The sequence below is a fragment of the Adiantum capillus-veneris genome, chromosome 6 (assembly GCF_014529385.1).
Source record: "Adiantum capillus-veneris isolate H3 chromosome 6, ASM1452938v2, whole genome shotgun sequence".
In the NCBI taxonomy this organism is placed as follows: Eukaryota; Viridiplantae; Streptophyta; class Polypodiopsida; order Polypodiales; family Pteridaceae; genus Adiantum; species Adiantum capillus-veneris.
Genome location: NC_140936.1, coordinates 2924242 through 2989077, shown reverse-complemented (window position 1 = coordinate 2989077; position 64836 = coordinate 2924242). Strand labels below are relative to the sequence as shown.

The 64836-nt window shown below is 43.4% G+C and overlaps 1 protein-coding gene across 1 annotated transcript; it reads right to left on the bottom strand.

Moving 5' to 3' along the window:
• Positions 1-9762: 9762 nt before the first annotated feature.
• Positions 9763-37433, bottom strand: LOC147455069 (ras-related protein RIC1-like). The gene is made up of 8 exons (XM_086513911.1): positions 37276-37433; positions 36850-36922; positions 36720-36767; positions 36587-36634; positions 10665-10736; positions 10419-10574; positions 10231-10334; positions 9763-10142 (listed from the first exon to the last, which is right to left on the bottom strand). The coding sequence occupies exons 1-8, from the start codon at positions 37287-37289 to the stop codon at positions 10049-10051; spliced, it is 609 nt and encodes a 202-aa protein (XP_086370037.1). The 5' UTR covers positions 37290-37433; the 3' UTR covers positions 9763-10048.
• Between the last annotated feature and the right edge of the window lie 27403 nt (positions 37434-64836).

Here is a 64836-nt window from a genome sequence, read left to right as displayed (position 1 = left end):
GAGAGAGAGTACACACGATATACGTGGTTCACCCAATGTGGGCTACGTCCACGGGAAAGCAGCCACTCAATGGCTTTAGTACTTCAAAACAAGAAGTAATTTACAAAGGGATTATACCCTTAATGGAGCTCCCGCCTTGCTTCACTCTCACCACCTCACACTCACCTTGTTGCATCAACTTCACACTCTGAAATGTGTGTAGAAATGGCCTCCTTTTATAGGCCAAAAGGGCTGCCCTCTCTTATGAGAGACAGCCATGTGTAGCCGCCCTTGTGCGAATAAGTCCAAATCGGACCCTCCAATCCGCCCATGTGTGGCCGCCCTTGAAAAGACAAGTCCGCTTTTGAATTCGGCCACCGGCCATTGAATTCGGCTACCGGCCACCAGCCATTGACTTCCGACCACTGGCCACCGGCCATTGACTTCCTACCACCGGCCATCGGTCATTGACTACCGGCCACCGGCCAACCGACCGGTTGTTTTCCGACCACTTTCCGGCCGCCGTCCGGCCATAATATTCCGACGAAAAAGAATATTCCGGCGAAATAAAAGTCTCGGGGGCCTCCGCCCCCGAGGCCTTTAAAGTTTCCCCTGATTCTTGTCCGTGAAAATTTTGATTTCCGGTGAGTGATTTTCCTTCACGCACGATGGCTTCTCCTCATAATGGGGGCCTTACAAATGTGCGCTTTTACCACAGAAAATTACAAGGGTAAATCAGGCTCCATACTTAACACGTGGTTGTCTCCCATGCATGCCACTATAGTAGAGGATGCTCCTGCTTCAGTGATGAATGTTATGTCATCGGTGATTTATGCAGAGGTGACAACAGACCCCTCAAATGTTCTCATTTTCACTTTGGATCTCACTCTAGATTCTTTGGTTGTAGAAGATGAGGGTTATGCGCAAAATTGGATTCTCGATTTTGGTGCAAGTTTTCATATCACACGGCATATAGATTGGTTTTCCTCTTATGCGTCCATGCAGGGCATAGTCAAGCTTGATTATTCCTATGAGCTTGACATTATTGGCATTGGTGATGTGAAGCTCCAGATGCATAATGACACTACTTTTGTGTTGCGGAAAGTCAGACATGTGTCCAAGCTTACAAAGAGCTTGCTTTCTATAATAGGGCAATTGGATGACCTTGGTTACACTACAATATTTGGTAATAGTTCTTGGCTAATCCGCAAGAACAACCTTGAAAGGTCGTAAAAATGGATCCTTATACTCTATGTTTGTATCGAGTGTTGACAAACACTCTATTTATGTTGCCGAGCTACTCAGTGTGGCATAGCCGGCTAAGGTATACTAGCTAGAAGGGAATGAAAACACTTTAGCATTTTGGCTACTTACCTGTGTTAGATTACACGGATATTCCATTGTGTAAGCATTGTCTATACGGCAAACAGACTAGGTTGTCATCTTCGCCATTAAACAAGAAGCCACGAGAACCCATAGACTTGGTGCACAATGATTTGTGTGGTCCAATGCCACATAAGATTCTAGGGGGGGCAAACTAATTTCTCACATTCATAGATGATTCTATCAGAAAGGTGTGGGTGTATCTCCTTAAGCTTAAGGAAGAAGTATTTTCTACGTTCCAAAAAATCCTTGCCATGGTTGAGAATCACTCGGGGAAAAAGCTCAGAGCTTTTCGCATGAACAATGGTGGAGAATATGTCTCCATAGATTTTAAGGATTCCTACAAATTGAAGAGGCATTTGTAGGCAATTTACTGCTCCGTACACACCTGCACATAATGGGATAGCTGAAAGAATGGATCGCACTATTCAAGAGCGAGTTACCTCTATGATTTCTATGGCAAAACTTACTCCAAAGGTTTTGGGGGGAAGTTGTTCTGACATCATTGCACATTATCAATAGGTCACCTAGCTCTCCTTTGAAATTCAAGATTCCAGAGGAATTGTGGACTGAGAAAATGCCAAGCTATGAGCATTTACGTGTGTTTAAATGTGAGGCATATGTACATGTGCCCAAAGAACTTCATCGCAAGTTAAATCCCAGGTCACACAAATGCATTTTTATTGGCTATGTTGCAGATGGAAAGATGAGCTATCGTCTCTGGCACCCAGAATCCCGCTAAGTCATTCGCATCTCACATGTCATTTTCAATGAATCAAAGATGCACAAGAAGCCCATTAAAGAGATTGAGTACAGACGCGTTCAATTTGAGGATGCAGCCTCTGAACCAACTCAGTTTAATAGCGATGCACCTAACCTTCAAGTGCAAGATACTACTATTTCTCCAGAGAGAGGAGAGTCCAGCATTCAAGCACCAAGATGCTCTGGGAGGTTATCACGTGCGTCCAAGTGGTTTGAGCCGAGTATACACCAACGAGGGAAGAATTGGTTTGTAGACTTAAAAAGGCACTCTATGGTCTCAAGCAAGGTTCAAGGCACTGGTATCAAAAGTTCGACAAATTAATGCAGTCTCAGGGTTACATAAGGAGTCAAGAGGATCATTGCTTATACACAAGAAAGTTGAGCGATGGTTCTCTAATCATCTTGATATTGTGTGTAGATGATATGCTCATTGCAGGGAAATCAATTGATAAGATCAATCAATTGAAAGGAATACTAAGCACTCAGTTTTCCATAAAAGACTTGGGAAATGCCAATCGCTTTCTTGGTATGCTCATCAAGAGGGATAGGCAACGTGGAATTTTTGAATTGTCTCAAGAAAAGTATATCCACAAGGTCTTGCAAAGTTTTAGTATGTAGGGGGGGAAATCATTTATTATTTTAATGCAAGCATACTTAAAACTCAGCAAGGAAGATTCTCCCAAGGCAGATATTGAGAAAGAGGAAATGGCAAAAGTGCCATATTCTTCAGGAGTTGGCACTTTGATGTACGTTATGGTAGCCACAAGACTAGACATTGCACATGCAGTGAGAGTGGTTAGTAGGTACATGTCAAAACCTGGCAAGAAGCATTGGGAAGCAATGAAGGAAATCCTCAGATACCTGAAGGATACAGCTAGCAAGTGTTTACGCTTCGGGAACAGCGATGCATCTATTGTGGGTTACACTGATGCACATTATGCAGGTTGTGTGGATAATAAAAGATTCACATTTGGCTATGTGTTCATGTTTGTTGGAGCGGCCATCTCTTGGAGATCGTGTCTTCAAGACTACACGTCTTCATCTACCACTTAGGCAGAGTATGTTGCTGCGTCTGATGCCAGCAAGGAAGCCATATGGTTAGCTCGTCTAGCGGAAGATTTGGGCATTCACGAAGTTCCAGTCCTACATTATGATAGTCAATGTGCCATTACTTTGGCTAAGGATCCATTGAGTTCACTCAAAGTCGAAACACGTAGAGGTCAGATACCATGTCATACAAGATGTATTAGCTGGAAAGCGCATTGAGCTTGTCAAGGTTCACATTGATGACAACCTTGCAGATGCTCTCACAAAGAACCTAGCCTCGAAGCGGTTTACGCACTACATAGAGCTTATGGGTGTAGGATGAAGCCTAGGTGATTCTTCATCGACTTTGTATAGACTAACTATACTGACGCCACTATTGGCCACCCTGACCTTCAAGTGGGAGGTTGTTGGGTTGTAGGCCAGGTGGCTATGGGAATCACTCCTTACATTACTTTCTCTACAATGAATATAGGGACAGAAAGTGAGAGTTGGCTTGAACTCTCTTTTTCCTACTCCACTAACCCCAAGCTCTGCTTCATCCCCTTCCCCCTTCTCTCCTTCCCTCTCTTGCACTCAACGCATGGGATAATCGATCCTCCCTACAATGCGAGCCAAAGGCAAGTGGGCGGTAAATCGTGGAAGGAAGGCAATCATACATGATTTTTTCTCTCCCAAACCGTCTACAACACCATCAAACACCAACCCTTAGCTCCTAGTTCTTTTGCCCTTCGTTTTGTGTCTTGTCTTACTTTGTAATCCTAAGGTTGCCCCCATTCAATCACTATAGGAATTGCCCAATTATGTAGTCCTTTGGCTCATTGCCTCAATGTAACAATCAATTCCATCCCCATGGTGAGAAGAGACACTCTTTTGTAAGCATGTTTTTGGTCTCATGGGTCATATGTGACGTGCCAAGGATGATAAATTCTCTCTCTCTCTCTCTCTCTCTCTCTCTCTCTCTCTCTCTCTCTCCCCCCCCTGCACTCATACTCTGACATGTTGCACTCTACATGATCTCGGTGATGATCCTCTGCCCCCATTGCTTGCGGATTTTTTGCAGCCGAAGAATTCTGGTTATGCAAGCGGTGGCTTTGTTTTTGCCCCACATATGGCTATCTTTTTTATTAAAAAAATTTGCCCTCTATAAATACACTTTAAACCTTCACGCTACATTTTAATCCTTTTTTGGTTGCAATAAATTTTGAACATAGTAAGGCACTGACTTGGTTACCCATTGTTTATTAAAAAATACATCCTCATTCATCAAAGGTTATGTTGTTTTGTGGGACATACATTTGATTCCTTTCTTCCAAGGCTGCATGTTTTAGAATGGGGATCTGTTGCTTACATGTTTTGCAGTTGGGGACAGACTCTTGGTGGCTTTGAGTCCCAGCTACATCTGTTTCTTAGAATGGTTTCTTTCAAGCCTCTTCATCAAATTGTCACTGTTTTCATCCCTTCAATGGCTTTGCACATAGAGACCTACCCATTCTTTACCTTTGAACCACTTGGATGCATGCTTGCAAGCTCCTCAGTCTGACCTTCTTGGAGTTTTTGCGGATCAGCTGCTTCGCCACTTTGGGTTGCAGCCGCTTCTTCTTTTCCTCATATGAGTGACCACAATTTTTTTTTCAATGGTTTGGACAATAGGCACTCCTTTATGATTATTGAGTCTATGTTACAAGTAGTTTCTACACTCACTTTGGGACCTATCATTTTAGCAGTACCTTCCCTTTACAAAGGTAGAAAATAATAGTTATCTACATTGCTTGTGATGGTGTCTCCTTATGGAGATTTCTTAACAGTTATCATTCCTTGGATTGATGTCTACTCATGGAGTAACGTCGTAGTGGACATCACATTAGACATCTTCATTTTCAACCACACATCTTCAGGTTTTGTAGGTTTGTTCAACATCAGAGGGGGTGTTAAAGTACACACCACTATGCTGCTTCACATTTCTCTAGGGCATGCTCATAATGCTACTGTGTCTCTTGAGTTTGCCACCTATTGTATACACAAACATTTAGGTCACATTTGGGTTGTGGTTAGACACTTCTGGTCTGACTGCTTGTGTTTTGGTCGTGCACTCACTTAGGCTATTTTAGATAGGCCTTCCCATTTATTTATGACTGAGTCGTTGGGTTTATTGGTGTGCATTCCCCGTTGACCACATATATAGGTAGGGGTTGGGGGCACTTCACCCTTTCATTATATCTTTTCTTTGGTCATTATTGTGATGGAGGGTTGATAAGTCCCCCACCCCCTTCATGCTTCTACACTCACACTTGACAAATGATGACCCTGCTTCATAGGTTGCCTAGTCATTGATTCACTTAGTCCCAACAAACCTTAGCTACATGCATGTCCTACTGGGGCCACTCCCCGGATATTTGTGCTACATCGTCTGTCTCACAACAACTTTCTAACTTTGGCACCATTGCCAAAAAGGTAAACGTAGGCTAATGGGATCAATCATACTATTTTACAAGGTCTTATCTAGAGTACACTCATTCATTAGATATTTGGGTAGCATTTTAGTAGAGATCAAGACTCTTGCAGTAGCCAGGGACTTAGGAGAGAAATTTTATGGATGTTTTGGTTGTTTGGTTGCTTATTTTTTCTTGGTATGCAAGAATTGTTGGCAACTTTGATTCGAATAGTTTTAGATGCTTTTGTTCATCCATTAAGCCACCATTAGTTAGGGAAATTCTTCTTCTTTTACAATATCTTTTTATTTTGCACCTAGAGATAGGGTAAGTTGGCAAAATATATTTGCAAAAAAATAATCCAAAATTCAAATTATGGTCATAAGTAGCCAAGTAGAGAATTAAGTGAAATTATCCTAACTTTTGGCCATATGAGCAAGGTCAAGGGGGTCAAATTGGCTTGTTTATGATTCTGCATGCTTGCTTGAGCTTTGTACACTTTGGAAATTTACAAATCTACGAAAAACCTGGGAGAGCCCAAAACGCGATCGTCGGGGCTCGTTGTAGTGGTGGGGGCCAAAAGTCATACTTAATCATTCACTGAGGTGACTACACTTCCCAAAGTGGTACATCATTTGGATCATAAAGTCCCAGGCAAACGCATTGGGTCATTTTGGTAGCAATGTGGTGATTTTTGACTATAATTGCTAGATTGGTGTTGAAATTGTGTGTCTAGGATTTTTCAGGGTCCATACATTGGTTACACCTAAGGTGATATTTTGTATAAAGACGTCATACAAAGCATACATGTGAGGTTTGGAACAGATTGGATCACAGAACTCTTGAAAATAATTAAAACCCTTGTTTTTTGCACTCATGTTTTGTGGAATCATATGTAACGTTTGGTTTGAAATGCTAAACCCATACAAAGAGCTTTAATCTTGAAGGGAACACAGAGTTGGTGAGAAGAACACACACCAATTTTTTTAGTCCCAATGATTGCAATTTTGGGCTTCTTGACACGGGTACTATTTTGGTTTTATGAAATTCCATAGCTTGTGGATATAAACTTTTGCGTACATTTAGATACTCAAGAATCACAATCTAAAGGGGCATTAAAGAGGTAAACACTGAAATCGCAAAACAAACACTAATTTGGGAATAATTCAATTTTTATTGGGCTACAAGCTAGAGTGAAAAAATATATGGTCATGAAGAGCCCCAAACATTGCAATTTTTGGGCTCATCCCCAAGCATTTCTTTCTCTCTCAGTATGTGCTAGTGCATGGGTAAGAAATCTAGAAAGTGGAGAGGGATGAAAGCAAGGATTTAGGGCATGATTCAAGACTAAGGACTAGGGTGCAATCACTATTTCCACTTAATGTAAACCCCTTTGTCAAGTATGAGGTCATATTTATGTAAACCCCTTTGACAAGTATGAGGTCGCTATTGTTCGCTATAGGTCCACCGTGGTGAGAGTAAATGGGCACGACATATAGGTACATGAACCATGAGGGCATGGCACTTATTGTTGGGTTGTTGGGGTTTCTTCCATTCTTTTAAGAACCTTGTATCCGAAGCAGGAACTTTATTTGGTAGCAAAATTATTAGTGTTGTATCACGACCCGTTTAAACGCAACTCTTTAGCCCACCTCAGCAACATATTCAATACGGAATGTCGAGAAATACCAGAATGCACTAGAGGGAAACAAGGTTCCACCTAAGATGAAATGGTGCGCCCATCAGTGTAAGTAATCCAGCCATGAGACCCATCAGTGTCTAGGTTTAGAAGGGAACATGGGTCTAATATTACATCTAAAAATAGTGTCTAACACATAGAGAATTTCGACAAGTGCAAGGTGTTACCATATAGCATAGTGAAAATAGGTTGTATTTGTCTATTGCTACAGTTTTTATATAGAACACAATTTACAAAAGAATAGGTCAACAACATACTAGTGGTACAAATGACAATGAATCTCCCATTATTTATTGTACGGTTTGAACTCGGATAGAGAGAAACGAATTTAACCATTTCAAAATAGATATATTTTTTAAAACTCTCGGATCAGTATACAAGAAAGTTATTATATTGAAATTCAACACAAAGGTAATCTACTATTTGTGCTCAAAGGAAAAGAATCCCTACTCCTATTGAAGCTATAGTACAAAAGACACCTAAAATTTCTAGAATTAGAGGCAAGTCAGCTTATTGCAACAACAAAATAGTGGTTACTAGGAAGAGGAAAATGCGATATCTTAAGAATAAGGTGCACATGTTCAAATCTTATAAATTAAAAGAAGACTAAATTTGAGATAATTTTACAATATACATAGTGTCTAATAGGATTATGAAGAAGAGGTCGACAAATGGAAATTGAGAGTTAAAAGTGAACATTAAGATTGCAACAATCTTGGTTGAACTGCAATGAAAAATGGAGAGCTCAAGAATCTTTTGCAACAAGTCAAATAAGTGCATGAGTGGTATCAAGAAAAAATTGAGGTGGGTGTGTCTAGCACCGACTGAACCACAATTGAAGAACTCAAGCAAATGAGAAATCGTGTTTTGTGTGAGAGATTGTGGATTCTCAGCAGCAAGCCTTGATTTTGGACCTTGGAAGAGTTGCCTGGTTGAAGGGTTCTTTATGGGACATTCAAAAATCCATTTCTAGGCATCTAGGAATGCGGTGTTATGTCTCTTGGTGTTCTTCCTTCCTCTAACTGATAAGACTATATCTGATTATCTTGTTGTTTTGACCTATGTCAAAACCTCTCCTCTATTTCATCTCTTTTGCTATGTATAAGCATCATCTTGCCTCGAGTCGGTTTCAATCGCCATGGAAGTATCAGAATACCATGAGTTACATCAGCTATATAATTGACTATCTTGTCAAATGAAATATGTTCCAATTGTTGATCGCATTCTATATGTTTGGTATGGTGATGGATGTTTATGAGTAGTTATTGTGCTCTCTCTCTCTCTCTCTCTCTCATACATGTCGACGGAGTTTCTGCCTTCCTATAAGCTTGAGGATAAAACTAAGTAGTTAAGTACTAGAAGATAAACCAACACCTCACCAAACATATTACTCTGTTGCTGATTCACACAGACCAAAACAATAAAGAAAGAATGGTCTATTACTGTCCTATGGAGGCATCTATTGACCTAAGACATTTATTGCATTTCACTGGTGAGTATCAGGCCATAATGGAATATGAAAAAAAGGTGGCGAGCACAAAGCCTTTAGTAATCAAAAAATCACGAAGCCTAAGTATTTTTTGTTCTCAACTATTCCCCCTTATTTTGCCAAAAGAGAGAAAACACTTACATTCCCCCTCTTCAAAATGCAGCAATCATTGCAAGCATATTCAATGAATGGACCTCCTTTAAAACTATGCTTTGATCAATCCTTCAAATACTGATGACTTTCCTAAAGTCTCTTGTGCAATAATGTAAAGTGCCCGTATAAAATGAAACAGTCACTATGTGGTTTCATAATTGCAATGAAGTGAAGCATTTTCAATTAATCCTGAACAAGTACATGAGCAACAGAGAGGTCCAACGCCGACTACGATTCAAGCATGTACCCTGCACACTGCTTTCATTATAACTTTAGAACGTGAGCAAGTGCGGTAGACATTCTACTCTCGGACAGTTCAGATGTGAAGATCATTCTTCCAATAGATCATTGCAAGACAAGGCGCTGGGCAATGGATAAGAGTCCCACCGACTGCACATTATGGTCACTGCAAGTTAGAGAATCTGACTATTGCTCACATCTGAACTTGCTTCCCTCACAATTTCAGCCATGACCTAGACCTACATACTTTCCTATTATAGCCCCAGTGTGGCTCTCCATTGCGATTCTTATCACCACAATCCCTGAGCATCTAGAATCATTTATCAGGCCTACACATAGTACATCCACATGTATCTTTGGTCATAATAGAATCTCATTTCATTGTATTTTCTACCTTGACATTGTATCAAATTCATCAAGATTGCGCCAGTTTGGTCTTATAGGTCCTATTGGCCTTTTGAAGACGCTTAATGAAACAATTCATTTCATTTCATCTCTCTCTCTCTCTCTCTCTCTCTCTCTCTCTCTCACACACACACACACACACACACACACACAGTATCACACACTGCCAGCTTAAATGTTTAAAACTGAAAATCTAAATAACAATACCAGCTTTGTTCAGATGCTAAGGCAATTTAGTGGAGTTCCCACTCATTCTAAAACAATGAATTAGTGTTACACATGTCACAAAATGCTGATTTGCTTTTGGCATAGTCAGTCCACATACCCTTGAGAGGAAGGGAATCAAAAGAGCCTCTTATAAAGCGCTTGAGCAAAAAGAGGATCCAAAGTTGAGCTGTACAAACTGAAGTGGAAATTCGGCTTCCTTCCAAATAACCCACATTCTTCAAACCACACCTTCCTTTAAGAGCAGCATCCACCCTTCTGTTGGATATTCTGCCCATGCATTGGCACAAGCTTGGGCTTGTTTGCGTTTAAAGAGGGTTGGCTGGCCATTCTAGAAACACAAAGAAAGAACGCAATCACCAACCCATTGAGATGTCCGTACAGCGAGAACAAGCATTGACAGTGCAATCTCATCTTACCTATTCTTAATCTCTGCTGCCATAGTCATAAAGGCCTCCTCAACGTTGCTAGCATTCTTGGCACTTGTCTCCAAGAAAGGGATACCAATTTCATCAGCAAAAGCCTGCACAAGTCACCCACAATTTTCTGCTTCACCCAAAAAACATGGAGAGTAACCGCTTAACATAAATTGACATGAAATTCTTACCTTGGCAGTTTCAGTGTCGACGACTTTCTTGGCAGTAAGATCGCTCTTGTTTCCTACCAACAGTTTGTTCACATTCTCGCTGGCAAATCGATCTATTTCATTTAGCCACTGTTTCACATTGTTGAAGCTCTCTTGGTCTGTTACATCGTACACAATCTACGAGAGGGAGAAAACATGTTAACCTCACCAGTCGGCTCAAAAACCATACAATCAAACAAAAAGATGCCCCTGAATCAACAAACGTACAATGATTCCATGGGCTCCTCTGTAATAACTGCTTGTAATTGTCCTGAATCGCTCTTGTCCAGCAGTGTCCCACTGCAAATTTGAAGCACTTTAGTTGCACGAACATTTCCAAGCTGGAAACGTCAACCCGCAGCAAATATCGGGGGTATACCAAACAAACACACAAAGATCCAAGACATATTGATGACTACATCAAGAAATACACCATAACAATATCAAGAATTCATGGGCATGGTCTTCCTCTGCCTCCACAGGCAAAGCTATGGTTCTTCATAACCGTGCTCAGAGGAAAATTTTGCAAAGAATTTTTTGTCCTCTATGTTATGAGAGAATGTTTTCGCTCTGTGTTTGTTATGCGGTCATTGTTCTAGAATTTAGATAAGAGGCTTTTTTTTTAGACTCAGGTTTAACCCACTTTAAACACAAATTCATTAGTTTAAAGATCCCCCCACAGCCTATTTGCCTCCTCCCCTGCAGGCTGCCATAGGCACCAGGCTCCAGTTCATCGTCATCCATGGAAATCCATTGGGCATGTGAACCCCCCTAAAGCGAGCAAACCTTCGCCTTGTCGGCTTTTTAAAAAAGTCAGTCATCCACCCATGCCTTCAGCTCTCCCAAACTCTACGCAGATCCCTTGTCCACCACGCCAGCGGCAACTACCTTTCGCCAACAGCCCCTGACCGAATTCTCTTACCCAGGTCGTTGTCTTGCGTAAAGCAAGAGGCCTTCAAGGTGCAATCATATAGCTTCTTCCCTGGATTCATCAGTGGCTTTGCCGCTGCTCAGTGTTGCTTATAAGAGAGAGAATTGTGTGAGTACGTGTGCGTGTGTAGGCATCCACCCATGCCTTCAGCTCTCCCAAACTCTACGCAGATCCCTTGTCCACCACGCCAGCGGCAACTACCTTTCGCCAACAGCCCCCGACCGAATTCTCTTACCCAGGTCGTTGTCTTGCGTAAAGCAAGAGGCCTTCAAGGTGCAATCATATAGCTTCTTCCCTGGATTCATCAGTGGCTTTGCCGCTGCTCAGTGTTGCTTATAAGAGAGAGAATTGTGTGAGTACGTGTGCGTGTGTGTGTCTGTGTGTGTGTGTGTGTGTGTGTGTGTGAGAGAGAGAGAGAGAGAGCGAGAGCTTTCTAACGTCTATGTGAGGCCGAAGTGTCTAGTGATGCCGTTTGATCTAACAAATGCTCCTGCCACGTTCAACAGAATGCTGGACCGGATTTTCCGCTCGCATCAACAGTTTGTGGGGACGTTCTTCGATGACATGATAGTCTATTCGAAGAATGAAGAGGAGCATAGGCGTCACTTTACCATTGTGTTCGAAGAGCTACACAGTCACAGGCTACTAGTCAATCCTAAGAAAAGTGAATTCTCCCTGGAAGAGATCCACTTTCTTGGCCCCATAGTCTCAAAGGATGGTGTCGGAATGGATCCCACAAAGGTCGAAGCTATTAAGACATGGCCAAACTTAAAGACTGTGCATGATGTCAGAAGCTTCTTGGGATTGTGTTCCTACTGTAGAAGGTTTATCAGGAATTTTGCAGAGATAGCGTCACCTCTTCACGCTTTGCAAAAGAAAAAGGTCACTTTCAGATGGACCCAAAAAGAGATTTCAGCTTTTAGTCTCTTAAAGGAAAAGTGGACTTCAGATCCAATAATTGTCTTGCCAGATCTCAGGAAGTCATTTATGGTCCAGTGTGACGCGTGTGGCAGTAGCATCGGAGCAGTGCTAATGCAAGATGGACAGGTAGTAGCTTATGAAAGCCGAATTTTGCAAGGGCCAGAGAAGACTATGCAAGTCTATGAGAAAGAGCTCTTGGCCGTGATTCATGCACTTTCTAGCTGGGAGCACTACCTCTTAGGTGCTGATTTTGTTGTCCAGACAGACCATCAGACCTTGCGATACTTCTTGACACGGTCAAAGTTATCTGAAAAGCATATGCGATGGGCAAACATTCTTTCCATGTTCCACTTCCAGATTATGCATGTGGAAGGCAAGAAGAATGTTGTGGCTGATGCGTTATCAAGAAAGCCACAAATTTCAGCTGTGTCCATTCCTTACCATCATGAGCTAGATGACATGAAGGAACAGTATACTACTGATGAAGATTTTGCAAGGATCTTTGAACAGTTACAAGAGGGGCAACATCATGAGCACTACCTCCTCAGAGATGGTTTTATGATGATGAATGGCAGACTTAGTGTCACTAGGCCATTGCGACATAAGGTCATGGAAGAGAGTCATGCCCCACCGTATGCAGGGAATCGTGGTGTTGATGCAACAGTTAAAGCGGTAGAGACATTCTTCTATTGGCCTACCTTGAGGAGAGATGTGGATGCCTTTGTGCGAGCATGCATAGTTTGCCAAAAGGTTAGATTTGACAGGCAAAAGACACCAGGGTCGTTACAACCACTGCCAATTCCGGATAACCCATGGGAAAGCATTTGTATGGACTTTATCTTTGATCTTCCAAGAACGCCAACACGGAATGATGGTATATGGACCATTATTTGCAAGTTCAGCAAGCAGACCCACTTTATCCCTATCAGGAAGAAGATAAAATCTGATCAGATGGCACGCTTGTTCATGTACAATGTGTTTAAGTACCATGGTATGCCACAATCGATTGTCAATGATAGTGATCCTCGCATGACCAGTTTGTTCTGGAGAGGATTGTTTGAGAACATGGGCACTACGCTCAAGTTCTCGTCTACGTTTCATCCACAAACTGATGGATAGTCAGAAGAGGCTAATTCTATTGTCTTAGATGTGTTGAAATGCTATGTGCCAGATAATAAAGGCAAGTGGGAACAGTATTTGCCTATGCTTGCTTATGCATACAATAATGCGGTGCATTCGTCGACTGGCAAAGCACCTTTTGAGATTGTTGAAGGCGGCAAAAAGGTTCCTCCCATTTTGCATACAAAGGACAAGATCTTTGAGGCAGATCGATATGTTGAGAACATGGACGAGATGTATAAGAAAATTAAAGGACTCATGGACACTACGCTCAAGTTCTCGTCTACGTTTCATCCACAAACTGATGGATAGTCAGAAGAGGCTAATTCTATTGTCTTAGATGTGCTGAAATGCTATGTGCCAGATAATAAAGGCAAGTGGGAACAATATTTGCCTATGCTTGATTATGCGTACAATAATGCGGTGCATTCGTCGACTGGCAAAGCACCTTTTGAGATTGTTGAAGGCGGCAAAAAGGTTCCTCCCATTTTGCATACAAAGGACAAGATCTTTGAGGCAAATCGATATGTTGAGAACATGGACGAGATGTATAAGAAAATTAAAGGACTCAGGCAAAGACGAAAAAGGTTGTTGATCGTCACCGTCGTGAATTGTTGTTATCACCTGGTGATTGGGTTCTGTTAAGGTTCGAAAAGGCAAGGTTAAAGAAGATGACGGACAAGGAACGGCTATTTCCTAAGCTCAGACTATGGGCCTTTTCAAGTGCTTGACAAGATCACCGATGTGGCTTACAGGCTAAAATTGCCTGATGCATGGAAGATTCATAATGCATTTCACGTGAGTCTTCTAAGACCCTTTGTGGGCGATGTGCCAGAAGATATGCCAGATGAGGATCAATCAGAAGTTGAGGAACTTGATGAGATCCTAGTACTTGAGCAAGTTTTGGCACGTAAGGATAGAAAAGTTAAAGGACAAGTTGCAAGACGCTATTTGGTGAAGTTCAACAACTATCTGCCTATGGATGCAAAGTGGATGGAAGAGCATGAAAGAGTCAGCAAATGTATTGCAGCTAGCCTTTGGGTTACAACCTACTTATGCCCCAACCCAACGTGTGCAAAGGAGGGGTAATGATAGAGCTAGTACATCAAATGTACATATGAATTCAATGTAATAGATGGAAATGACAAAAGTATGAAGGTCTCATTAAGTCATTTGTATCTATGTGTACGACCTTTCTTGCGGATACATGCGATGATAAAAGAGTGTTAACAGCACAAGATCATCAGTGGTGTGTATTTATGGTATGCAATCGAAGACGTTTGCGATTTCAAGAGGGGGGTATGTCACGAGGACGTGGCAACTGCTAACCTTAGTTGTTGGTTTCTTTCCAATGATTTTTGTTTTATTTTTGAGACCCTCTTTTTGAAGTAGCAAACAGTCGGACATTGTATGGCCAATGTGAACAGTAGTTTCACCCGCAGCCGGGAAGTGGTCGACACTGGAATTTGTATAGTAAGAGGATGTCTAGGCTCAGAGCAAGATCATGTAGGTCCCCCGTCGCACTTAGCAAGTTGGTGGATACTAGGAAGTGAACTCAATAAAGGCATAAAGTCACGGTGGGACTACCTACAGAAAGTATCCGACAGTTAGGCCACGTTGCACTTTTGGATGCGGTCCCAATGAGGAAAGATTGTCAGAAGACCATTGGGAGCCCAACGAAATCATTTCCTAAAAATTAGGGAACTGCTATTTTGGGCCATGAAATGTGTCCGCATCATTACCTCCGGTATGACTAGGGGAACATTTTACAACTCTGTCGCGAAGTCAACTGGTCAACCGTCGGGAGATTTATAGGCGGCAACCCCGAAACGAGCAAAATTCAAATGCTTGTAAATGCGCCAAGTGGCAGATTTTCATGGACTTGCCTCTTGCAGAAAAATGGGCACTGAATTTTAAGCTGGGAGAGACTTCATTATGCTACTTAAAAGCGCGTAGCAAAAGGTACCGGTAGTGTAGTGCAAGATTGGGGCAAGAAGCAAGAGGCGGAGTGCAGCAGAAAGGAAGCGCTAGGGATCGAAGCAGGGGGAGAGAGAGAGAGAGAGAGAGAGAGAGAGAGAGAGAGAGAGAGAGAGCTCACGTTTTTGGGAAAAACTCAATAAGTGAGTTTTGAGTTTTCCCACTTTTATTATAAGTGACTTTAAAAAAATGTGAACCTAGACAAAGTATAAAAATGTACAAAAAGGGGTTATTTAGGCCTTTAACCCAACAACCTCCCACTTAAAGACATAAATGACGCCTTTAAGTTAACCAACTCCCACCAATTGTATGCAATGGTCATGTTGAGCCTTAGCAAGACTCTTGGTGAGAACATCTGCAGGGTTATCCTGTGTATGGATCTTAGTCAAGGTGACTAGACCATCCTCCAATACCTGGCGTATGAAGTGGTACCGCACATCTATGTGTTTGATACGCGCATGAAACATGGCATTTTTGGCTAAATAGACAACACTCTGGCTATCACAACCCAACACGGGTGTATGAGCAAGCATGCCAAGTTCTTTTGCTAGTCTATCCAACCAAATGGCCTCTTTTGAAGCCTCTGTGGCTGAAATATATTCAGCCTCAGTACTACTCAATGCCACAATTTTCTGTAACCTAGAACACCAAGAGACTGCACCAGCAATGGCAAATACATATCCACTGGTAGATTTCCTGGTATCCATGTCACCTACCATGTTTGCATCACAATATCCCTGCAACTTTAAGTCACTTTTGCCATAACGGATACACTTTGATTGTGTACCTTTCAAATATCTCAGAATGCATTTGACAGCTTCCCAATGCGCTTTGCCAGGATTCGACATGTATCGACTAACAACTCCCATTGCATAAGCAATGTCGGGACGAGTGGCAACCATAGCATACATAAGAGAACCACAAGCTGATGCATAAGGGATTCCCTTCATTGCTTTCAATGCCACCTCATCCTTTGGGCGATCTGCTTTGCTAAGCTTAGTGTATGGAGGTAAAGGTATCCCAAGAGACTTAGCATCAACCATATTAAATCTGTCAAGCACTTTTGCAGTGTACCTTTCTTGAGATAAAAAAGCAATTTCAGCTTTCTATCTCTTTTAATACGCATGCCCAAAATATGCTCTGCATCACCCAAATCCTTCATAGCAAATGCTGAATTTAGCTTACGTTTTAGAGCATCAAGACTAGTCTTATGTTTCCCGGCAAGCAGCATGTCATCAATACAGAGAACAAGTATGATGGGACTACCATCTTCATACCTTTTCGTATACAACCAATGATCTGCATGGTTGCGTTTAAAGCCTTGAGACAGCATAAAAGTGTCAAACTTCTTATACCACTGTCGTGATGATTTATCTCAAACCATACAGAGCCCTTTTCAGTTTGCATACAAGTTCCTCGCGTGTAGGAACTACAAAACCTTTAGGCTGTTTCATGTATATGTCCTCTTCAATGTCACCATGCAAAAACGTTGTCTTTACATCCATTCAAATCAAGCACCGCAACAAGAGCAAAAAGGACACGTAAAGTTGTAAGCTTTACAACAAGAGAAAAGATTTCTTGAAAATCAATTCCTTGTTTCTGTGCATATCCTTTTGCAACCAATCTTGCCTTGTACTCGGGTTTTTCATCCACTATCTTAATCTTGTATACCCATTTGTTAGGAAGAGCCTTTCTCCCTTTAGACAATGGCACAAGATCCCAAGTATCATTTGCATACAAGGATTTCATTTCCTCTTGCATCGCAAGCTCCCACTTACTGCTTGACTCACATGATTTGGCCTCTTTATATGTAAGAGGTTCACCCTCGTCTGTCAACATTACATGATCCAAAGAGGGGTTAAATCTCTGCGGTTCCCTTCTCAAACGAGTTGACCTGCGTACCCAATGATCTACATTCTCAGGCAACGGTTCTACATCATAAGGCAACTCATTTTCAGCTCTATCATGCTGCTGAAAATCATTTTCAACCAGTTCAGGTGGTTGTCCATCCTCATTAGGAGCATCAAAATCATGTCCTACCTCTTCTAGCTCAAGGTTAACCGACTGATTATCAATTTCAGTGAGGCTCTTTTTCAACACCAATGGGTGGCACGGAAGGCTGAAATCTGACTGTTTTCTTGTCAGTATCAGATTTTGTAGCATTCTTAAGCAATTTTGCCTAATTGAACACTACATCTCGGCTGCGTATTACCTTTCTAAACTGTGGTAACCACACTCTATAGCCCATTTCACCTTCTTCCCCATAACCTAGGAAGACTCCTTCAATGGACTTCATATCAAGCTTTGTTCTCAAGTCATTGCGAACATGAACAAAAGCTTCGCAGCCAAATACTCTCAAATGATCATAAGAGGCAGGTTTGCCAGACTAAACCTCCTCTGGAATGTCATTTTTCAACGTACTATTAGGAGAGCGATTGCAAATATAAACTGCAGTTTTCAATGCCTCCCCCCAAAACTCTTGGGAAAGATTAGCGGTGGACAACATACAACACACTCTCTCGCATAAAGTATGATTATACCTCTCAACCACACCATTAGAAGACGGATTATAAAGGGCTGTCAACTCCCTTTTGATCCCATTTTCATCACAAAAACACTGAAATTCAATAGATACATACATACTCTCCTCCATCATCAGATCTAGGACATTTAAGCTTAGTACTCTTTTGCATAGTGACAAAAGCATGAAACTTCTTAAAAGCATTAAAAGTCTCACTCTTACTTTTCAAAAAATGCACCCATCCTTTCCTAGTACAGTCATCAATGAATGTAACAAAATACAATGCACCACCAAAAGACTTAACAGGCATAGTGCATACATCGGAGTGAATAAGATCAAGAAGATTAGCTTTGCGAGAGACACCAGAGTAATAAAAAGATTTCTTTTGCTTTCCAAAAAGACAATTGTTACAAAAATCCAAGTTTTAGCCTTTTACATCAGCCCTCTTCAAAGAGGAAAGCACATCAATACCCTTTTGGCTCATATGGCCAAGTCTCTTATGCCACAATTCCGTGTGTAAAGCAACTTCAGTAACAGCAAGAAACTTGTCAGGCAAAGCTTTACATTGAAGATAGTACAAAGTACCTCTTTTAGACCCTTTTACAACAAGCATAGAGCCCTTAAGCAACTTCCATGAACCCCCAGCAAAGATGGTAGTATAACCATGTGCATCTAACTGGCCAACAGATAGCAAACTTTTCTTAATGCCTAGTACAAACCTGACATCATTCAACACAAGCTCTTGACCATTGTTAAGAGCCAAACGCGTAGTACCCATTCCCTCAATATTGCAAGCAAAATTATCACCAAGGTACACCTTGCCATAATTGTCTACAGCATATGTAGCAAAACACTCCGAAGATGGAGTCGCATGGAATGAAGCACCAAAATCCACTATCCATGACTAGGATAGGCCATCATTAGCACTGAGCAATGCATCAATGACATCTTTCTTCGAGATAAGCATGTCTTCTGTATTAGCTATTGTCACAAAGTGATGAAGTGGCTACGGACAACAAAAACCGTAAAATTCCTGCAAATCCTAATTTTTGCCAAAAACCCTAATTTCCAAAAATCGCGGAGGCTATAAATTTTTATTTTTATTTTTTAAATGATGAGTGACGCAAATTTTTCTTTTTCTCTACAATATGAGAAAGAGAGAGAGAATGCTTTTGCTTTCAAGTTTGACTCTCTGTGAGAGAGAGAGAGAGAGAGAGTAATTGCTTTTGATTTGAAGCTTTTGGGGCTCTGCTTTTTGGCATTCCTTGTAACCTTTAAATTAGTGGTGAGGGCTTCACTTCTCAGAGCATCTGGACGCAGAGTCTGAGAGTGAAACCCTAGCCACTCTCTTGTACTTTGATTTGATTAATATAAAAAGAAATACAGAAAGGGGCGCCAGTCTTTGGGGCCAATATCTCTACGCACGGAACTCCGCCGGGCCAGTGTACATCTATTGTGATCTATGACTTGTTTTGAAGTGGTTATTTGGTGCTGTCGCGGTTGATTCTTGAACTGGAGTGTCTAAGTCTGTTACAGTGATATCAGAGCACGCCCGATTTCTCTTCTACGGGAAATCCGATCCCCATTTTTTTTTTCCGCGGCACCTATGGCTTCACGCAAGGATCAATCGACTCCATCTGCATCTGGAGATGCGGGCACGGATCACAACGAAGATTCCGACAGAGAGTACGGCCCACCTTGGCCTACTCAGGCGGAGCGGCGAGAGCTGGAGAGTCGCTAGTTGATCGGCGATGCAACAAAGATGATGCTCAATTTTGCCAAGGACCCGAAGATGGCAAAATATATGAACCAGACCTCTTTGGAAGAGGTACAGACGGAGTGGCAGAGAACCACAACACCACTCCCAAAACCCGCTCTCAAGAAACCTTCTGCCTCCAAGAAAATATACGGAGAAGGAACTGGAGAACGTGGTTGATGCACGGATTGCTCGGCTTTTTGACGCGCAAAAGAAAGCCAAAAAGCACGGCAAAAAGCAGAAGAAAAGCACTGACTTTCCAGGTTATTTGGGTCGTCAGTCAACTTTTGACAAGGCAAAGAAACAGAAGAAGCGTGTCAAGTTTGAAGGCTTACTCAATTCTTCTTCTGACAGTTCTTCTAGCTCTTCAAACTCGAGCGAAGAAGACAGAAAAAAGCAAAAAGCGAAGCAAAACACAAAGCTTCGGAAAGGGCAAGAAAAAGGCAAAGAAGGCTACATCTCGCCCAGAGACTGACAGTTCTACTGAGGACTCGTCTACAGACAACTCAGATTCCGATGACGGAAAGTTTTATGCGAACAAGAAGAATTTTTAGAAAGCTAACCAGTATGACTTTCTCAAAGATAAAAGCAAGAAAGTCAGAGAGTTTAAGGAAAGTGGCCACTCGCTCAAGTTTGATACTTTTTCAGGATACTCAGATGCTTCGAAGGCTTTGTCTTTTATACAACAGTTTGACATCGCTTTCGCGGGAGGACGCTATTCAAAGCACTCCAAGATTCGGAGAGCTGCCTCTTACTTTAAGAGGAATGCTCATACTTGGTGGTCCACGCTTCTTTTAAACAAGACTGCGCCAGTTAAATGGCTGAAATTTAAGAAGCTTTTTATTTCTTCTTGGTTGACACAAGAATATGAACGAGATATACGAGCTGCTTGGAACCATCTTCGGATGACCAAGAAAGATACAATCAATGCTTATTGTGAAAGATTCTAGAGCTCTTTTCTACCCGCCTCTTCATTCAGAGAACAGATTGAGCGGTTTACCTTGGGTCTACCTACAGAGATCCGAGATCACTGCTTGGAACAGAAGTCAACTTCTATTCAAGAGTTGATGAGTCATGCGAAGCGGGGCTTTGCCATTCACTCTGGCAGTCTGACCTACCCCACAGATGAGGCCATGACACAACGAGCCGAACAGACTTCTAGGAATGAAGTAGAAAGAAAAAGAGCAACCCAAAGAAAAAGGATGCACAACCCAAGCTTACTCCTGAGGAGAGAGCTCGCTTCATCAGAGAGGAGAAGTGCTTTGGATGCAGGGAACATGGACATATCTCCACGAAGTGTCCTAAAAAGGCACAAAAAGAACAGAATGATAAAGACGATGACAGACCTGAGAGTTCGAGAGCAGCTGAGGAACGTGGCAGAAAAGGCAGATAGAAAAGCAGAACTGGTACCACATGGCGTGGGACTTGCACCGAATCAAATGAATGAAGGTACAAACTTTGCCGCTTTTTGGAGCAAAGTGAAGGATCAGGAAGCTCTTTTGAAGGAGCCAAGGCCAAATTCTTTTTACTTGGAATTGGTAGCTCGATTTGGAATTACGCCCGACAAACTGACGACACAGACGAAGGTAGTTCGACTGGCACCCAGATGGGATGTTGCCATTACACCGAGCATTGCAAACTTCGTTTGCAATGACAGGGGTGTTCAGGGCACGCGAGTGACGTTCTACTCAGGATCCCTTGGTACCACAAGAACTACGCCGTGGTTGACTACCGGGCCGAGAAAGCGACTTTGATAAATGAAGGGCTTAGAGATTGTACTTGATGAACTTCAGTTTCTTACTCATTCTTTTGGGAGAGAACTGAACGAAGGATAAAGGTTGAATATGTTTTGACATGATCAAAAGAACGCCAAGATTTTTCTCCACACTCTGCCGATTGCTTTTCAGAGGGCCTGAAGATCAAACCATTGATCTGATACCTAGAAGCACGCCACCGAATCCGCCACCTTACCGTGTGAGCCAAATACAGAATGAAAAGATTATGAACCCAGTGAAAGACCTCTTGGAAAAGGGTCTTGTCCAACCTAGTACTTCACTGTATTGCTCTCCAGTGTTGTTGGTTTTGAAGAAAGACGGATCTTGGAGAATGTGCATCGATTATAGCACTCTCAACAAAATCACCATCAAGAGTAGATTTCCGACTCCTAGAATCGATGATATACTCGACAGGTTACAGGGGTCCTCGTGCTTTAGCAGGATTGACTTCAAGAGTGGATATCATCAGATCAGGATAGCGCCAAGAGATGTCTACAAGACAGCTTTTCGGACGACTTTTGGGTTATTTGAGTTTTTGGTGATGCCTTTTGGCTTAACCAATGCTCCTGTGACATTTAACAGGATGATGGACAGGATCTTTTTAGAGTACACGCTATTTGTAGGCACTTTCTTTGACGACATCATTGTTTTCTCCAAGAATGAGACAGAACACAGAGATCATCTGCTTCAAGTCTTTCAGGCATTACAAGATCACAAGTTAGTGATTAATGCAAAGAAAAGTGAATTTTTCCTACCAGAGATATACTTCTTGGGACACAGTGTTTCAGCAGCAGGAATGCAAATGGACCCGGCCAAGATAGAGACTATCCGTGATTGGCCCGATTTGAGGAATGTCCATGAAGTTAGAAGCTTCTTGGGATTGTGTTTGTACTACAGGCGGTTCATACAGAAGTTTGCACAGGTTGCTTCCCCTTTGCATATCTTGACACAGAAAGGAGTACCTTTCTCGTGGGGACCCACAGAGGTGACTGCCTTTCAGACATTGAAAGAGAAATTGACTACAGGACCAGATTTGACTTTGTCGGACTTGCAGAAGTCATTTGAAGTATTTTGTGATGCTTGTGGTCGTAGTCTGGGTGCGGTCTTGATGCAAGAAGGACATGTCATTGCTTACGAGAGCCGATTGTTCTCTAGGCCGGAGATGACAGCACAGATATATGAGAAAGAGCTTTTGGCAGTGATCCATGCTCTTACTCAGTGGCGGCACTACCTACTCGAAGCGGATTTTACTGTCTTTACAGACCATCAGAGTTTGCGCTACTTCTTGTCACAGAAGCAGCTTTCGAAAAAGTAGATGCGGTGGGCGAACATCTTGTCACAGTTTCACTTCCAGATTGTCCATGAGCAGGGACAGAAGAATGTGGTGGCAGATGCTTTGTCTCGGAAGCCATTGGATCTGGCTATTTCCGCGATACATCATAGGAGCTTCGAGGATATGTTCGATCGGTATGCAAAGATACAAATTTTACAGATATTTTCACACGGATACGGGATAGGGAGACAGTAGCTGGATACTCCCTTCGGGAAGGCTACTTGATGAAAAAGACTATGTTGTGCGTTACACAACCGTTGAGGGAAAAGGTTATGACTGAATGCCACTGTCCACCTTTTCCGAGTCACCGCGGCATTGCTACCACCATGAAGGGGGTAGAGAGATACTTCTTTGGGCCGAGACTCAAAAAGGATGTGGAAGAGTTTGTGCGCAGTTGCTTAGTATGCCAGAAGGTCAATTTTGACAAGCATAAGGCACAGGGATTGTTAAAGCCTTTACCCATACCCACCCACGCCTGGAAAAGTATTGAAACGGATTTCATTTTTGATCTCCCGAGAACACAGAATGATCACGATGATTTTCCGATTACATGGCGCGTCTGAGACGATTGTCTCCGACAGAGACCCCAGCTTTATGAGTTTGTTTTGGAAGGCAATTTGGAAGAACATTGGCACACAGTTGCAGTTCTCGTCATCGTTCCACTTGCAGACTGACGGGCAATTTGAGATTGCCAATTCAGTGATTTTAGATTTATTGAAGTCTTGTATCTCGGATCAGAAGACTCAATGGAAAAAGAACTTACCTTTGGTGGAATTTGCCTACAATAACACGATACACTCTTCGACGGGGAAGATGCCATGTGAGATTGTTGAAAGTGCTGCGAAGGTTCCATCCTTCCTGAGCACGAAGATTAGATATTTGAAGCGGATGAATATTCGCAGATTTGGATATGGCTTTTGCCAAGGTTCGCGAGACTTTGCAGGAGTCTCAAGAACGACAGAAAAGGCAACGGATCGCCATCGTCGCGACTTGAAATTGAAGGAGGATGATTGGGTGCTCTTACGTTTTGAGAAGGCACGCCTACGAAAGAAAAAGGGAAAGGAGAGGCTTTTTCCAAAGCTTAGTATGCGATACTACGGACCTTTCCAGATCACTGACAAGATAAATGATGTCTCCTTCCAATTGAAACTGCCAGATACTTGGAGGATTCACAATGCATTGCATGTGAGTCTCTTGAAACCTGTTAAGGGTGATGTGTCTGATGATGGGGAGCCTGATGAGCAACCCGAAGTGGAAGAAAACGAGGAGATCCTTGTTCATGAACAGATTTTGGCACATAACGATATGAAGAAAGGTAAAGTCCAAAGGCGGTTCTTGGTTAAGTTCAAGAACTTTCCTGCATTGATGCGAAGTGGATGGAGGAGGAGGACCTAGCAAATACTCCTCGGATTGTGAAACTTTACCTCGATGTTTTGGTTTCGCATAGTCTACTCCAAACGGAACCCAGAATTCAACTTGGCCGGAGATCTGGTGCAGTGGGATGCACAAGAGGGGAGTCACTCCGCTCCCTTGTCAACAGATGCCTCGATTTTGATACTAAAGTCACTGATGTCTCTTTAAGCTTCAAGGATACTGAGAGCTGACAGTATTCTGCTGGATGACTTTATGAAATGGAATTCCTGATAATGATACTGATTTGTTCTTTACTTCTTGTGAGTGCAGGAACTGATAGACGAAATGACTGCAGCATTTTGGTTAAATTGATCTCGAATAGACATGGTTGCAATAGGAGTTAGTCAATCGGACATCGTTGAGGTCCCGATTGGACCTAGATGTGATTGCTAGCTACATTGCCGATAAATCATTGTCTAAGATCCGAATGAATGTTGAATGTCATGTGATGTCCTGTGATGTCCTTTGATGTCGTGTGATGTGATTGTCGATTTTGTACATGTGCTAGATGTGTGTTCCTAGTACGTAGGTACTAACAGTCAGTGTCTGCTAAGACGGTTTATGGCTTTTGTCGGTTTTGCAGGCGTAATCGCGGTTGATTACAATGCTTTCAAGAGGGGGGTATGTCACAAAGTGATGACGTGGCTACGGATAGCAAAAACCCTAAAATTCTTGCAAACCCTAATTTTTGCCAAAAACCCTAATTTCTGGAAATCACGGAGGCTATAGAAAAAATAAAAATAAAATTTTATTTTTTTTTTGCTTTTTCTCTACAATATGAGAAAGAGAGAGAGAATGCTTTTGCTTTCAAGTTTTGACTCTCTGTGAGAGAGAGAGAGAGCAATTGCTTTTGATTTGAAGCTTTTGGGGCTCTGCTTTTGGGCATCCCTTGTAACCTTTAAATTAGTGGTGAGGGCCTCACTTCTCAGAGCATCTGGACGCAGAGTCTGAGAGTGAAACCCTAGCCACTCTCTTGTACTTTGATTTGATTAATATAAAAAGAAATACCGAAAGGGGCGCCAGTCTTTGGGGCCAATATCTCTAGGCACGGAACTCCGCCGGGCCAGTGTACATCTATTGTGATCTGTGACTTGTTTTGAAGTGGTTATTTGGTGCTGTCGCGGTTGATTCTTGACTTGGAGTGTCCAAGTCTGTTACAGCTATCACCAAATCTGAGGGGCATGAAGCCGCAACCAAGATTTCCTCAACGTCTGACAACTCCTCAATGACCACACTAAGGATACATTTGCATTCTCAGCATCCCTGGAGGAATCACCTGCTGATTTTTCCTCTTTCTTCTCATCTTTCTTCTTCTTATCTTGCGTTTCCTTCTTCCTTTCCTCCTCTTTCTTGGAATACCTACAATCGAGTTTCTTGTGACCCTTTCTACCACATTAATAACAAGTGACATCTTTATCCTTTGTCTTGCTCTTGCTTCTATTTTGAGTCCCGTTGTCCGCATCACGCTTTTGATTTCTACCTCTTGCATTGTAAGCAGAACTACCACCTTCCCCACTAGACTTGCATCTAATCTCTTCATTGAGAATAGACCCTCTCACACCGTCATACGTGAGGGTGGGACTTTTGCTCAAAGAGACAACCAAGGTTTCCCAAGTATCTGGCAATGTCACAAGCAAGAAAATAGCTTTCAGCTTATCATCGAATTGTTGAAGCCCACTGTCCTGCAACTAACTCAACACACCTGTAAAAGCACTCAAATACTCAGAAGCTGACTTCGAGTCATCAAGCTGCATATTCACTAACTTTCGCATCAAATGCACCTGGTTCACAGGCGTGGTGTTTTCATAATTGGACTTTAGCTTTTGCCATATTGCATAAGCAGAGTCCAAACGCTTGATGTCCGTCAAAATGTCATCATTGATAGCCATTTTGATGTAGGCCATAGCCTTCTTATTCAACCTGGCCCACTCTTCGTCAGACAAACCTGGCGGCTTATTCTCTTCCAATGCATCTTCACAATCCTTTAAGAAAAGGATACCTTGCATGCGTTCTTGCAAGAGGTCAAAGCCTTGACCATCGAACCGTTCGATTTCCATCAAATTTTAGTGTCAGATGCGGAAGAGAAAGAAGCCATTTTAATTCAACCACAAGTGTGATACAAGAGAGATGCAATAGGCTGAAAATTTCAGCAAATAGGAGCAACCACAAGACTTTGCATACGATAGACCACAATTTCTTTATATGAAACTGTCCAAATCTGAAATTTCAGCTGAAAAGTGCAATTTCAAGCACCTGTACTAAGCTTTTTACTCAATTTGTCCCGACAAGCATCAATACATGTGATCCCACAACTTTGGTACACCTACGTATTGCTGTTTTGACATGTTATAACCTGTAAATCACCTGTTTTGACCTAAAAACAGCGTGTTTTGGGCTATTTTTTTTGGCAGTTTTGGTGACCTTTTCGACTCCGGAAGCAAGGGGCTTCGCGATGGAAGCGAAATTGATCGCGGGAGAGCAATTTCAACTCGCTATCCAGCAGACTGCACAGGGCTGTTTTGAAACCCTAGGGCTCTGATACCGGTTGAAAGCACGAAGCACAAGGTACCGGTAGGTGCGCGTCGCGATGTGGTGCACGATTGGGACAAGAAGCAGGAGGCGGAGTGCAGCAGAAAGGAAGCGCTAGGGATCGAAGCAAGGAGGGGGGGGGGGGGGGGGGGGGGGGGAGAGAGAGAGAGAGAGAGCGCTCACGTTTTTGGGGAAAACTCAATAAGTGAGTTTTGGGTTTTCCCACTTTTATCATAAGTGACTTTAAAAAAATGTGTCCAAGTTCATATTGAACCTAGACAAATTATAAAAATATACAAAAAGGGGTCATTTAAGCCTTTAACCCAACACTACTGTCACAGGTTAAGAGCTATGGAGTGCTTTCTTTCCCTCTCATGTACAGTGTGGTGCTAGGAGTGATGCCATGCACGCTACACACTGCTCTCTCTCTCCCATACGTGCAGTTATGTGATGCCCCACAAGAGGGCTCTTCATTTGACTGATGTACAACTATGTGGTTTCATGCTTTTGTGCTGAGGCAAGAGCCTCCTGAGCAGGAACAAGGGTAGCTAGCTGCTACTCCAAAGGAGGAACCGGTGAAGGTCATAACCTCACCGTACAGGTGCAAATTCAGCACTGTGTATGCGCAGCAAATTGACTGTTTTTCAGCCATACGGACGCCAAAACCCTTGGGAATCGTGCCCCACTGGCAGAGGACAGCTAGGGGACTGTTTGGGGCTGAAAACAGAGCAAAAACCAGTAAATACAGCGTGCTGAATTTACTGTTTTTGGACAGGAATCAGAGGGTATACGTCAATGGAAGAGAGTTCCAACAGGGGAATTGGTTTCGCGCAAGTTTTGGGGTTTGTTATGCTGCCGAAATTTGGCCAAAACAGGTGGTATCTAGCTCGATACAGTTAAAGGATTCCCAAGACTCTTCTTTGTAATTTACCCTCTCAAAGTATAAAGAAATACCGAAAGGGGCGCCAATTTTGGGGCCTACAAGTTGCCGGCGTCTGCTCAGAGCATTCTAGCTTCCGAGCCGTGTGTGCGCTTAATTAAGTGTTATTTCAAAAGTTCCCTTTGCAAAGTGCTTTGTGTGTGTGTGTCTAAAGTAAAGAATTTCGGGTGAAAGGCAAAGCCTACCGTGCCACAGGCCAGTTTCAAGTGGCATGTATGGGTGGTGTGTGGGAAAGAGCTGATGGCTGATGTCTAAAGAACAGATGTGATGTGAGAGGCAAGCATAGGTAGTGGTGTAGAGGGAGGGAGCAGGAGTGCCTTCTCGACCACTGCCTGTCTTCATTTGGCGTTTGGCCTCTCGATCAGTGGTCTCTCCAAGAGTCCAATGTACACGCAGTCGGAACCTCTGCACTCATCATCGTACCATTGTGGCATGGTCCCTTGGGGGGGGGGAGGGTGGCATGTATGGGTGGTGTGTGGGAAAGAATTGATGGCTGATGTCTGAAGAACAGATGTGATGTGAGAGGCAAGCATAGGTAGTGGTTAGAGGGGGGGGAGCAAGAATCCCTTTTGGACCTCTGCCGAGTATGAGGGGGCTAGCTCATGTTGAAATGGATCGTGGTGTGTGGGTGTGGGGCGTGTGGCGTCGCAAGTGAAGGAGAGAGCAAGATAGAAGTGGTCGGCTCCAATCGGTATGGGTGGGATGGTGAAAGAGATAAGTAGGTGGGTGGCCTCTTTGGGTCCCATGATGTAATCCACGGCGCTTCCCCCCCCCCTCCCCCCTCCCCGGGCTGCAACTCCATGTGGTATGCATGTCAGTCCTCTTGAAGTAGGCCATTGTGCCATCCCGTTATAAATAACAAGGCAATGCTGGGAGCCTAATATGAGCAAATGATGGCCGTACTTTGTGGTTGACTCTCTCATGGTGGCCTACTCCTGTATGGCAAATAGTGCCACCACGTCCCATATGTCTCACACTGATTCCTATATGTCCCGGCGTTGAAGTCTCCCATAAGGAAGACTTGCCCTAGTGTAGAGTACTACATAATCTTTTCTGACAAGCATGTGGGGGATGGTCTCTCCTCCCTCTCCCCTGTTGTCCCTGTGGTAGCAAATATGGAGCAAATATGGAGCCTGAGGGGACGAAGTAGCAGAGGGCAATCTAGATAGTCTTCGCCAGTGATAGCTCAAAACAGATCCAGAGGTAATGGGCATGTGGGTCTCGTGAAACACAATCTGTATACTGCTCCGGAATCCCTATCTGAAGAGTATAGCCGCCTCTCCTAACCCTCGTGTGGTGTGTTGGCGGGTGCTCTCTCGATGTGAGGACTCCCACTGAAAGCCCTTAATCTTTTATGTGTCTCTGTCAAAAGAATGATGTCCCGTCCTCTCATCACCTCCTCAAGTCTCTCTAGGTGTGTCCATAGATCCCCGTGCAGTTCCAAACCGCGAGATGGATCTCTTCATGTTGTGCCATAGGTCGCGAGTCCCTATGCGATGGTCTTGCCATCAATGATGACCCTGCCATCTCAGTATACAGCCTTCTTCCCGTCTTTGCGAGCTTTCTTGACTCTAGGCATGCATGCTCGGCAGTGGTCCTGTTGCATCTTCGAGAGGTCGTCGTCAAGGTAGATAGGGGGCCCCTCTCAAGATGACCCTCTTTCGGATGAAGGATGGTCGAGACTCCTCGGAGGTGAATTGGAGGATGAGGGCTCTTTTTTGTGGATCTTTGCCGGCTCTCCAAGCTTTGGAGAAGGGTGGCTCCTCATCTTCTTTGTACCCGAGCTTCACTTTCCCATCACTCTAGGTGTGGACCCCTCCTCTTCTTTGATGCCAGTCACTCATACATTGAGGCGACTGGCTTGTCGCATCTTCTCTTCCTCAATGGTTGTGTGTATGATGAGCGCTTCATCTATTTGGGCTTCCGCTTTCGCCTCCTTTTTTAGGTTGTTCTTGACTACTTCAATCCATCCTTCCTTGGTAGCCTCCAATTTGTCGTCAATGCTTGCCGTGAGAGCTTTGGTGATCTCCTCCTTGAGGGCTTCCTTGGCTTCTGCTTTGATCTCTCCTTCTTCAGGGGTAAGGGATGCGATAGCAACTCGGAGGAGGTCGATTTGCTCCTTAAGCTCTTCCATTCTTCTTTCTCCTTCTCTCCTCCCCTCCCACTTCTCCTTCTTCTTCCATGCTGCCTTCTCCTTGGTCAAGCCTTCGACCTCTTTGTCAAGCTTGTATAGCCGATTAGTGAAGCCATCGAGGGTATCCACGATGTAGGACATCATCTTATCATCTGGCTTGTTCATCTCCAGCGGCTTGGTCATCTCCTCCTTCGAAGCCTTCTTCGGCATGTCGGCACTTTTTTTGTGTGTGTGTGTGTGTGGGTGGGGGGGGGGGGGGGGGGGGGGGGGGGGGGGGGGGGGGAAGATGCAACAACAATAGTGCGGCAACAAACAGCACGGCAAGTACAGCAGGAGGGCAGCACGCAAAGGGTTGCAGTGGCACCGCAGCGCGCAGAGGTGCAGCAGCAGTGGAGTGCGCAGGTGCATCGGGAGGGGGGGGGGGGGAGGAAGATGCAACAACAATAGCGCGGCAACAAACAGCACGGCAAGTGCAGCAGGAGGGCAGCACGCAAAGGGTTGCAGTGGCACGGCAACGCGCAGAGGTGCAGCAGCAGTGGAGTGCGCAGGTACATCGGGAGGGGGGGGGGGGGGGGGGGGGGGGGGAGAGAGGGAGAGAGAAATGAAATGAAATGTTATATTAACATCTTCGAAAGGCCAAAATGACCTATGAGACCAAAAAGTTACAATTGGTGAATCTGATATCATGTTTGAGTACGAAATTACAACGTTACAAAGAACTAACACTAGAACACTAAAACACTAAGGAGAAACGAAATAAATCTGAGGTTGTTTCGGGATTGAGACGAGATTAGGGGGGGGGGTTCTATCGCTGTCGGATCTCATCAACCTCTTCCATGGTCAGTACTCTGGTTGGGCGTCTTGCATGTCGAGCTAGAGTGGACTGTATCTTCTGTTGCAGCCTTCGTCGGTGGTGGGAGACCCCTCGAGGTCGTGGGCGTCTAAATATGCCTAGCTCAATGGCTCGGTCAAGCAACATACCTCTAGTATGGGTGGGCTCTGAGATCTGCTGTAATGACTGCTCCTCTGGCTCTCCCCTGGCTGGTGTAAAGAAATCTGTGATTCATCTCTGAGACTGGCTTTCCCCTGATGTCCTCAGCAGGCTCTCCCTAAGTCTGCGCAGCTCTAACAAGAACAATCCAAGATATCTTTGATCCTTGTATCTCATGACTCTTAGAGAAAGGTCCGAAACCTTCTCTAAACAGACAGTGGAAGCGGCCGCGTAACTCATGGTACGCCGGGCAATGACATGTGTAGTGCAGCTTTGTCTTTGGCTCTAAGTTACATAGGTGACATATCCTGGCTCCTGCTGGCACCCCTCGAAATCGGTCAGTCTCGATCTGGAGCTGATGTGAGGATGTGCGTATCTGCCCGATAGCGCACCTTATCCCATGAGATAAGTGCGTACACATGTATGCAGGCCTAGTCACAAAGCCGTCCTCCGTGAGTTGGAGAAGATACTCTCTGTAGAAGGCCATCTTCGTGCCCAACTCCTGTGTTGACTGCATCCATGTGCTCCTAGTATCTAGCTGAATCGGATCCTAGCGTATGAGTCTGGTGATCTTTGTCCGTGTGAGAGACAGGGAGGGTGCATCCAGGGAGTATTGAAACGGAGGCAATCTATCCATGTTGAAACCATGCAATTGAAACCATATTGTCATCTGGCCATACCAACATGTTGTATCGCCTTGTAGAGCTAGTTGTCGAGATGACTCCAAGGCAAGCCATCTGTCCCTGGGAAGATCCCATAGACCGTGCATAAAGAATATTGATCTAGTCAATGCCTCCACCACGACAAGGGGGGGGAGGGTAGCTCGGCTCGGATAATCTCATGCGGCACTGAGGCCTTAGCCTGAATCATCCGAGCAATCATAGAGACCAGAGGCCTCTCCATACCTCTCCATCCATCCGTGTTGCCAGATCTCCCATGGTGGTCTACTGAGGGTCCCCATATCTGAACTCCATAGAGCATAGCTGGAGTCACTAAAGTGTCAGAAAGCCACAGCTTTGTTCACGGTTTTTGTAACTGAACCTACGAACATATCCTCTGCAGTCCTCCTGTTAGGTGCAGCGGAATGAATGTTTGCGCTTTGCTCAAGATGAGTGCTCCGAGCTGTGCTCAAGGTTCCTTTTGTTATTATGGAAGGGAGAGCCTTCCGTTCTTAATGAGAGAGTGCTATGATCACAAACAAAGTGAATGGATACTGTGTGTGCAAGTGTATGAGACTGAGAGATAGAGAGAGAAGAGAGATACGACACCAGAGACGACGTAAAACCCTCCTCCGAAGGCCCCACTCTCGTCGGTGAGAGTGGTCTACTTATGATTGCACAATCTGGTACAAATGGAATGCATGAGACTGATGCAAGTCTAGGCTATGTCGGCGATGACGACGGGGATGACGAAGTCGACCTAAGGGCTGAAATCTGCAATCTTTCTACTGCTGTCCAAAAATGCTATGGGCTGAAATCTGCGACAGGTCAAAAAACGCTGATTTGGGGGCTGTTTTTGGTGGGTCTTTGACGCTGAAAATCTGCAGGTTTAGGGCTGAAAACCGATGGTCTTTCCGGGCTGAATCTGCTACTTCTTTATGGGCTGAGAATCGCTGAAATTCTGCATATGCTGGGATCCAAAAACGCTAGGGAAGCTGGTCCAAAAACGCTAGGTCAGTTGGTTTTTGCTGGCGATTCCTTGTTGATGCAAAACGCTAGGTATGCTGGGGGTTCTAGCGATGGTGTGATGATGCAAACACGCCAAGGCTGAGGCTTGCTTTCCAAAAACGCTAGTGGAAGGGGGATCTGCTGCTTGGAGGGAACCACCAAGGCTTGGTCTTGCTGAGAAGTTGCCTGTTGAGCTTGGCTCCTGTTGCCTCTTCTGCCATTTACTGCTAACTTTGGTTTGCTTATATATTTTCTTACCCATATTGCCCTACCTACTTTTGTTGGAAAGTCACTTAAATTAATAAGTGAAAAATGCCAAAAATAGGTAAAATAGGTAAATGCATTGGAAAATTTCCCTGAAGAATTCTAATGGATTCGGATGGGAATGCTTATGATCATGCTGTGTGCAACTAGAGGATATGCATCTAAACTAAGTGCCTGAGCATGCACGGTCTACGAATAGACTCAAAAGTGCCAGATCACTTCTAAATCTAGACTGACTCGACTGACTGAACCCTGATCATGCTGTAGCTTGTCCACGGACACATAGGGTTGGATGTGTCACGTGACACCTCCCAAAGTTGCATATACCATAGTTACCCGGAACAAGAAATCCGAACGAGGAACGGGGAATGGCAACATGCATGAAATGCCAATCCCTGTTTCGGATACTCACGCTTGAAACACAGAACAAGGATTCGGAACGGGAAATTGGGATGGGAACGGGGAACGGGAACCTGAAAATGGCCATTCCTTGTTACTATGGCATATGCTCTCGTCAGTCTAGTCTCTGATGCTCTCCTTAGTGAAAACACCGGTCCATCAAGACTACCCCAAGATAAGTATATGCATCTATGTACTCCACAGTCTCCTAGCCATACATCAATGTGGGTGTTGACCTCCTGACCCATTGTGGTGTGGTGTTGAACACCATAACCTTGGGTTTTCCCAGGTTAGCAGACAATCCACTATCACGAGCAAATGTATGCAGAGCATCCAAATGACGTTGCATCCCCTCTGGAGAGTCAGAAATCAGCACAATATCATCGGCCTATAGTAACAACGGAATCCATTTCCCTGCTAGCTGAGCCCCCCTTCCTCCCTGACGCTCTACATAGTCCGAAAACTCATCCACATACATCCCAAAGAGTTGGGGATGGGGGCATCCTTGCTTTACTCCAATAGTGGAGTGGACCATGTCAGACATTCCCTCAGTGGTGCGTACCCGCCCCACCACTGTCATGTATAGAGCCAGAATACCCCATATCAGCTCTGTAGACACACCCATGTCCTGTAGCCTTCGTACAAGTCTGGCTCTCGACACTGTGTCAAAAGCTTTGCGGAAATCCACAAAGCTACAATAGATCCTCTTGCCATGGTGTCTACCCTCCTCAATAATAGCTCTGAGTGTCAGAATCTAGTCAAGAGTGGAGAAACCTCTCCTGAAACCTGCTTGCCCTCGTGCTCTTATAGCCTCTCACTCTGCCCATCTACTCAGCTCCTGCTCAAGTATAGATGCATACAGCCTAGCTAATGTGTGACCAACCATGATGGTGCGATAATTCTCGGGAATCATGGGATCTCCTGACTTGAAAATAGGCACAATCGTAGACATACTCCAAGTCTCAGGGTAGCCTTCATAAATGGCTCGATTAAACATCATAGCCACGAGCTCTACAAGCATACCTCTGGCATGGATGAAGTGCTCTGCTACCAGACCATCATGATCATGTGCTCTCCTTCTCCTCATCCTGTCAATGGCTTTCCTTACCCTCTCGGCAGTAAAGAAAGAACATGTCTCCTGGCATGTCTCTAGTGGGTCCAACAGAGGTGGTTGCTCTGATGCTATGTAGAGAGATGTGGCACATTCCCCCCATGTCTCAATGGAGGTGACCGTTGGTGGTGCTGAATGCTCGTGGAATAGCCTCCATGCTTCGCCTGAGTCCTGACTTATAAATAGCTGATACAGATCCCGCTCTAGCAGAGATAGATAAGCCCTTTTCTTTCGTCACACTAGGCGGCGAAAGATGATCCGTGACTGTCTGTGTGGTAATACCCATGAGCACTTCCCTCTATAGTTTGATCCTCGTCTCTCTACACTCCTCATCATACCAACTGTTCTGGGGCATGCTCCCAGATCGTCTCCGTGTAGGCTGGTTGTGGGGGTATGCCTTTGATGCTGCATCATGCAACGTCTCTGTTAGTATCTGAGTGAGTTCATCTAGTGGCCGTCCCGGCTCCTGGGTGCATAGCTACCTATATATCTCATCCATATACACAAAATCCGTCTCCCTCTTAAGGTATACCGAGTGCGTGTGGGGACCTCTCCTAATGGAGTTGTGCTGAACTGAAACGTCAGGGTGAAAGACAAGATAGCATGATCAACTGCTACTCCAATTGGCCTAGTGCCCACCATGAAATCCTGAAAGAATGGAATGAGACTTAGCTGGGCCATAACATAATCCACTGTGCTGGCACCATGTCGGTGTGGAAAGCAAGTAAACCTCCAGCTGTCCAGAATCTTTGTAGGCCATTCAAAATGGCCAATCTATGCGCGGTTCCCATATCTATCAAGTATCTGCCATACTCATTGTATTCCTCATCTTGTGATAGTCTGGATAGACCCATCTCTGTAACGACCAGCTCCCTAAGCATCTCCTCGGAAGTATCATAAAATATTGTCTGGTGGTGGGCAGTCCTAGCATTGAAATCCCTAGTATGATAATGTCACCATCCTTGGAAAACTCCCATATGTCATTATCCAGAGTAGCAAAGGGGGATTGTGGGTACCTGTTAGAATGAAGCTTGAAGATGGCGGGTACCTGCTAGAATGAAGCTTGAAGAGCTGGAGTCAACTGCGGCAGCAACCGGGAAGTGGGCGGAAGAGGCGAGCCTCCTACTCCTACTCCTCCTCCCTCTTGCTCTTGTGTGTGTGAGCCTTGAGGGTACAGGGACTGAGTGAAAGTGAGTGCGCGCGCACGAGAGAGAGAGAGAGAGAGAGAGAGAGAGAGAGAGAGAGAACCTTCAGAGATTCTCATCTTTTGATTTTCTCAAAATAATAAGGAAACATGTATCCTGCCTGGAAACGCAGAAACAACATTTCCAAGAAACCAAAGAGGCCATTAATTGGGTTTTTTGTTAAATTTCGGCTTGCTAGCCCTTGTGGGGAAGCAGGCCAAGCCGCTTGCCAGTTAAACACAACCTGCTAGCAAGCTTTTACCAAAAAGTCAACACACGGAGTGGATAGGGCCAGGTCGAACACGCGACCTCCTACCTAGGAGGCGTTGCCCTTACCACTACGCTGGCTGTGTGCAGTTGCGAGAGCACTGACACCTGCGCTTTAAATTTTCAAAGCTTGTGGTGCCCCCCCAAAATGCGCTGTTACTGGCTGTGCAGGTCAGCTCCACCTACACGCATACAAGCAAGCCAAAATTCAACCACTGCCCATTACTTGGAACCATCCCACACACTACAGTGACAAGGAATGGCTAAAACAGTGCCTTAGAACGCTAAGGTTCTAGGCTTTGGCAGTGGCCAGCAACAATGAGAGTTATAGGCCTTGGCAGTGGAGGGCAACGATGAGAATGGCACTACAGCGACAAGGAATAGCTAAAACAGTGCCTAAGAACGCTAAGGTTCTAGGCCTTGGCAAAGGCGGGCAACGATGAGAATGGCACAAAAACACTCTGTTGTTTGGCTTCAACAACTGCCCGAATGCCCCTGACTACAGGTGGGTTCACACAGCGCAAAAGTGAATGATGTGTGTTTGCACCTGGCTGATTCCAGCAAGTCACTTGGTTTTACCCAGTGCAGTTCACACTGGCACACAGCCAAACTTCCTAAGTGATAAGCACCGGCAAACAGACCTATGTGCCTCTTATTGGCTGCAGGGTGTTGTCCCACCCAGCATTCTCAATATCTGAGCTCTTTCAATTGTGCATCAAAAAACACTGTGTAGGGTGTGAGTGGTCCAACTAAGCTGAGTCTGTGCAATGTGAACCAAGCTTCCCCAATCCCCTTGATGTAACTATGCCATACAGAAATGGTACTAAAAAGATTAGTTGTTGCCAATGCAGCCCCTCTCAGAGTAAGGTGGAAAAGTAGCACCAATGCCAAAGAAAACCCAGTTACAATAAGACTTACAATCTGGAGCTTGATGGTTTTACTGTCCAGTTCAACAGTGCGAATCTTCTGCAATTAAGTGAAACCAAAGAAAATGTTAGATGTCTTGTGAACCTGAGAGGCAGAGACAAAAGTAGTTTAGCAAAGCACTCACAAAGTCCACACCAATGGTACTGATGTAGCTCTCTAAATAAGAGTCATCCTGAGCAGAAATCAGGCTTAACTTGAGACCAAGGCCTTAAACGTCCAATTTACATTCAAAAAGCAAAAGGACAAATCCTTACTGCAAACCGAAGCAAGAGGCACGACTTTCCAACACCAGAGTCACCAATCAGTAGAAGTTTGAAAAGATAATCACTGCAAATTTTAAAGAATTCATACGACATCAAATAAAGCTTAAAATCCCTGCCATATATTTAGATAACATCAGCAAGGCGAATGGAAAGTGCAAACAAGCATGTATTACAAGTCTGAACGATGTGGACATGGCAAAAACACATGGGGCATACAGGAAAAAAAAATCTTTCTTGAGTAGAATAATATAATCATGAAAGGAAGCTGTGCAGGATCCAAATAGTAAACATGAACAAGACGGATGATCAGGATCAGCAAAGAGACAACCAGGAGCAGAAAAAGAGACCTCGTGGACAAACGCAAAAAGACAGAAAACAAGAACTGGAAAACGACCAAAAGGAGATCCGAAAGCTTACTACTCAGGATTCATGGTTGCAGAGCGGCGATTTAAAGCGGCGGTAGGGTACCTTTTCTTTACCAGCAGCAGCGATGGCGTCCACTTCCTCTCCACGCCAAAAAAACAGCACACCAGAGAAGGCAAAATAGAGTTGTTGGAATGGAAACTATTATTAAGTGCTCCTTTTTCTGTAGTCGGTCAATGCTAAATTTGTGTGCTCTTTGCACTTGCTGGACATTTTAAACCAAGGCGTCCAAGCCACAGCATTATGGCATGCATGGGGTCCCTCCCATGGAATCCATGGCTTAGGGTGGGAAGATGGTCGGACAAAATGGGCGCACCCAGAACCGGGGTATAGTGTATTTTAACCGGCTAAAATCATAAAATCCTGGTTAGATTTTGAGCTTGACTTGAAGTAAACCGGTAAATTTACACAAGTTTTAGTGTAAAAGCCGGCAACAGCTTCAAATTTTGACCTAAAAACCGGTAGAATTTCAAGTTTGCCCTTATTTTCTTCGGTTAGGAAAAATGTATTTTTCCAGCCCTAGGCGCATCGCCTTTATTGATGTCTACCATCCCCCTTCCAAGCGTCACACACTAACCAACTAGCCCAAACCTCCCCTTTAAGTGCCACGGGGTCTTAAATATGGGATCAATGGTCCCAAGTGAAAGGCGACGATGATCGATTTGGACCATCGATCTACTAAAACTAAATTCGAGATCCCGAGTTTAGACTTTTCAAAACTAATCTCGGGAGGCCAGCCACATGGGGCCCTAATCTCGACATGCCCTCACTTCCCCAGTCGGGATTTGAACTGTCACACTAGCTTGAGGAGTAGGGGCCTTAACCATCAAGCCCACGTGTGAGGCTAGCCCAAGTGTGTTCTTCCTCATTGTAACAAAACAAAAACATATATTACAACCATCATGAGCAAAAGTAAACTCGAACCGAAAAGGTAAATTTGGATACGGCCCACCCCATCTAACAAATCGCATGTGCCCGAGTTCAGTGCCCTTGATCCCACCCTCCCACTTCATAAACTATTCCCTATTGAGGCGGTCTTGAGGGCATCCAAAGGGACTCCTAAAGAAGAGGGAGAAGAGAGAGAGGAAGAGGAGAGATGCACATTGCACGAACACTCTCAGATAAGAATCTTCCCTCAGTGGCTCGAGCTGTAGGGCCACATGTGTGTACGAAATAATTTAAACGATGCATTAATAATGCTTCGACAGTGTCGACATGGTGAGGATCTCACAACGAGGGACCTTGCAATATGTCAGAAGGAATTTGGGACCGCCTCTTAAGGGCATGTTTCTGTTTGACGATTTGAGATGTTTTTGATATGCAACATTTGGCTCTATGCATGATTGTGGGTCCTCTCTGTGCTCCATTTGGCTCTACACATGATTGTGGGTCCTCTTTGTGCTCCATTTTATGCATTCATTTATAATAATTCACGATGTCGAGGGATATGTGTTCGCGAGGTGAGTCGCATCAGCACCGGGCTGCTCGCTATGGAAAAAAGGTGAGAGAAAGACGCATAACATAAGAAAATTGGCTCAAAAGATACATGGAAACTCTTAAATTGATACCACTTGATGAATTTGGAATCTAAATACAAAATTTACGTGCAAATGCGGCTTTGTGTTCTAGTTTCTTCTGCATAACTAAGAGCAGAAGGGAGGGAAGTGATGAGAGAGGGCGTCCTCATCCTCTTCCCACCTTACCCTTTCACTTTGTTTTAGCACTTACCTTCTTCTTTTCTTCTCGTGCTCCTCCTCTTGCTCGTTTTTCTTTGCTTGCCCTCTATTGCTTGTTAAGATCCCTCTTATATTACTTTGAAGCACCTAAAGAACAACTTCTACCAATTGCTTGTAATCCCCTTCTCCTGCTCAGCAGCTCTAAAACTTGTTTGTTTTGTCCTCTTATTGCTTGATAGAGGGAACCCCTTTGACTTCCTCTTGCCTCCCCACAAATCTCCTTCTTAAACTTATTTCACAAGAGATTGAGAGTGAGAGGAAGAGAAATTATGCTTCCCCTTTGCCTTTCTCCTTTGTTGCTCATTACCTCCACTTTCTTGCTTGCACAGCGAGTTCTTCTCCCTTCTTGAAAAGCTCCCCGAACCATCTTCTTCAAGACTTCCCTGCTTCTTTTTGAAAACCTACACGTCAAAAAAACTCTTCTTCCTCCTCATTGCTTTTTCTTACCGAAACTCCTACAAAAAATTGCCCTTAACTTACACCGCTTTTTTTTAAACTCCTTCGTGATTTCTCTTCTAGAATTGTCTGGAATGCTCTTCCCCTTGTACTTGAGAGAGAGAGAGAGAGAGAGAGAGCAGCTCCTTTCTTCTTCCTCGTTGTGTTGGGCTTTCCCCCTTCTGCTCCTTCTTCTACTACTCAGAGTGGCACATGAGCTCCCTTCAACTCCTACAAGAAACAAAAAACTCCCCTTGATCTCCCCCACCAACTCTCTATCTTCCCTCACTGAAATATGATCCTCCTGCTCGTTGAAAAGCCTTTACAATGCCTGCTGACATGGTAGGCAAAGGTTGAGGTACCTCAAATTTGATGCCGCTTGTGCCGAACCAATTCACCTTGGCCTTGTGATCATTTTACGTTTCTTTGCCCACTTCATTTGAGCACTCCATATCCTGGCATGAGCCCGTCAAACATGGCGCATCCTCCTGCTCGCTGCCTGCCTCGTTCTCCCTTGTAATTTCATATTGCTTTTTTTTTTTTTGACATTTCCCACCCATTGAGTGGAAAAGGATGCCCATATGCCCTTTTGAGCGCCATTTCCATGTTGGGCATATCACGTTGTCAATGTACCCCAAGAGGCAAGATTTCAGACAACAAATTCCTCAAGCATTATCTACACCTTTTGAATTGCACTGAATTAGGCACGCATAATTCGGCATACATACCGACCAACACATTGCTATGCCCAACATATGGCATACATATCAATCAAAGCATCATTGAGTACCCCATTCATCTTACATATCGACCAAACCATTGCCATTCACAACATCTGGCATGCATATCAACCAAAGCAATCCAAAACACAACATATCTCCTCAATACCCTCAAAGCTAGCAACATTTAGCATTAATATCAATCAAAGCATTGCCATTCACAATATCAGGCATGTATTTCAAATAAAGCATTGACAATCGGGACATTTCTCCCCAATAGCCTACACCCAAGTCGATAACATATGCCAATAATCCACTTGAGTGATAATGTTGTCCAAAAAATTGGCATCCTCTCTGAATTTCTCCTTGTGGATGCGGAGCATCACAAAAATGGCCAAAGACAGAGGCACTGTTGGTTTTTAGAGCATCTTGGGCTATAGTTCGAGAGCTAGCCCATCACACATGATTATTGTAGTCTTGTAGTTGCTCATATGTAAATTACTACCTAGCCACTTGCAAAGATTTCATGTTTTGATGCTACTGCAACCTCAATCTTTTCAAGCTCTCTTTGAGATTTGTCTTGTGGAAAGTGCAAGGCTAGGGGGGACCTCAGTTTATGCGATATAATGGTTGGTTGAGACAAGAACTACAATGTAGTTTGGTGGGAATTGAACTAAATTTTTGCTCATTCAAGAGTACCGTTTATGTGGCAACGATACTCGTCATTCTGGGCATTTACTTGGGGAATTGAATTAATTTTTTGCTCATTCAAGAGCACCATCTATGTGAGAACCACACCTGTCATTGTGGGAATTCACTTGAGAGCCTCTAGGAGACCTTCCGGTTTGCTGGTTTTGGTACTATGGGTGCCTAAGAGGGAGTATGTGAATCTATTGTGGATCCCTCATGGCATGCCATCGTGGACATGGGAGTCATTGTGTCAAGAAAAGCTTAGTGGCTCAGTGCATGCTTTGGATAGTTAGTTTGTTAAATGTCTATGCCGTGAACTATGTGAGTGCTCGTGCTAGTGTTTTGGATTGTGATTGTTGATGCCTTACCGACTATAGAGAACAAGTGCATTGGGGGGGGGGGGACTAACATGCTAGAGGATCCGCCTAATCGAGTGAAAAGCAACCACACTTGTTAAGATAGGGTGGGACTCATTTGATAGGGTGAAAAACATCCACTCTTGTTATAATATAATCCACCCTCCACGACTTTCATGTTGCATGAGGTTAACGTTAATATGAGTAGGGGATAGTTGGGCTTTGTAATGTTTAATTGCTATGTTGTTGTCTTGATAAATTAGTGGTTAACTAATTTGAGATTGATATTTTTGTATATTGGAATTTTGGAAGTTGAGAAGGAGGTTACACAATTGATTACCTCAATTAAATATTTAGCCTTACTAGCTTAGCGTTCATTATTATTATCTTATTCCCATTCAATAAAGTCGAGATAGGTTCATTTTGTATGTACTAGGCTAGATATATCTTGCAATAAGTGGGAACCATCTATTTGGTTGAATATGCAGCTTTATGTAAAAAGAGGGGCCTCTATTTTTTGGCACTAATCTTTAAAATAAATATTGGACACCCAAGATGTAGTGGGTGTAGTGCAATTACGAACTAAATTCAAGCCATTGATTGTGTGATTCTCGTATCTCCTTTTCTAACCTTTTCTTTGCAGGCAATATGTTTTTCATCTTGTTCTCTTACACCTCTTCCATCTTCTTACTCGCTTCCTTGTAAACATCTACGTGCGTGTGTGTGTGTGTGTGTGTGTGTGTGTGTGTGTGTGTGTGTAGAAAGACATGTCACATCTTGATTGTTTATGAGTTTGAGAGAGAGAGATGGTAAAAGTCACGAGGAACATGTGTGTAATTAAAGCTTAGAGGAGGTTTTATGCTTTTAGATGCATTCATGGCACACTTGCTGCAAGCATCCACGATTATTGAACAATTAATTAATTTGCAACAAAGTCTTGCTAATGAGCACATGTGATGGATCAAACTGAAGGATAAATCAATGCATATTGTATGCATTGAAACTATTCCAACACCCAAAAAGAGTAAAATTAACAATAAAGTCTTCAACTTTAAGGATTTATTTGGTACCAAAGATGCCAACACAGTTTTGGCATGGGTAAGTCAGATACATGATTATTTTCATGATGAAAATTTCTCCGAATGTGTCAAAGTTAAATGTGCATCCAATCATCTCACAAATAGTGTTGCATTATGGTGGAATACAATTAAACAATATGGTTAACATCCACGTACATGGTCTACATTTCAAGAGCCCTTCCACAATTTTCACATACACAATACAAATCCAAGGTGCATTGGCTATGGGATCTGGCTTGATAGTGTAAAAATGAAAGCGTACAAGATTATGTTGACTGTTTTTGGAATTTTTTGATCTCTATATTGTATTGTATTGACAATAGAACTTTAAAGAAAATCACTATCAAGAACAAATTCCTTATTCATAGGATAGATGACCTATTTAACAAATTGAAAAGGTCTATAGTTTTTGGTAAAATTGATCTTAAGTCAAGATACCATCAAGTTAAGAGGATTCAAGAGGATGTCTACAAAACTATAGTTACCACACAAACATGGCAGTATGATTTTCTTGGTATGCCATTTAGCTCACCAATTCATTGTCACTTTCACACACGTTACGAACAAAAAATTTATTAATCACCATGATTTTTTCATTATCTTCTTTGATTATATATTGGTGTTTTAGTAACTTTGAAATCAAATGGAAAAATGTTATTATTGACTCACTTAAAGCGTATGCACATGCTTAACCATGGAAATGGGATGACTACCTAAATATTTTGTACTTTTCATATGGTACCACCTCTCATTCTGGTATTGGTAAGTCAAATTTTGACGTTGTATATGGTTATTCACTTCCTACACCTACATCTTGTTTATCTGGCACTGTAGCTATTGCTGATACTTTTTCCATCGACTTTTGTGAGATTTATATTTATCTTCAATCTACAAGTAGGAATTCACAAAAAAAAAAACACTAAGCATGCCAATAAGCATAAATAGAGAATGACTTTGGTGCTCTCCTCACGGGTTAAAATTCCCTTTAGCAAAGTAATTGAGGGCAAGGGGTGGCAAATTTGTTTGGCCATTTCACCATACGAGCGCCTACCTAGCCAGACACCACATCTTTAGTATATTTGTATTCTATTATTTTTTCGAGCTAGTATATGTAAAGTGTGAGCTTTGTCCTAGAATATGAGTCAAGGAGTGAAGAGAAGGAATTATCCCACATGCAATGGTGCAAGATTGTAGAGCTACTTAAAGCTCATTTCATGAATGAATAAACCGAGTCTATTTTGCATTACATGTACTCCCTTGTTTATGGTGACCTTGTGATGGCTTAGCAAATACTCAAGATCGTGTTTACGAGATTAAGTTAATTGATCTTGGAACCTAATTCGCTTGAGTGATAATCTAGCCAACACACACTCACTTGTGTGCACGATTTTTATCTTTCATCCACCCTAGCTAGCACAATCTTATTCTCATCAAGTGGTATCAGAGCTTTAGGTTATGCTATCCAGGCTTGTCGTTATGCATTAGTGTGTTAGTGATTAGCATCTCCATTAGATTGATTAGAATTTATTGATTTATGATCCATTGGGTTTTACATAATTAGTTGCACCTCTTGCTAATAAACCCTAGTCTAGCTATGTGTGGGCATGTCCTTCGCACACCCAAGAGCCCACTACCCTCCATGGCTAGGTTAGCTTGATTAGGGAGAAGATTAGTAATCACTTTTGTGTTCATTTTTGCTTTCTTTACGACATAATTACTCTAATTGCAAGCGCCATCAACTAGTGCAACTTGTGTGTGTGCGTAGCCCCATTAAAGAGCTTCCCGTCAAGCCTACCCATGCTAAAATCACACTTCATTTTCCTATTCTAGATCTTGATTAATTTTGCTCCCTTGCACACCCTCACTCTCTGGAATTGCTATAGAAGAACCCTAATTTTGTGTGCGTGTGGTGAGCATTAAATGTTTTTTTTTTTTAAAAGCTACGCTTCCTTTTCTTTGTTGAAACCGTGTGAACCTCCTAAATATAGGAGTCAAAGGTTTTCTAAGGAGGAGGTCCACACCCAAGAAAAATGGGACACCCCCACGAGGCCATTGGCAGAAAACAACAAAGCGCCAAACTAGATTAAAGAAGCCTGTTGGGTCCGAACAGCCACCTGCTTGCCCTTTTGCCATCCGACGGTGGACCTAGTCTGAATGGCCGTTCGCGCCTACCCATTGCCCGCGCATGCCCGGAATCTCGTCCTGACCCCGAGTGCTAGTGCTCTGTCCAGCTAGCAGAGCCCCGCATCACATGGCCCCGAGCACCGCCAAAACCCCAAGGGGGGAGTTCTTATAGGTGTTGCAAAAACTTCTTTAACCTTGCCCTCTTTTGGAGCCCTTTCCCACCTGCAACAAAAAAGGGAAGCCTCGACAACATTTTCTAAATGCTATCAAAGCTTCATATTTCCAAGTGTTAGGCCCCGATGCTTCATTAGTGGTCTATTTACTTTTTATTTGTAACCAAGGTTTAGACCTTTGAACTCTAATGGTGTTTTTACACCTATGATGGTTAGTTTAAGTAGGATTGCTTTAACTGTGCAATGTACTTCTTGGCCATCATGGCAGTTAGAAGTAATGCAACACAATTCATTTGTGTCCATGATGTTCTACAGTTTTCTGTCGTGTAGTAAAGCCATGTCGTATGCACTTTGCTGTGTAATTACCCTGCGTTACCGTTAGGGAGGTAAGCCCTAACACCACACTCCAAGCAAAAGCTTCGCACTTCAAAACATTTAAAAGGCTCACAAGTTCAAAGGAAAACCCATCGGATTTGAAAGCTACAACAAAGCTACTCAAAGGTAACTTCAAGGTGAGCTTTCCAAGCAATCAAAGAAGACATTTTTTGTGAAGAGTGGCTACACCCCAGTGAAGAGGAGCTTCACAAAATTCAAAGGAATTTTCTCTTACTCTCTCTCTCTCTCTCTCTCATTAAAAACTTTCAAAATCTTGCAGGCAAGCACAATAACTTGCAAATAAATTTTTTCAATCATCTCCAAAGGGATATTTGTGCTCGTGTAAAGAGGTAAACACTGGCTAGGAGAGTCTCCCAAGATAAGACCCCTCTATTAGCACAATGGAAGAGAAGGGGCTTGGGAAATTTAACGGGGAGGGCTTTCATACTTAGCAAACCAAGTTGAAAGTTACTTAATGAAAAAGCAGTTGTGGGGAGTAGTCAAGCCAATGCTCACTGATCCGACATCTACTGTTGATGCACAAGTACTGACACGAGCTATGAGTGCACAAAATCAAAACAAGGACGAGCAGGCATTAGGAATCATAATCACTGCATTACATGACAATTATGTACACTTTATTGATGATCGTGATACCTCATGTCATAAAATCTAATATCTAACCAACCCAAATGATTTTCTCATATTAAACTGATTATTTAATGTGGGAGAATAAATGGGAACAAGGGTTAAGATATAGACATGTGCTTATAGATCTATCTCAACACGGGGCCAATGGTAAAGAGGCCCAAATGAGAGATGGTCTATCAAAGAGCAAGGCTAACCAATGCAGCATAAGACCTTAGGGTTAGCTTCATTGAAGATCTCCAATAGTTAGTGTAAAATCCCTTTGACCTTAGGTAAGCTAGGGCTGAGCTTGAGGTGGGAACCTAGCTCAAGCTTGAGGTGCTTGAGGTGGGAACCCGGCCCAAGCTTAAGGTGCTTGAGATGCTTGAGGTGCTTGACATGTTTGAGATGTTAGGGATGTACTTGAGGTGAGAACCTAACCCAAACTTGAAGTGCTTAAGAGCCAAGCTTGTGGTGGGAACTGGGCCTAAGATTGAGGGGCTTGAGGTGTTAAAAGTCAAAGATCTAATCCCTACAAGGAGAGGGAGAGCCCTACATGAGGGGGGATGAGAGACAACACCCACACACTCACACAAGGCCTACTTCGTACAAAGAAAGCATAAGGGACACTTGTCAAGTTCCTCCTTATGTTGCCTTCATGGTGTGCCTGAAGCGTATTGGTTGGCCACCCAAGGGGTCCAATGATAATTTAGGAGATTTAATTAATTGTCTTTGCATTTATGAAGTCCTCTCTCTCAAAGGGAAAAGGGGGACACTTGTCTCGCGTCTACCCTTGTTGCTTGTAATGCCTCCTGCTTGTGATTGGCTAGGCCTGGAGGGGTCCAATGAGCTTCTAGCATGAGCTACAAGGGGGGGTCGACCAAAGCAATCTAGGGGGTTGCTTAGGGGGTATACTATGCCACACACACTCTCATTATGCATTGTGTAAAGTGCAAGAGCTCCCTCTCCTTCTACAAGCAAGTAGAGGTTGAGAGCCAACACCAACACTCTTGGCTATGGAGTGCAAATCCAACCAAGAGCCATGCTTCAATGCTTAAGCTTTCCATCTTCTCCATCTTCATTACTATGCTATTATGTATGCTAGCAAGAAGAGTTATGATAAGTGAGGAGCTAATTATTTCTCCTATGAGATGTTTCTTCTTCCTCTTCCCTACCCTCATTCCCTGCTAGCTCTCTCCACCTTCAAAGGTGTTTGAGGTCTTGGGAATGAGGCTTGGGATAGTTAAAGCTAATTATTTCTCCTATGAAATGTTTCTTCTTCCTCTTCCCTACCCTCATTCCCTTCTAGCTCTCTCCACCTTCAAAGGTGTTTGAGGTCTTGGGACTGAGGCTTGGGATAGTTAAAGCTTTCTTCAAAGTTTATGTTATGCTTGTGATGCATGAAGCTTTCCATCTTCATTTCATCACCTAGGTCACAAGGAACACAAATATTGTATTGTAACAAGTCTCTCTTAATGGGAGAAATCATAATACAAATGCCTATTGGAGGGGGAACCTGCTCCACTTAAACCCGGTCCGCAACTATTGACTTGTTCTCTAAATTCTCTCTCTTGCAAAAGTATTGTTCATGTCAAGTTAACTAATTGCTATGATGATGTTGTTATCTTCAACAATGTTCACCCGCTATGCTCACAAAGTAATTTCTTAAAATTACTCTCATTAATTTCCGCTCCTCTCAAGTTAGTAGACCAATTCCATTACATTGGTATCAGAGCATTTGGTTTCTCTTTTCTTGCTTAAGAAGATCAAGAGGTCCTTAAGTAGCCTATAAATGGTTGATGTTGTTAATTATATTAGGGTAAGTGGAAATGGAATCTATTATTGGTTTTGTTGCGCCTACTATGTGGGATATGGTGCACACCTCGGGAGCTTTGGACTTAATAATGGCGTCTTTTTAGACTTGCCTACAGCTTTACCATTATTGAGCCATAAGAAGTCCGAAAGGAGCTAGCTCTTGGCAACTCTGTTATGTTAGACCTACTCCACTACTCTCTATAATTAACCACTTTGAGCCGTGGGTGTAGATACTTAAGAGCCGATTTTCAAAGGCTAAGAGGAGTGGAAACTAAGGTTTTGAATTGCCAAAGTATACATTAAGTACATACATAAATTTTGTTAACATGGTTGATAATAATTAAGAGAGTAGAATGAACATTTATAGCTTTGATTTTGCACATGAAGGTGCTAATGCTGGTGTCCCCATGTTTGTGAATTATCTCATTACTAGGTTGCAGCAAGCTATGGGAACCCTGCTTTGCAAGCCAAAGTTAACAACTTTGTGCTTATGGAATTTCCCTTCCTCTCCAAGAGGAGAGAGAGCTTAGGAGGCCTCTTGAAGAGACCCCCAAAAGAAAACTCTCTCCCATTCGAGAGGAGGAATCCAAAGAGGAAGAAAGCAATGAAACTTTAAGTTCCCCTGAAGATGTGGCTCCACGAAGACGGCGGTCTAGACGATTGCCCACTCCTCCCAAGAGAAAAAGATCAACACACAGTCTCTCTCCTCATCGTTCCAAAAGAGAAGAGAGGAAACAAAGAAAGAAAAGGGTTAGGAAGAGGTCACCCTCTTCTCCTTCTTCTTCACCCTTCTCCTCTTTCGATGAAAGCTATGGCTATTCTCCTAGAGAATACAGGAGGGGAGGACATTGCAAATCATACCTTGCATGGCGAAGGTCCCAAAAGCTAAATAAATTCAAGGAGGGAGGAAAGAGTATCTCTTTTCTCACCTATGATGGCACCTTTTGGTGCTACCGACAAAGTGTTGGCCTTCATCCAACAATTTGATGCGGCCTTTGGAGATGAGGGCTTCACAGAATCCTCCAAGCTATGCCATGTATCTATGCACTTTCAAAAATCAGCTCGTCAATGGTGGGCTAGCCTTCGTGGCAACGGCGAAGTCCCAAAAACATGGAAAAATCTACACAGGATTACTTGAAGAGATGGCCAAATACATCAACTCTCAATGGCCTGGTTCTATTAGCGAAGTAATCCATCACACCATGGTTGCTTCACGCATCAATTTCCATCAAGGGGCTAGACGGAATGTCAAGCCCATGGAAAACAAAGACAAAAATGATGCAAAGGGGAAAACCAATGTTCAAAATTCTCCCAAGGCACTTCCAACAACAACAACAACAACAATCCGTCCAAGGAGAAGGGAGTTTACAAAGGCAAAAACAAACTCTCTCCTGGAGAGCTTGAAGCTTTTCGCAAGGACCATAAGTGTTTCAAGTGTGGGGAGCACGAACATGGCTATCGTTCTTGCCCCAAGAAGAATGCTTGCAATGAGACTCCTAGGGCTTCCACTATCGAAGCTCCAAAAGAGGATGCTCATTGCAAAGGATCATCACTTTTCTATGCTTGGGGTAAGGTAAGAGAGCTTGATGCCTTCATCTTGTTTGACCCTGGCTCTACTCACAACTTCATATCAGCGGAGTTAGCCACCAAGTTGGGTATTCAAGCTTTCGAGATGGGAGATATGGTAACGGCTGACACATCTTTCAAGGGACATCAAGCTTCCGTTACTCCCTCGATTGGGAAGTTGAGGCTTCATGTCCAAAGCTATGTCGACAAAGAAGACTTTTTCATCTCTCCTCTCCAACATGAGGATGCTATCCTAGGGGCGCCATGGTTTGATCGCATGGTTGCCAATATGAAGTTCCCTGAAAGGAGAATCTACTTCACCTACAGGGGAAAGAACATGTATATAGATGCTAGTGAGCATGGTCGCACTATTCCACTTGTAAATCCTCCTGCTTTTGATAAGTCAATGAAGAGCTCAGTTTCTGCGTACATGATTTTTGTCAAAGAGTCTCTAAAAGATCCTATTGTTTCATCATATGTAAATGGTAGGAATCAAGAAGAATTAGACTTGTCTAATTTTCTAAAAGGATTCCAAGATGTGTTCATCGATGATATCCCTATGGACTTACCTCCAAAACGAGGGGATGATGACCATCGGATTGAGCTCCTTCCAAGAAGCTCACCGCCTAACAAGCCTCCTTATTGAGTCTCACAAGCTCAACAAGAGGAGATCATGAGGCAAGTACAGGAATTGGTAGACAAAGGGATGGTGAGGCCTAGTTCCTCTCCCTTTTGTTCTCCAGTCCTTTTAGTGCAAAAGAAAGATGGTACATATTGTATGTGTGTGGACTATCGAGCACTAAATCATATCACTATCAAAAACAGATTTCCCATGCCTCGGGTAGAAGATCTGTTTGATAAGCTACAAGGCTCTACCTACTTCAGTAGGATTGACCTTAAAAGTGGCTATCATCAAATAAGGAAAGTGGATGAAGATATCCTAAAGACCGCGTTTCGCACAACGTTTGGTCTTTGTGAATATCTAATCATGCCTCTTGGCTTGACTAATGCACCAACTAAGTTCAATTGTCTAATGGAGAAAATTTTTAGACCTTACCGCAAATTCGTTGGAGTGTTCTTTGATGATATCATCATCTACTCCAAGTCTTTGGAGGAACATAAGCAACATCTCCAAGTGATTTTTCAAGCATTGAGGGAGAACAAGCTTTTTCTCGACCAAAAGAAAAGTGATTTTTTCCTTCAAGAGATTCAATACCTAGGTCATATTATCTCTCAAGATGGTATCCGTATGGATCCATCAAAGTTAGAGGTAATAAAAGCATGGCCTAATCCAAGGAATCTACATGAGCTAAGAAGATTTATTGGTATGTGTGAATACTATAAACACTTCATAGCAAAATTCTCTCAAATAGCAGGACCACTACATGACTTAACTAAGAAGAACGTTAAGTATGTATCAACTGCTAGGGAGCAAAATGCTTTTGATAAACTCAAGGAGAAGCTTACCTCCCAACCAGTCTCATGCTTCCAGATCTCTCAAAGCCATTTGAGGCCCAATGTGATGCTTGTGGTGATTGCCTTGGAGAAGTTTTGCTTCAAGAAGGGCATGCCATAGCATATGAGAGCCGAAGGCTCAATACGGCTGAACGAGTCTTGGGAATTTATGAGAAAGAGATTTTAGTTGTTCTACATGCCATAGACACATGGAAGCACTACCTATTGGGGACTCCATTTATCCTACGAACCGACCACCAAAGTCTCAATATTTCATGACGCAAACCAAGTTTTCTGACAAACAAATGAGGTGGCCAATTTTCTTTCACCATTTAATTTCCATATTGCTCACATTGCTGGTAAGCACAATCAAGTGGCCGATGCACTTTCATAACGACCAAAAGTTAATGTGGTGTCTATAGCTACTCACAATGATCACTACAACATAACATCAAGTTTTCGATGCAGCATATATCGACAATCGTACCTTTCCACGAGGTTTTCGACGTACTTGCAGCCCGTCGATATATGCGTGGAATATCCATTGATATGCGCGTGGAAATACACGTGGAAAAATCAATATTACCACGCGTATATCGACGGATATTCCCACGCATATATTGACGCAAAAAATTGGAGAAAAAAAGAGAAATCCGCACGCAGGCAGTCATTTTCGCCTGCGATGCGCTCAGATCTCTTGGCCGAAACCTGCTGCGCAGGTATTATGAACTCTCTCTTCCCCCCCCAACCCCTCTCTCTCTCTACATCGTGTGTGTGTAGGGGAGAGAGAGAGAGAGAGAGAGAGAGAGAGAGAGAGAGAGAGAGAGAGAGAGAGAGAGAGAGAGAGAGAGAGAGAGAGAGGAAAATAGAGAGAGAGAAAGAGAGTGATATATATATATATATATAGAGAGAGAGAGAGAGAGAGAGATAGGAAAATAGAGAGAGAGAGAAAGAGATAGGAAATAGAGAGAGAGAGAGATAGGGAAATAGAGAGCGAGAGAAAGAGAAAGAGAGTTAGCGAGAGCGAGAGACGCGAGAGAGAAAGAGAGAGAGAGAGAGAGAGAGAGAGAGAGAGAGAGAGAGAGAGATAGGAAAATAGAGAGCGAGAGCGAGAGAAAAAGAAAGAGAAAGAGAAAGAGAGAGAGAGAGAGAGAGAGAGAGAGAGAGAGAGAGAGAGAGAGAGAGGAAAATAGAGAGAGTGAGAGAGATAGCGAGAGCGAGATCAAGAGAGAGAGAAAGAGAGATAGCGAGATCGAGAGAGAAAGAACGAGAGATAGGGTACATAGAGAGAGAGAGAGAGAAATAGAGAGATAGAGAGTGATATATATATATATATATATATATATATAGAGAGAGAGAGAGAGAGAGAGAGAGAGAGAGAGAGAGAGAGAGAGAGAGAGAGAGAGAGAGAGAGAGAATTAACTAGAGATAGCTACGGAGATAGAGAGAGAGAGATAGATAGTAGATAGAGAAAGTCGACGTGAAAGAGTTAGATTGGCTGACCAATTGTGTGAAAAGGACAGAGAAACTCTCTCTATCTCTCTCTCTCTCTCTAGAAGAAACTATGGAACTAAAAGAGGCAAAGGGGTTTTGCCTGCTACATGCATTGTCATGTACACCTGGGAGTGCACGTATGTGTCTACCCATATAGGATTTGACCAATAAAGATAAGATTTTGACCCTGTGGTCCTGATCTCCGTACACCTCTGGACCGAGGTGTACGGAGATCGGGCAAGACTAGAGAATGCGAGGTAGTTTACATTGTGAGGAGTATATATATTAAAACAACATTCATAATCATTGTAGATGGCAACGTCATCAACTAACATGGAGGAAAAGATTGCATGCTCGTGCACGCTCTGCAAGTATCAAATCCTGCGCATGCGTAGGATATGTAATGAGCATGTGCAAAAGTACGGAGAGTTTGCTAGAGAAATCGTACAGAATCTACAATACGACTCCTACGGAACGGGCATTGATTTTCGTGACATAACACCTACATCTGAGAGAGAGAGAAAAAGGATTATGCGTGAAGGTCTGACCAATATAGAGCCAAGGATGGAAGCAGAAAAGGGCTTACAGACAGGCGACGACGGCATGGAGGAGCTGCTAGATGCCTTCTTCCAGACAAGCGAGGATAACGCTAACGAAGCAGCACCAGAAGCCGTGCACCTATCTCCTGAAGACATGTTGAGGAAGTTGGCACGTCAACCAATCTATGAAGGCACCAAAATATCTGTGCTTCGTACTTGTTTGACGTTTTTGAATCTTCAGTCAGTGTACGGGTGGTCAAATGCAAGCGTCACTGCTTTGTTTAGGTACATAACTTACAAAAGGGATTTTTCGATTGCAACGGTGACGTGCTTGGGGAGCTTTTTAATTTAATGTGGCTTAAACAGGTTGTTGTAGGAGCAACTTCTCTCGGCTGGCAATGAAATGCCCCCCTCCAAGCCAGACGCAAAGCAACTATTGACCTCAGTTGGCTTGGACTACAACAAGATTCATGCATGTCCAAATGATTGCATTCTTTTTCGCAATGAATTCGCAGATTTTCTGTCGTGTCCTAAGTGCGGAGCAATGCGCTACAAACAAGATGCGGTTGGCGAGACAGTGCCAGCTAAAGTTTTGCGGCATTTTCCCTATTATTCCTAGGATAAAAAGCATGTTTCGTTGTGGTTCCATTGCAAAGTTGATGCGGTGGCATTTTACGAAATAGATCCACTGACGCAACATTTAGGGTGCCCGCTGATTCAAAGGCTTGGAGGTACATTGAAGATACCTGGCCACATTTTAAGAGTGAACCACACAATTTGCGTTTGGGCATGGCAATGGATGGAGTCAATCCATTTGGCTTAAGAAGCTCGTCATGGAGCACTTGGCCTGTGTGCCTTATCAATTACAACCTCCCGCCGTGGCTTGCCATCAAGAAGAGTCATTTGATATTAGGCTTGATTGTACCTGGTAAGTTCAAGGCAAAAATATATGGATGTTTATCTAGCTCCACTAGTTGACGAGCTCCAGGAGTTATGGCATGGGATCGACATAGTAGATGCGGTTGAACCAATAGGACAACAACATAGCAAGGATCCATGGACTTCTTATGTGGACTATGCATGATTGGCCAGGATACGGTGAAGCTTCTGTTAATGGTTATTGATTTACAAAATACTCACTATTCGCAAGCACTTTGCCTTGGCGTGAATCATGCTTTAATATATGCAGGCCTTACAACTTCGGGATACAATGCATGTCCAATTTGCGGGCCGTCTTTGGATGTGCGCTATTTTGCCTCTCTTTCAAAGACAATTTATCAAGGCCACCACCGTTATCTTCCAGATGGCCATCACTTGCACGAAGGTCAGCTTGGTCGGGTCGAATGTCGTCCTATGTATGTACAAGAGTGGCATCACCGATGGGAGCAACATGAGGGGCAACCTGTTCCATGAATGAAACGTTTGTCCATTCTCCATACGTTGCCGTACTGGGGTCATCTACTAATTAACCATTTGCTGGATCTAACGCATATATTCAAGAATGTGGGAGAGCTCCTCTGGAAGACAATCATGGGAATGAAAGACAATCGAGCTTCATGAGATGATTTGCAGTCAGTGTTAACCCTCACGGCACACGGACACCCTATGATCTATAAACGTTGTATTATTTAGAGTCAGGTACCGGGCTTGTCGGACCAATAGGAACAGGGTCAGGGTGATCGCCGATGACATGCGCACTCTAACTGGAATATTCAAGGAATTAGTTGGCTAAGTATGGGCGCCCAAGTGTGAATGGGGTGAGCTCATATAAAAGCCACTAAACCTAATTTTTACTCATTCTCTCATTGTGCAATAGAAGCTGCTCTTGCTCCATCTCTACCTTCTCCTTCACCATCTCCTTGTGTGTGTGTGTGTGTGTGTGTGTGTACGTGAGAGAGAGAGAGAGTGTGAGAGTGTGTGTGTGATCGAGCGTTGCGGCGGCACGACGGCGGCGAGGCAGTTGAGCGCAGCATAGCAGCGTCTCCCTCTTCTTCGCGGCGCGGGAATCCTTCATTCGCAACTACGCAGGAAGGTGAGTGACACACCATTCTTCCTTGTGAGCTTGTCTGTTGTATGACTGTGTGCTAGGAGACTTTGTGGCTCGCACACGGCGCGTAGCAAGTCCCTAGCCGTGACATTTTTGGCGCCGCTGCCGGGGAGCTGCTGTGCGTGAAGCTCCAATGGCGACCTGTAAATTGTATTGAAGCTATTTTTTATGTAGGAAAGGCGCGGCTTAAGTTTGATTATTGTTGTTATGCAAAAACAGTAGAGAAAGACACAATGTTGTTGATTGCATTCAAGTTTTCTGTGTTCTGTTAAGCTCTGTTTTGCTAGTTCTATTAAGCTCAGATTTTAGCTTACACAGTTAGCATTTCTTGCGTTTCTGTGTTTTCTGCATTTTCTGGTTTGCACTGCATAGTTCTGTCAAGTTTCAATTTTCTGCATTTTCTGTGTTTTCTGGTTTGTGCACAGTTAGGCGCACAGTTAGTTAATTAAGTAGGTTAGTAATTAGGTGAACCACTGATTAGCAGGTCAGTAGGTAGGTGAGACAGTAAATAGTTAGGTGAGGTCAACGCGCACCAAAACGCGTACCAAATAATATCCCAAAAAAAAAAAACAAAAAAAAAGTTAAAAAAAAATCGAAAAATAAAAACGTGAGTGAGGGGGAGGTTATAAAAACGGACGGGTTGGTTTGTATAAAAGAGAGATCGGGATCGGGATCATTTGACCCAGACCGAATCCCAAGCCCAAACCCTGGCTCTGTCTTTGTCTTATGATACAGGGTAGTCTCACTCCTATATATATAGGCTAGACTCACAAGGAGGGAGTGAGGAATGTGGGATAAGTCCTACACTCTCCTCTCCTTCATTGCACACTAGGACTTGCTATTTGGAGCCTAGTTCCCCAGCTAGGAAAAGACTGTTTCGGGCTTTTCTGGAGCAAAATAGAACCAAACGGTGGGCTATAAAGCACAACGCGTCCCTCCTAGCGATACGCTCGTTTCGAGCTATCACACGGCCCATTCCACGACACGCTCTAAAAAATCTAGCAAAAAAACGAACAAAAAACACGCAAAAAACTAGTCACAAGGCCTCCTAGAGCAGCTTTTTGACACCTTAGGGTATCAAAAGCACATGCACTTACGCTCTGGGCGGGTGCTAGAACACGAGCATATTGAGGGTGCCTCTGTTCATACGGACACCCATTACCCATCCACGATAGGCTCTAGACCCTCAGCGGGGACGCAAGGTAGCACCACCCAAGACCCTAAAATAGCCTCTAGTGATTCCTCCTCCGACTCAGAAATCATGGAAGCATACCCTACCCAAAACACTGAGAGAGAAGGCCATGAACCTCCCGAAGCTCCACAGCCTAGTACTAGTATGTTTAGCCGTTTCATGGAAACATTAGGTAGAGCTACTCGCTCGGAACTTGATGCAAATGAAGCACACGAAGGGGGTGGGGAAGTGGACTCTCCTTTCACATCGCACGTGGACCCCACACCCCCAAAGAGTGTCCATGTGGATATCCTGCCAACTTCTTACCAAGAAGGCCCTGTTGAGTTGCCTCCTTCAGAAGTTCCCTCTAGAGTACCGTTGGTGACAAGTAAAACCACGGGGAGAAACATTGCTTCTACCTCACAAGAAACCGTTAACACGTCGACTCTAGAAGGATTGTTCATTAATGATCATTGGACATACGACCTCCACACTGAGGTGTTGACGGATCTACACTCTGGCCACGCCTACCATGTAGGATGGATAGAGATTGTACAATCCACCTCTAGTGCCACGAGCATCGAAGATCAATAGAAAATGATCTGTAATGTTATCCATGGCGTTATTCAATCAGAAAGGCAAAACCGAGGGGTAAATATACTCTCAACTGGCCCCATGAGATTTCATTGATACGAGCAAGGCTCAACAGCCTACTCTATCACAAATGGAGACTCCTCTAATGAGTCCCATGGACCCATCTTACGTCATTTCACCTGGGGTCTCTATGCAATCTGAGCCTCCGAGCGACAACTTTAGCTTCCCTAACTTGGCTCAACCCTCTATTAAGGAAAACACAGTGCTCACTCCAGGGATAGACCTGACAGAGAATGTACCGATGACATCTACGGTTAGCGCAGTGTCACTACCTAGTGTCGTAGTACCTAATATGGGGCCTCAACCGTATGTGCCTCTAGCCCCTTATGCACACATGGCCCCCACACCTCCAATTGTACCACTTGTTTATGCTCCTCGAGTGCCGCTCCCTAGCCCTTATCCGAGTGGACCTATGCCCGGTTATGTTCCATATCCTGCATCATCCACACATATGCCAAGACCGGTACCTGTCCCTCTCCCACATATGATTCCAAGAGTACCTCCACCAGCCCTGCCTCCTCACATAGGTGACTTGGCAGCGTTTGCTCAAACCATAGGTCGATCTATCGCGGAAAATATGCGTCATGCATCTGATAGAGAGCCTAGAAGTAAGGCAGTACAAATTGCCAAACTCACGCAAAAATTCAATGGGGACGAATATGCTAGAAAACACATTGAAGTGTTTGAACAAGTATGTGATTCCTTAGGGGAACGCAACGAACTACATAAGTGCAATGCCTTAAGCTTGACATTAAGTGGGAAGGCTAGAGATTGGTATAGAACCCTAAGGGTGGACGAGAAAACAATCTACCCTACCCTTCGAAGGTTGTTTCTAAAGGAGTACATACGAGAAGGTGTGCTTTGGGGTGTAGCATCTCAGCTACAGAAGGCCGAACGTAAGGAAGGAGAGTCAGTAAGGGACTTCATTAGTCGTCTAAAGCACTTAAACTCTCGCTGCGCTGTAAATGAGCGCTTCAACAATAACCAACTGCTTGATCGATTCATTCGAGGGTTGAGGAATGTAGGAATCTATAATGGACTAGTGATTAGAGGTATCACAACCTGGGAAGATGTCACTGCCAATGCAATCCAATTAGAGGACAACTTGATGATAGCAGGCATGAGGGTGTCTACTGACACGAGATCCACTAGCTCACAAGCCATTAAGTATGAACCCATGATTGCAAAGCCCATTGCCAATGAGCCAAAGGTATTTGAGACATTCTTGACAGACCTAACCAAGGCAATCCAAGAGTTTCTTAAGGATAATCGACCCCCTCAAAATAGTCACATGTATCCAAGAAGGGAGCAACAATGGTGTTCCATTTGCTTAGGTCCACATAGCACTAGTGAGTGCCCTACGTTTAGAGTAAAATTTAATGGAACTTGCAACGCATGTGGTAGGTATGGTCACCAAGCTAAGGATTGTTTAATGATCAAACGTATGATGGCAAATAGACCACCTGTAGCCTGGACGAATGCACCTCGAGCTCCTGTATTGATGCCTGCTACACCTGTTAAGCAACTACCGCAACACATGGTCCCTAGATCTCAAAATGTTGTACAAGCTACACCGCTACCACCTCCTGTGCTAGGACCGCAGCCCCCGCATCCAAGAGTCGCCCCAATGAACCAAGTGGGTTGCGAGCCATCTAATGCTTATGCAGATGGCTGTGAGGAGGAAATAGACACTAGTATTGCCTACGGACTTGATATATTGGAAGAGTGTCCTATATACTACATGGAAGATTGTTGGGGGCAAGTCAAGCCGGTTTATCAAGCTGCTGCTCTCGCATCCAGAGGTCAAAATATCAACACCCAGGCTAGGAGGCCACCTCTTCAATGCTACGAGTGTGGTGGACCACATCGGGCGGCGGAGTGCCCTATTAGGCTGCAAAAGAATGCTGCACATATGCAAATGAATCAAGGGAGCACGTCTGCAATGCCAATACTCACATGTAATCGTTGTGGCATAGATCACTTGATTGCCCAATGCCCCTATAACCCAAATGCGCCTAAAATCACACCCCTAAATTTGGTCGAAATTGCTAGTGTGACATCGCCAATACCACCCGTCGCACCCGCTTATGCGATTACACTGTCCATGCTTCAAGGGCCAGGCCATATCCTTGAAGAGAGAGATACCGCGTCAGTTATACAAGCAAATAAAAAGAAGACACGAAGGAAGAGGTCGCAGAATACGGGAAATTCAAAGCCAAGTTCCAAAACAAACATAGGAACAGGAGATGACCCCGTGTATATGAATGACCTCGAGGATGATTCAGATTCAATCAAGACAATGGAGACTAGAACCAATACCACAAAGGGAAAGACCGACAAAGAAAACCGTAACATGGAACCAAATGAAAACCGAATAAGAGAAAACCATAAAGAGCCTCTGAAAACACCACAAGTGTTTCCAAATCCAATCCAAGACCCCCAAGATAAACCGCAGGGGCAAAAAGGGAAGAATCGTAAAAAGAAGATTGGGACGTACCCAAACCCAATAGACGAGATTGAGAAGGTGAAACATCTAAGAGGTTTAGTGGAGGAGACTCAAAGGAAACTAGAACCAGAACCCATGCATGTCAAAATTCATGACACAGTGTTTCCCACGCAAGTTCATCCACCCCACATGAACAATAGACTGTTAGCCATACCTAGTATCATCCAAGAAGGGAGTGAGGACGGGACATCAGAAAGTGAGCATACACCTTTCTTGTTGGAAAGGATGTTTAACGAAGGAATACCTGATCCCATTGAGGAATATGAGATTCCATCCTCACCAGTTCCTAGTCAAGGACCTACACCCTGCAAAATGCCAATGAATGTTGCCAAACTAGTGGACTTCATGTCTTATGAGGTCCGAACCACGATCATAGCAAAGCTGTATGGAGATCCTGAGTTATTCCTTGCACTTCGAGCATTCCTTAACGGAGAGCTACGAACGGGATTACCGCAGTTTGCGCAACCAAATAGGCCTGACTCGATTATGATTGATGAGGAAAATCATGTGCAATCACTTGACTTAGATGGACACGAGTCTGTGATCGAGGTACCCATTAACGAATTAGGGCAGTATTTTGAAGGCGACGAGTCTAATGTGACCCTACCCATCACTACCAAGGGATTAACTATAAAGGGAATTCTTGATGGTGGTGCAAGAGTTAGCATCGTTACAAAAGATTGTTGGGAATCCATGGGAAAACCCCGCCTCAGTGTTACTAACATTGTGGTAAAGATGGCAAATGGTACCATAGCCAAACCTATGGGGATGCTCAAGGATCTTAAGATCAAAGTTCTAGGACACAAGGTACGACATACGTTCGTTGTAATGGATTTCTCTAAACACCTTATGTCATATGAAATGATTTTAGGACGACCATTCATGAGGGAAGCACAAATGGTTCATGATTGGTCTAAAAGCATGTCTATTTGCAATTCCAAGACTCTGTCCTTAGAGTGGATTTGGTGACTGGTAAGGTACACCCCTTAGGGAGTAAAACCATTATTGATCATCGCTCTGACACCACAGTTCACTCGGCCCCACTACAATATTGTTACACTTGTAAGAAGGATACAGACATTGGCCAAGATTCTCCTTACATGGATGTGTTACCGGGTATGACGGAATCAGACAACGTGGACTGGGTACACCTACCTGCAACCATAGATACCTGGGGAAATAGAGGAACCACTTGGGTCACACCAGAGGGGGAAGAGGTACCACAAATTGCACCTCTGAACATGATAAGTGCCATACATGCATCTTCTAAGGGCAAGGCAATTGTAGACCAATCTGACAGTGACACCGATAGCTCAATAGAAGACTTTGACCAACACGACTCAGACACTGACTCCTAGAGTGAAACGGATTCTGAATCTCATGAATTAGAGAGTGGAGCAAGTTCAGAGTAAAAACATTCGGAAGGACCGAGCACATCAACCGATGATAGCTCCTCCGAGAGTGAAGAGGACACCAACGAGGACTCCTTTAGTGAGCCAAATCTAAATGCAAATCAAAAGCAGGTCTCAGATAAGAAAAATAAAAACTTTAAGAGACGTCGATATCGAGCCAATGTACGTGCTAGGATAAAAAAAAAGAGATCCTCAGCGGAATGGCTCAGTTATATAGGAGCATGTGATGCTCATCGAAAATTGGTAGATGATTGGGGTGAATATCTCCAAAATGTTATGTGGTGTAGACCACGACCCCATGACATAGCCCAATTAGAGATCATAGACAAGCCAAAGTTGAGCCGCACTGCAAGGAGGCGTCAAAACCAAGAGTTAGCTCGACAACACAAGAAAGCAGAAATGGAAGCACAGACCAAAGCACAACCAGAATCCACAGACTTGCATCCTGCACCAGAACATTTCAAATCTTACACCACAGGGGAAGCAAAGGTTGTGTACACAAAAGCCCAAAGAATACCTATCGATGGGAATAATGGAATCTATGATGGTCCGGCAATAGTTAAAGAAATAGAATTAGCCGACCCCGGTGAAGAATCAAAACCTGTTTTTATTGCCCAAGACCTCATAGAAGTTGAAGAGGCGGTCCTCAAAGAGCTTCTCAAGGAATTCAAGGACATATTCGCTTGGACATACCATGATCTGAAAGGTGTTCCACCTTCTGTGGTCCAACATACGATCCCTATGATTAGCACTGCGAAGCCCGTACAACAAAGACCCTACCCGATGAATCCTAAGTACGCAAAGATCATCCAAGAAGAACTAGAAAAGCTTATCAAATGTGGGTTCATATATCCTATTGAACACTCTGAATGGGTGTCTCCAATAGTTATCGTGCCAAAAAAGAATGGGAAACTCAGGGTGTGCGTGGACCTCAAAAAAGTTAATGCAGCTACTAGAAGAGACCATTACCCCCTACCATATTCCGAACATGTACTCGAAAGAGTTGCAGGCAAGGAAGCTTATAGCTTTCTAGATGGGTACTCAGGCTACAACCAAATCACGATAGCGCTAGAGGACCAAGCTAAAACTGCCTTCATCACAGAATTTGGCGTGTTTGCATTTCGTGTGATGGCTTTTGGCTTAACAAATGCCCCTGCTACATTCCAACGATTAATAAACACTGCTTTTAAAGAATATTTGAGAGAGTTTTGTGAAGCCTTCTTAGACGACCTTTGTGTTTACTCTTCTTGGAAAGAACATCTATCATGTTTGCGGAAGGTGTTTGAAAAGTGTAGGTTATATCGTATCTCATTGAACCCGTTCAAATGCCAATTTTGGGTCAAGCATGGAGTTATTTTAGGGCATATCGTATCTAAGAATGGTATCTCAACCGATGAGAGCAAAATTAAAGTGATTCTAGAGTTACCACCACCAAACAATTACAAGGGAGTTCAAAGGTTCATGGGACACGTGGGTTATTATCGACGGTTTATTTTATTTTTCGCTGAGATAGCACGTCCTTTGTACAAGCTTCTCATTGAATTTAAATGGACTGAAGAGTGTGACCAGGCCTATGAACAATTGAAGAAAACACTAGCAAGTGCTGCGATTTTAAGGACACCTAGTTGGGATGTCATTTTCCATGTGCATATTGATGCATCAAACTTTGCTATTGGGTGTGTTCTCACTCAACCAGGAGAACATAAATTGGACTATCCCATTAGCTTTGCAAGCCGTCAATTGAACGATGCTGAAAGGAACTACACCACTACAGAGCGAGAAGGTTTAGCAATGGTTTATGCAGTAAAGAAAGTTCACTACTACCTTCTGGCAAACAAGTTTGTATTTTATGTGGATCATCAAGCGTTGTTGTATCTGGTAAACAAGCCATGCTCCACAGGAAGAATCACACGATGGTTGTTAATTCTTCTGGAGTTTGATTTCACGATTGTAGTGAGACCCGGTAAAAGGCATGTCATGGCTGATCATTTGTCTCGCATACCCAATGGTGAAGCCCCTACAGGAGTTGATGATGAATTACCCGATACTTCCCTATTCATAGTTGATACTATGCCTGAATGGAGTGAGAACATTGTTAACTTTTTAGTTAATGGTTTTCCACCCAAGGAACTTCGTAAGGATATCGCTCGAAGGCTAGTAAAAGAATGTGAACCCTATTGTTTGATTGCCGGAACTCTGTATAGATTAGGCAAGGACGATATTCTTAGGCGTTGTGCCTGTGAGGATGAATATTTGTATATCTTGCAAGAAGCACATATGGGCATAGCAGGAGGACATTTTTCAGGAGACCTGACTGCTAGAAAGGTGCTGCAATCAGGCTATTGGTGGCCAACTTTATTTAAGGATGCATCACTTTTTACAAAAGGGTGTGATGAGTGCCAACGTTACAAGACCACACAACGCAAAGACAGAATGCCCTTACATCCTATTAAAGTAACCCAACCATTTGAAAAATGGGGCTTAGACTTTGTAGGTCCAATTAGTCCCGCAACTTGCAACACTCAATCTCGATATATTCTAGTTGCTACGGACTATGTAACAAAGTGGGCTGAAGTTAAGGCTTCACAAAAAGCTGACGCGAGGACAACAGCTAAGTTTCTTTTTGAGAACATTATCACAAGATTTGGTTGCCCTTTTGAAATTGTTAGTGATAATGGTACCCATTTTATAAATGAGGTAATAAGAGAGCTTACCACGACCTTTATGATATCCCACCATAAGTCTACACCTTATTACCCACAAGCTAATGGACAAGCCGAGAGCACCAACAAGACTCTAATCTCTATTTTAACCAAGACGGTAGAAGCTCATCCCACTGATTGGGATTTGAAGTTGACATCTGCTCTATGGGCTTATTGTACTGCTTATAAAGTGGCTATTAATTGTACGCCATTCAAAATTGTATACGGCCAACAAGCGGTTATGCCTTGGGAGTTTGTCATTCCTAGTCTTAGGGTAGCTTCGCAAGAAGAATGGAATGGTAATCCCTTAACCGAGCGTTTGTATATCTTAGAAAAACTAGACGAAGAGAGACAGTTGGCTGTGCAAAATGCTCTTGTGGAAAAGGATAGGAGAAAGAAGTGGTTTGATCGCCATGTGAAGGACAAGGACATCAAAATTGGTGATAAAGTCCTTATGTATGGAGTACGTAAAGAGAAGAAAAAGTTGAAATATGCTGGTAAAGGACCATATAGAGTATGTGAAATTACCCCACAAGGTACCCTTCGTGTGGAAACTCTTGATGGAGTTGAAACCATTGGATTGCTCAATGGGAGTAAATTCAAAAGATATTATGATCCTTTAAGCCAAGAAGAACTACGGGCCATTCATCAAAAGAAGGCCGCCAAAGCACAAACCGAGTTAAAGAAGATACAAGCTCAAGCTGAGGCTAAGGAGCGACAACAACGTATAAGACAAAAACGAGAGGCTAACCTTGGAGTCACAAATGTATTCCTTTTGTTTCCTAGTGTGTACAGGAGCGTGTTGCTATTGATAGGATTTGGACCTTCATGGAACCTTTCTCTCGTTCACACGTCAAATCAAGCGCGACCATCAACACAAACAGGTGTTTTATGTCCATTAGCATTGCCCTTATCTTTTTGCATCCATGTTTGTCTACTTTGATTGTGATTGGTAGCATAATATTCAGCGCATTTGCTCAGTATCAAACATTTAATTCAATGTAATGTTTTGTCATAATCACTTGTCTAGGTTTAAAAATCAAGCAGTCCGACTAAGCTAGTTTGACCAAGCTAGGTATTAGAAATCTTCTCTTAATACCATGGGGAATGCCTTCCTAATAAGCAATGGTTACTTAGGTTCTTAATCCGATTTAGGCAGCATTGTGTGAAATGTACTAGGGCTTTCTAGTGGGCTTAACCCTATTGATCTTTAGCTTAAGTATTATAAAGGGAGTTTACTAATGTGATGAGCCTGGGGAGGGTAACAGTGTTATATGACCCCCCAAAGTTACAAAATTAAAATGCTGAAAATGAACAAACAAAAAATCAAAGTGCCACAATGTAAAATTTTAAGCTGGAAGAGAAATCCCTACTTAAATTGGTACTTCACTCACATGTATCGCCTATGGTACTAGAGCCCTAGAGGTTCCCAGTGTGGGCGCTTTTCCTTGAAAAGCAAAAAACCCAAGGCATACAAAATAAGCACACACATCAAAATTGAATCAATGTGAAAAGACTTTGGGGGCTCAAAGAAAAGGTAATCAGTCAGGCGATGATTTCATGAGAAATTCCTTTTATCGTAGCTTAACTTCAAGGTCTTCTAGGTACACCCTCTAGTCAGCCCTCGAACATCAAATACTTGGCTCTCGCGATTAAACACCTTAATTGACTAGAAAAAATTGAGAAGTTACCCATGGTATTAATAGTCGAGCTCTAGTGCCTTTTGACCGTTAAATTAGCGACCCCGGACTTGTTTAATTTTTTACCTTTACATCTGTTTATGCATTTGATTATATTGCAATTTAATGTTTATTGCTGACAAATTGTCTAAAATTCTGTTACCAATCAATTTGTCTGTCTATTGCATATGATTTTTAATT

Bases quoted from the DNA above. Each gene is read 5' to 3' on its own strand.
- LOC147455069 (XM_086513911.1), bottom strand. The intron at 36,635-36,719 runs GTGAGTGCTTTG...ACTTAATTGCAG, and splicing joins GTACCATTGGTGTGGACTTT to AAGATTCGCACTGTTGAACT. The intron at 10,575-10,664 runs GTACGTTTGTTG...TCCCTCTCGTAG, and splicing joins GAGGAGCCCATGGAATCATT to ATTGTGTACGATGTAACAGA.